This window comes from Lethenteron reissneri, chromosome 49 (assembly GCF_015708825.2).
Source record: "Lethenteron reissneri isolate LAM-NWPU_2019-01 chromosome 49, ASM1570882v1, whole genome shotgun sequence".
Classification (NCBI taxonomy): Eukaryota; Metazoa; Chordata; class Hyperoartia; order Petromyzontiformes; family Petromyzontidae; genus Lethenteron; species Lethenteron reissneri.
Genome location: NC_083827.1, coordinates 11,055,694 through 11,127,782, shown reverse-complemented (window position 1 = coordinate 11,127,782; position 72,089 = coordinate 11,055,694). Strand labels below are relative to the sequence as shown.

The window sequence follows — 72,089 nt, the reverse complement described above, 5'->3', positions numbered from 1 at the left end:
CATTTGCTGAAAATCAGGGGAACGACAGTGGGGGCAGGGGGTGCCTTGGCTCCCCCTGGTGGTCAGAGCTACGAGTTGGGGTGCCCCTTGACAACCACCCTGAGATACATTTTCAAGTGTAAAACAACAACACGAATTTAAAAACACGGTTTAAATTAACTTTTGTTACGATGCTTTCATTTACGTTCCACGTTTTATTTTAATTTAGAGTGGTAACGTATATTATTGGGTCTTTCGATAAATTCTAGATTTGAAGCTTTCGTGACTGCAAGGATTCATACTCTTAGTTCTTTCGGTAAAGTCACGTCGGCAAAAAATGAAATAAAAATAAAATAATAAAATCACGACGTTTCGGAGGCAACACAAGTCTCTGTCATCAGGTGGGACCGTCACAGCCAGATTTGCTGCATCAAGTGAGGCAGGGATTCCAAGATGCAAACTCTTAAATACAAGTTAAGGGGGAGGAGAGGGGGGAGAGCTTATCAGAATGTGGTAGCCAATGAATGGAACGTATCGGGAGGGGGCGGGGCTAAAAGAGAGCACGAGGTGCTCGTAGGCGTCGACGTGTTTGTGCGCAAGTCCCTGTTGGTGCACATGATAACGTATTGGAAGGGGGGGGGGGGCTAAAAGAGAGCACGGGGTGCATGTGTACGTGGATATGCCTGTGCACAAGCACCTGTTGGTGCACATGATAGAAGAGAACAAAAATGCCCATGTTTATACCAGTGTTGGCTAGTGCCTGTCAGATAAGATGGTCCAAAAATGAGTAGTTAAATCTTTTTTGCATGGTTAATAACATCTTTCCAATGATTACTAAGTTTGTACCCATCATCACGGTTGAAATTATGTCTGTGTTTGTATATCTGAATGACTTCGTGTACAAACCTTTGATGGTAGCCAGAGGGTTTGCAGAGCACCTTGGTCTCGGAAGGTGCTCTCAAAGGTTTGTACACGAAGCCATTCAGATATACAAACACAGACATAATTCATTGGCTACCACATTCTGATAAGCTCCCCCCCCCTCTCCTCCCCCTTAACTTGTATTTAAGAGCTTGCATCTTGGAATCCCTGCCTCACTTGATGCAGCAAATCTGGCTGTGACGGCCCCACCTGATGGCGGAGACTTGTGTTGCCTCCAAAACGTTGTCAGTTTATTATTTTATCTTTATTTTTATTTATTTTTATTTCATTTTTTATCTTTCGATAAAGTCACGTAGATAGGTTCAAAGAAAATAACAAAAATAGCAAAAAACTTTGACGTTTCTCCTGATGATGATTGCTTGTGTTGCGATCGAAACGTCGTAGTTTTTAATTTTTATTTTCTTTGAACCTATCTACGTGACTTTACCGAAAGACCCAAGAATATGAATTCATGCAGTCACGAAAGCTTTAAGTCAAGATTTAGCAGAAGCGTAATTTTGCAAAGAGGTACTACGGAGCTGTAGTGGCTGCGTTTTGCGAACACGGAGTGCCCCTACAGCATTAAATATTCGAGACCATGAGCGTTATGACGTGATTGGACAAGAGGAGTCGCGATATATAATAGCCTCTAGGTGCGATCCTGCGATACAAATCAATTATTGGGGCCCCACATTACGGATTGCCGCACCAGCTGAGCTGATATGTCGTTACTACGCCGCTGCTGAACATGCCTCTGATCACTTGCAAGGATTCCTGGTGGAGGATGAGGCATGGACTTGAACTTTGCAGAAGGTCTTGAACTCGCTTGCCCTTCTGTCCCTCAAGCTCTCGTCAAGGATTGTCAGTTGGGGGTGTTGCGTCTGTGTTGACTTGTTCCACTGTCTTCTAAACCATTGGAATGTTTTGCTTAAAGTAAGTTCCCCAAATGTAAATGAGACTACAGGATTCATAATAGAGGGTATTTTACACGTCAGATCGTGTCATTAAACCCGCCACCACCCGATACAGCCAATTCGTAAGGTTTATCACGTAAACAAAACATGGCAATGCATGACTAGTTCAGCACTAACCGGTGTGTTGGAGAGTAAACCCCACAACATTTACAATTCGACGTTTCGCCGGTAATTACGACCAGCCTCATCAGGCGACAACCAGAGGAGTCCCTTGACACCTTCCTTAGTTTGGCTGTTGATATGGATCGACTGTGACAGGGGTTGGAAACCAAAATAACAAGAAGAGACATTTTTGTATTGGAATTCGGTAAAACAGAAACGTCCCTCCACATTTAAAGAGCCGCCACGCCACCCGCCTCGTTCGGGGCACCGCGCAGCGCATCCAGTTGGAGTCGCATCTTGCCGCCGTGGGCGACATCCATTCACGTCCCGGGGCCGGGCAGTCCGGGCCTCCACGTGGAGGATAAGACCCCGTGTGTGTGTTCAACCCTTGTGTGTGTGTGTGTGTTCAACCCTTGTGTGTGTGTGTGTATTCAACCCTTGTGTGTGTGTATGTGTTCACCAATACCCTTCCGTCCTGCCCGAGTTGTGGATCATTAGGCGGATGCAATAAAGAAGGTTGCGCTACCAACCACATGGCCAGGCCGGACAAGGAATATCCTGGCAACCCCGACTCTGGCCAAGACACTTTGCCGAGTAAACCGTGGAAGTTTTACTCAAGGAGTCTGATGACTGTGAGAGTCGGTGGGAAGTGTCCGCCACGAGAGTCCAGGGATGATTGATAACACAAGTCAAAGCCGCCGGAGCATCGCGGCGGCTAGGAGATGTTAACTACCTCGTCTGGTATACAGCAGGTCGTGGGTTCTACCCCGACGCCTGCTGTGTATTAGAAGTGTGTCTCTCCCCGTGGTCGCGTGGATTTTTCTCCGGTTCCTCCGGTTTTTTCCCTACACATCTAGAAACAACACGCTCAGAGTATTTGACTGCTATCATTTGTGGCCAGGTCGCTTCTGAAAAAGAGCTATACTGTATAGTTCAGTGGGCCTTATCTGGTAAAATTAAAACAGTTTATGGGTTAGTTTCTCCAGAGCAACCGAACATTGCAGACAAATTCGTCCCAGCCAGCAACCAGACACCACGAGCAGTCCAGTCCAAGGCTTTGCCTGTTGACCATGAACTTAACAAAATGACTCACTTTCTTTAAACTCAATAAATACTTGACATTAAATTTCTGTTTCGATTTAAAGCTTTCGTGACTGCAGGGATTCATATTCTTGGTTCTTTCGATAAAGTCACGTAGAAGGGAAATAATAAAATAATAAAAACGTCGTGAGAATGTTCTTTTTTCTTTTTATTTCTTCCCTTCTACGTGACTTTACCGACAGAACCAAGAATATGAAATTTCTGGTCTCAATATGTATCGTCGCAGTATTTTTTGCTAAACTCCAACACTTTGCGGACTATAGGTCCAGGCAAAGTACACTACAGTACTCGATTTGTAATTTGCAATTCCCAGCAGAGAGACTGCGGCACTGGTGAAGGTTGACGCTCGACGGTGAACGCCTCAAGCCCCCCCCAGTCGAATCAAGTCACACTCTGGATTCCTCTGGGTTCCAGCGGCAGGGTCAAGCAAGGTGGTAAACGAGGTTGAGGTCGCGTGACCTGGAGAGAAAGATTGACAATGAAAAGCCACGTAGATAGAAAAATAAAAAAAAATATCACGACGTTTCGATCGCAACACAAGCAATCGTCATCAGGTGAAAAAAATATAGCGGAAGAGCTACTGAGGCAGGAAAAAATATGAATTGACAATGAAAGTTGATGGGAAGATGGCGGGTTGCCCAGAAAAGGCTAATCCTGTGCAATTTGATGTTGTATGTATGTTGAACGCCTTTCCCATCGTGCTAATTTGGAGGTGCGGGGGGACAGCAAACTAAACACAAAAATACGTTTTCAAGACATGAGTTCTTAAAATGATGGAGGCGCTGAAACAGTGCCACAGAAATGGAAGTTGGCTTCACAAACTTCACTAAACCTCGACCAACGAATGTTGTGCCAGCTGGAGCGATTTGCACGCATTGTGTGAAATCCCCACCTTACTGGTAACATAGTACTTGTACATGGGCTAATTGTAAAAAAATACAATACTTCATTTCATATATTGTGGTTAACAGGAAGAATTTACACCAAAAGTGAGAATCTCAGGCAAATTTTTCCATGGATAAAATGGCTGCAGGTAAAGTGAAGTGGATACAATGTCTGGATCAGCATGGTTGTTTGTGTAGCTTGTATACTGACTGCATTTGCTTTGTTTTCCATTGCTATTGTTGGAATAAGACTGCCCTTTCTTCAACAGGTATGGCAGAACTAAGCAAAACGGATAACCTTTCAACAATACCTGGTTTGTAAATATATATATTTTTACTGGACTCACAAGGTATTAAAAAGATGCCTATTGCGAGGAAATGTGCTCCTAGTAAGGAGTGTCAAACAATTCGAAGTGCTAAGAAATGTATTGTTTTTTTGCAGTCTTAATTATTTCACATTTGGGGTGACATCGTGGTTGGTAACTTGGGCGCATGTCTGTGGATTTATATGCTCTTCCACTGTTATGCATGGCTTCCTTAACCCTCAAAACTGCGGCAAATAACTACACCACTGCCCCACTTAAAGACAAATATCCCCATATAGCATTAACAGACTAGGCACAAGTGCTGTTTGCGAGCACCTCTGAAGGCTGGCATGGCACGAGGAGGTGGGTGGCCAACACCACGCCCCGCCACCTTGGTCACTCCAGTGGTGATGTTTACACACCGCTCCAGGTACTCATTTGAGGCGGAATCTGGTTCAAATAATCGTCATTGGTGTTGGCCGTGAGCGGGAATTGAACTTGGGGCACCAGGTCCGTAGTGCAGTGCGCTAACCGCTACACTACTGCTCCCCAAACATATACACCCACTTACACCCACCGCAATATGCTGGTTGCCAAGGCAGTGTTTTGTTATGTGTATGTGTAGGTGTTCCATACTCTGTGCATGTGCTGCGGGAGGGATATTGCTACAAGGACAGTGACAATCACACTCACGCAGATGGGACTGTGACTCTCCTGTTGAGTGTGCCGGGAGAAGCAGAAAGGTGGGTTCATTCAGCTCCTTCCTGTCTCCAATTCGAAAAGGTTTCCCATCGCTAGACAGAGTCCGCGTTTTGTACGTAGCAATGGTCGATCCAGATAAATCGCCCAAAATATATATGTAGTACAATACTTATTCACCCAGGAAAGCCAAATACTCATTTTAGGGATGATCCTGCATTGGGTTGTTTGACCAACACCAGTACCATTGTATTTTTCCTAGCTATGATAGGAAACTGGAGAACCTAGACGAATTATACTTTTTTTGGTAAAGTCACGTATGTAGAAATACAATTTAAATAAGTAAAATAAAATAAATCACGACGTTTTGAACGCAGCACAAGCGCTCATCATCAGGTGGAAATGGGGTGAAACATTTAGCGAGGGAACACACAGGGCGACACCACGTACATAGCACATGGCGAACGGCAAACTGCACGTAAGCAAATGCAACAAGAAGATGGGAGACGAGAAACTCAACAGACCTTAGAAACATAATGTGATGCAAACCAGTCGGCCAACAAAACAGACACTAACCTGGTTGACTACGTATTTCAAAAGACTGATAAATCTCTCGTGTTCATCATCTGGGCTGAACATGCCAACGGAAAACAGAGGACAAGGACTCATGAACAGACACGAGGTACATATACAGAGAAGACACAGGGAAAGATATTTTGGGCAGCCCAGAGGGACAACCAGAGCAACACCACACCAAGAGACATACACACATGCAGAGGCAGCCAATGCAGAATTGGGGGAGAACATACAAACTCCACACAGAAATTTGCCCGAGTCAGTAATCGAACCCATGTCCTTCTAGATGTGAGGTACAAGTGTTACCACCATGCCACCCTGCTGCCCTCTTTATTGTACCCTGTGATTATTTGCAGCCCCTTCTTCTTTACCCTCCCAGAGGACACCGTGACAGGTTGATCCCGAGCTACTGGGAACTGGAGACCAACGTTTAGTTGCGTCAGTCATGGGGTTTGAGCGCGAGTTGGGGAAGGGAACACATTTTTGTCTCGCCCCTCGCCGAGTACCTGACTGGTATGGGCGCCTCTATCCATTAGAGCTCCTCGGGTCTACGCGGCACTCAAGCTGTGCGTGTGAGTTTTTGGTGTTTTACTACAGAGGAGTGTAAGTGTAACTGTGGTATGTTTAATAGACCTTGTGCCATCCTGGTGGACACCGGAGGACCGTGGGCCAAAGAGGAACTCATCACCTCCTTGCAGCGGACGGTGCAGGGCTGTGTGCAGCAGAGTTTGGCGCCGAGCGATGTCCTGCGGCTGGTGCACACGGTGGTGTGCACGCACGGGCACTCGGACCACGCGGGAAACGTGGGGTTGTTCCCTCATGCGCGGATCATCATGGGGTTTGATGTGTCCCAGGGAGACCTCTATGAAACACATGGGCTTGCCGAGGGAAAGGCGTACGTGATAAATCCGTATGTGCAGGTACCTATGTACGTTTTATAACCTGTTTGTGTTTTGTGCAAAGATTTGTTATTTAAACTTTCTTTTTACCTCTTGTGTATTTTACTTCACGTCTCCCGTTTAAAAAGAAAGTTTATCTCGTTGGGCCTGTGACTGATATGTTAAATGCGTTTTACCTGATTGGCTGCGATTGCAAGGCAGCGGTTCCCAACCCAACAGGCACAAAAAGCCTCTCGGGTGTGAATCGCATGCTATGGCATGGATATTGTGCAGGGGACATTTTGAAAATGTGTTTTAAATGTCAACGCCACGTTGCTGCTGCAAAACACGCATATTCAACCTGGTCTATTAAGCAGTACAGGTACACTTTGTCATCTTTTACTGCTCTTCAACTTGTCTGTGTCTTCTGGTAATGTTTTACATTGCAACTTGAAACAGATTGCATGCAGTATTCCCTCATTATTAGCGAGGAATACGTTCCGGAAATGCTCGTGAATAGCACATTTCGCAGATAATGATACTAATGAATTACCATAAGTACATAAATAAGCTTTCTCATCACTTACTCCCATCACGTTCTCTCTCACCACTTTGTTTCTCCATCTATGGAGTCGTGCCGAGTTCCAGATGTGATTTACGGAGAGCCAAAATTGCGGATAGCAAGTTGGTGAATAACGAGGGAATGCTGCCCTCTCAGCATTGTCTACAGGCGTGTGGTCTCTCTGTGTGTCGAGTGCCTTTATTAACTTGTTTGTGTTTTTGGGGCTCGGGCGAGTGGGTGGCGCAGGGGCCAGTGTTGTTGACTGGGCTGCCAACCCAAAGAGGTTAAGAAGCACTGCTGTAATGGGTTAAAAGCGTGCAAGTGTGTTACACAACAGAAGCAATTAAGCTGCAGCGTTTAACATGGGATATTGCTTAGAAAAAATGGAACAAAGTTAAGTGCAAAATGGTTTCATAGTTTAACCTCGTAGGCATTTTTCCACTAAATCCTGACAAAATAATGTTTCAACATTGAGTAGGAATTCCATCTAATGGATAGGGGCACTTTGCTTCATTGTGCAAGGTACATTGCATGTACAGTAGTGATTTATCATAAAGTAAATAAGTAAGAACATTTGTTATTGCACACTTATGAGTCCAGTCCATCACGAGTGAGCATTGATCGCACATTGAAGTCGGCTCTCTGAAACAAAAACAGCAGCAGCGTTTAGAGTCTTGCAGAACTGGCTCAGACTCAGGGATGGATCCCACATGTGAGCTGGGAGCATGTTCCAGGTCTTTGGGCCGAAGAATCCGAAACTGTGCTGGGCGTATCGCGCACGAGGTTTACACGTGGGAACAGCAGCAGGTCGCCGCGAGCCGCAGATCGTAGCCAGAGTCCATTTGGGTCTGTTGAAGCTGGTGCGCACTGATCGGCGAGATAGGACGTAGCAGGTTGATGGAGACTCTTGAAGACGAGTAGGCATAATTTGTACACAATCCTGTATTTAATAGGTGGCCAGTACAGTTCACATATCAGACTCGTGATCGGATCATATTTCTGTTTCCTAACTATCAGACGAGCTGCAGCAAGAGCATGGTGATAGGCTACGGACGATGGTAGCAAGACTTTTTGTGGCAGAACCTACTGTGGCTTTGCTATAGTCTCGAATTGTGTTCTATGAAAAATAGTCAACTTATGTTTAGATGCGGAGATTTCATCCGTGCATGCAAATGTGCGTCTACGCAGGTGATACCCACGCCAGGCCATACGTGTTCGGACGTGAGTGTCGTTGTTCGCGACACAAGCGTTGGCACTGTCGTGGTGGCCGGAGACGTGTTTGAGCGGAGTGACGATGACGACGACTGGAAGGAGCACAGCCATGATCCTGTCACACAGCAGGTAACCCTTTCATTAAATACAACTTAAAACATGTCAATTGTATAATTATGTTTATAATACTGTACTAACTACTTGCATTGGGGGTAAGGATGCACTTGAACTTTTGTTCAATATCTGTACATTAACAATATCTGTACATTAACAATATCTGTACATTAACAATATCTGTACATTAACAATATCTGTACATTAACAATATCTGTACATCTGTACATTAACTATCTGTACATCAACATTCTGCAGCACCATTTCCATGAGAGATCCCATTGGCTGTTAGACTAAACAAAAGTGCATTTGCTAAAAAATATTTACGTAATTGCCCATGAAGCTACTCAGCAGTGCTTAATGGTACTCTATTAATGTTTGTCTTGACTAGAGCTTCACGGTCAAAGTGTTCTTATGAATAACATCTGAAACCCCTGCTGCTGATGATGATGGTGTGTGAGAGCTCATTCATTGACAGAGGCAGAACAACAATAAAAAGCCACTAACCTTCACAGTATGAAATGTGGAATAATTATGAAGATGGAATAGCTATGACTGTCATCATAGCAGCTGAAACTGATTTAGCAGAGATAGTTACTAAATGTATTCACAGAAATGGCTCACTAACGGAATGGTGCTGATCTAATTTGTATCCGATAAAAATGTATATAAACGTACACACACTATCAATGCATACACACTGTCGATCAAGCTCTTAACATTTGAACTGATCAGGAATGACAATTTTTTTAATTTTTATCCATATTAATTGTTTATCTCAAACAATAAAAGTTGCCAATCAAATATTAATATAAACTCATTGAAAATGTAAAAACAACCTTATTATTGAAATTAAAGTTGTTACTGTCTCTCCCCCATTTTCTCCAATTGTTCCAGCACCGCCAAACTCTAAACAACATTGCCTGCGTATACAGACTTTGTATTTTGGGAAATTGGCTATGGTGTGATCCTATATTGCAAACTTCAAGTACCTGTTTGCTGTGCGTGAATGTGTGTGTATATGCAGATCAGTCGGTCAAAAGTTGCATCATTGGCCGATGTCATTATTCCGGGACACGGGCCCCCGTTTCGAGTGATGAACAGCCCGGCAGCAACGGCCGCAACATTAACCTTGAAGCCACATTGACACGTAACACATACAGTGAATGGGGCATGACCCTGCTATTCTTCTAGATCTTCACTTATTGCATATGGCAGCAATATGTTCACGAGCTAGATGCCAATGATGAGGTTTGCTAGTCACGACGAGAGGGCCTCAGGAGAGAGTTCGTGTCGTTTTGCAGCTCCTCCACTGAATGAGTGCAGGCTACAGTGGATTACTGTGTGGCAGTGTTTTGTTGGTACACTCAAAGAACTCGTCCGATTGGTTTCTTGGCCTCTTGATCATATCTGGATTCAAATTAATGACGCCCATTTCGCTTAGATGGTATTCGTTGTGTTTGTATGTACGTGTGTTGAACTTCTTTCGCACCGTGCGTAGCCAACCGCCGCTAATTAGAGGTGTGTTTAAGGTAATATGAAAAGACCTAACAGACGGGGCCACCCAATTTTTCACTAATTGGCAGACATGTCAAACAATTTCGCTTCAGAAGAGCCGTGAACTGTTATTAATTTGTTGTGCTTTGACAGTGTACATACAAGTGAAATATGTCAAAGGCTGCAAGAGTAGGCCCATTGTGTGCCGGCGTCATGGTCCAAATTTGCTAAATTTGAAATATCACCAGAAAATTAGTCCACTGGAATATACATCGCAATCATCTCCCCCGTACTGGCAAACACACTTGAACATGAGTTATGAGACGCAGGCATGTTTGGGTAAACCAGCGTAATAAACAATAAATGTATCTTGTGGGTCCCTTGTCTTCTTTCGTATCTCTATTTTTAACCTTAGTCTACATCTCATCTTTCATCTCACAGCAGCCTTAGTAGCTCTTATCTGCATTCCTCATCTCATCTAACACCCTGGTATGTTGTTTGCATAACCTGTGCGTCTTGTCTGGAGGGATGGGCAACAAGAAAAACATGGACACATACAAATAAGAGATCTATTGAGATACTAAACTATGCGACTAAACTTTTTATTTTACCAAGTAAGCCCCATTGAGCTATATAGCTCTTTCAGAAGCGACCTGGCCACAAAAATAATAGCTCAACGAAGTGGCTTGTGGAAATTTATAGCAGCCATATACTCTAAATGCATGTTGATTATTAATATCGGGGGGAAAGCTGGAAACAAATACACGTGACCACAGGGAGAACATGCAAACTCAAAATATGCAGGCGTCAGGGTCGGGATAGAACCCACGACCTCCTGCATACCAGACGAAGTAGTTAACATCTCGCCACAGATACATAGTGCCCATACTGTACACAGATGGAGACTCAAAAATACATAAAAGACGAGCCACAGTCGTGCGATTGTGGCCATGCAACCAAAACTATGGACAATAGAGTCAACCACTGTCATCTGAGGAGGAATAGCAAGACGACACGAACTCTGCCTGCTGCAGGAAGCCCTCTCCTCGTGGCAAGCAGTCGACTGTCATCGAGCTTCTCGGCGTGTTGCTGCTGCCACCTTGCGCGATAATGGAAGAATAACGCTCGCCTTCAGATTCGCTTCTGTGACCGTCTGGAACGCTCTCCCTTCCGATATTAGGAAGTCACTGGAGCTATGCACTTTTAAATCCGGATTTAAAACTCATTTCTTTGGAACAGTGTTTGTGTATTTAGTTTATTGTCCTTCCCCCGCACCTCCGATTAGCACGGTTGGCTATGTACGGTGCGAAAAAAGTTCAACATACAAACAATATAAGAATAGGTTTAACCCTTTCTGGCAATAGAACACGTGTTAAGATGTTAAACATGCAACAAAAAACATGCTCTGGTAGGATATGCAGCTACATCATGGAAGTCCCATGATGTAGCTGCTCATCCCGAGCTCTCAATGTCCTGATAGTGGCATTGTCTTTGTGCTGTTCGCCTTTAGGCGTCCTCTGGTCTAACACTATTTGAGACTAGGTTCTAAAGAAAGCTGTCTCTGGTGTGGACCAATGAGTTTCAAAGAAATCCATATCCTACCAGAGCGTGTGTGTTTTGTTTGCATGTTCACCACACGTATATGTGGTTAATGCAGGCATGATTCCTTGCAAAATGTTTCTGTTTGGTGTTTTAACATCTAAAGACGTATTTTATTGCCAGAAAGAGTAAAACCTATTCTTACACAGGGTGCTTCAAAAAATGTTAACACTTCTAGAATTGCAACAATACCACAATAAATGTACGTCCGGGCTCTGGAAACCACCTGGAGAAAATTCCAGGTATGTGTTGACAATGAAGGCGAACAAGTGGAGACTCTTTGAAGCTATGCACATACATTTGTTACCATGTTAGTGTTATTATCCGTTCTTTTCCCATTAGAAACGATAGTCCCGTATAAGTACTCTTTGGGTCTTTCGTTAAAGTCACGTAGATAGAAAAATAAATAAAAATCACCGCGTTTCAATCGCAACACAAGCAATCGTCTTCAGGTGAAAAAATACAGCAGGCGAACTGCTGAGGCAGGATAACTATAGCGAGAGAACTCCTGCAGCAAGAGGTTATATAGATTCGAGATGGGTACAACCCAAGGGTAAGTGGGCGGGGCTAGAGATGGAATTTACACGTAAAATACTTCGGCCATTGTATTGCTAGAGATTAGCATGTCAATCTGTTAATGTAACCCCACGCCTACGGTGAGATTAGAGATTAGCATGTCAATCTGTTAATGTAACTCCACGACTACGGTGCTGAAGAAGCCATTGTATTGCTCGAGATGAGAGATTAGCATGTCGATGTGAGACGGCTCCCGCAGCAGCGACTGTGTTAATGAGACACATTCAGCCTATAGTAAACAATAAGAGCCACCACCACATCGAGGAAAAGGGAAGCAGCGGCTATGTTAGTGAGACATTTAGCCTGTTAATGTAAAGATATTTAACAACTCAGAGAGTCGGAAATGACTGTAAATATCGGCATGTAGGATGGAAGCATCACAGCAAGTTATGACTGTATCTGGTTAATCCTACCGTGTTTCAGATCCACCTTGTGTTCACGAACACGGTCTGAGACATGTCGCTTGGTTTCTCCAATGTAACTACTGCGGCAGGTACAACTTAGTTTGTAGACACCGGGGTATTGCATGTCAGGGATCACATCCTTCAGAGATGAGATCAGATCACGAATTTTATGTACTGTGTTGAATCGAACCTGAATCTTGTGTTTGCTCATGATTTTGGAAATGTTTTGGTGACCCCTGCTATGTATGGCAAGGTGATGGTTTTGATTGGGGCCTCAAGTGGTTCTCTTCCAACGGTTGGGGTGACAGCTTTACGGATTGTGCAATCCGAATATTCATTCATCTTGAGGGCTTGGTGTACGTGATCCAGTTCATTGGCTAGGTGGTGATGGTCAGAAAAGCAACGAGCCCTGTGGTGTAGAGATTTGATGAGAGAATTCTTCTGGTCTGGATGGTGGTGGGAGTCAGGTTTTAGATAGGCATCCGTGTGGGTGGCTTTCCTGTAGACAGTGTCCCAATGAGCCATCTGGTCTCTTTTCGATTAAAACATCCAAGAATTGTAACTTGCCATCCTTTTCCACCTCCATGGTGAATTTGATGGCTGGGTGTATGGAATTGATGTGGTTGAGGAATTGGTTCAGAGCTGGTCGGCCATGTGGCCAGATGACGAACGTGTCATCAATGTACCTCTTCCACAAGGACGGACGTAGAGTGGATGCCTGGATGGCATCTGTCTCAAACTTTTCCATGAAAACATTGGCTACCACTGGAGATAAGGGAGAACCCATTGGGGTACCTTCAACTTGTTTGTATTTTATTTTATACCTACGTGACTTTACCGAAAGAACCAAAGAGTATGGATTCCTGCAGTCACGAAAGCTTCAAATCAAGATTAAAATCAAGATTGTTTGTAGAATGTCCCATTCCAGGTGAAGTAAGTGTTGGTGAGGTGGTGTCTCGCCAGGGCCGGTACATCAGCATTCAGTCCTTGTTGGACCAAATCTTCCGTATAATTGTTAAAACAAATTGTGAAGCATCCTGCATTTTGATGCTGGCAAGGGAGGTCCCATGATGCAAACGATAGAGACTCCTCCTCTGCTGTCTGGGCCCCCCGTCTCCCTGAGCAGTGGAGGCACCAGACCCGCATCTAGTCGCTCCCAGCCCGGGCCGCTACTCGTCACGCAGTAAATCCGGAGGCTGCTGCTGCTGCTGGAGGCCGCGTGGAGGAGGAGGATCGTGAAGGCCGCGACTGGGTGGTGCCCGGCTAGGTGCACTCTGGGGCTGCCGTGCGGTGCGAAGCGAGGTGCACTCTGAGGCTATTTGGGCGGTTCCAGGCTAGGTAGTTTTAGGCTACTGGGAGGTGCCAGGCTAGGTGCGCTCGGAGGCGACTGGGCCAGTTGGGAAGCAGTCGCCATCCAGCAACAACGGAGGGCAGCAGCGCGACGCTCACAACAACGAGCAGAGCGCCGGGCGCATAAAGCGCAGGGGCGGGGGCGGCACAGGTGGCGCATCTGCCATCTCCGCCAACCCATGGCGCCTGGGGGGGCTGCCCCGTGATCAGCCAGCAGCCAGAGCCCTTCGACACTTGCACGCACTTTGGCATCAAGGTACACCTAGCCTGGTACTAAGCGCCGTTCATGGCCGCACCGCAAATTTGGAGGCGGGTGGCGGCAGGCAAACTTTGGACGACGTCTTTGACCTTGCGGGTCTTCATCAGCAGTCGGACTTTGCCCAACAAACTCTGTCGCCTTTGTTATGGAGCCTGGGGGGCAACACTCAATGCCCTAAATTTAGATTTAAAGCTTTCGTGACTGCAGGGATTCATATTCTTGGTTCTTTCGGTAAAGTCACGTAGAAGGGAAATAATACAAATAAAACAACATTGTTTTATTGCGTGTGTACTTTCCCCCCACCCGGATCAACTTTATTGGGGCGGTCATTCGATTGTATTCACGAAAATGCCTCGATAGAGAACAAAATAACATCCACACCTCTTCTCCCTCCCCGTCAGCCAAAACTGGCAGCATTTTATCGAAGCAGGCAATATTGTTTATTTTTATTATTTCCCTTCTACGTGACTTTACCGAAAGAACCAAGCATATACTCAATGTCCTCTTTATAGCTCGTCGGATTCCTCCAGATTCCTTCAGCAAGTTCAGATTCTGAACCAAATAAAGAGTCGCGGGGATTTGCCTGCTTCGATAAAATGCTGCCCGAGTTCTGGCTGACGGGGAGGGAGAAGAGGTGTGGATGTTATTTGTTCTCTATGGAGGCCTTTTCGTGTAGGAAAGAGCTCTAGAGGCTAAGCAAGGGAGCAAGACGGGAGAAGTTGAGCGAGCGAGCCAGGAGGAGGAGGAGGGAGAGTAATGGGTGTCAGGTAAGGGACGCGCCGTTGAGAAGGGTGTATTGTATCTTCAATGCAGAGACGAGACTTGGGTGCGTTATTTAATAGTTGCACAGTGTTCTGCGAAAGTTCGTAATGAGATATTTTCCCTTAGGGCTCAACTCCGTCAGTGAGCATTCTGTGGTCATTCGTTTGACACTGAGTGGACACTTAACAGTGAGTGAATACTGTGTTAAAACCTAACAGTGAGTGAATACTGTGTTAAAACCTAACACTGAGTGGACACCTAACACTGAGTGAACACTGTTAACACAACACTGTTCAAACTGAGTGATCACTATAACAATTGGGAACATGTAGATAACATGACAGCCTCTTCAGCTGCCTCAATGTCAACTAAATGCAAAGATAACCTGATTTCCAAGTTCAACCTCCTTTCCAAGAAGAAGCCAGATCCATCACGCGCCCCCCCTACCCCACCCCTCTCTCTCTCCCCCCTTGCCTCCTCCCCCCTCTCTTACCAATATAACCTCTTGCCACGGCAGCTCTCCCGCCGACTTCAGCATTTCATTGCTGTGGTTGTCCCACCTGATGAAGTTCGCTTGTGTTGCGATCGAAACGTGATTTGTTTTCTTTTATTTCTACCTACGCGACTTTACAGAAATAACCAAAGAGTATGTTGACAAGATTGTTATCAATCAGAGTAACAGTCCAATTTCCGACAGCCTAAAATCGGTTCTAGCCAAAGGGTTGAATTTCGCAGTCACCCCTAAACACATCCCAGTTGATGATATCATTGCCCAGGTGGACGTAGCCCTTAGGGGTTTGGGACACATTACTGCAGACGTGGCAAGATCGGAAATCACTGCAATCTTCAAAAACTCTAAGATACCTATTACAAACATCAGTAAGGATGAGCGCTTTGAGATTTCTCAAAAAAGAGAAATCACATCGTCATCCTCTCAGCCGACAAGGGCAATGCCAGAGTCATCATGGACAAAACCACATACAATAACAAAATTCAGGACCTACTTAAACAGGACCCTGCGGGGTGGGCTGGTAGGAACGAATAACCAAAGAATATAAACATAATGTATTATTACACTTGTTTAGCCAGGAAAGCCCCACTGAGTCTAAAGGTTTTTGTAGGGTCCTGCCAAGTGTTTGCAGTAGGGGGCGATGTTGCTACACCTAATCGGACGATACGAAGGGAGAGTTTGAGGCCTAGTTCTAGGCTTTAGGCCTAGCTGTAGGCTTTAGGCCGCTGTGAGTTAATTTTTAATTTGAATGTTTTAATTATTTATGTAAAAGCTTTAAATGTAAATGTTTCTATTTAAAAACATGAGGAAATGTAACATTGTTAAACATTAACTCCCTTTCACACACGCGGGGGTACGATACGAAGGGAGAATTTGAGGCCTAGTTCTAGGCTTTAGGCCTAGCTGTAGGCTTTAGGCCGCTGTGAGTTAATGTTTTATTAAATGTTTTTATTATTTATGTAAAAGCTTTAAATTAAAATATTTCTATTTAAAAGCATCAGGGAATGTAACATTGTTAAACATTAACTCCCTTGCACACACGTGGGGGTACGATACGAAGGGAGAGTTTGAGGCCTAGTTCTAGGCTTTAGGCGTAGCTGTAGGCTTTAGGCCGCTGTGAGTTAAATTTTAATTTAAAAGTTTTAATTGAAAGCTATCTCAGGGAATTATAAGGGAATGTTACACTTGTTTATCCAGGAAAGCCTCATTAATTTAAATGTTTTAATTAAAAGCTATCTGAGGGAATTATAAGGGAATGTTACACTTGTTTAGCCAGGAAAGCCTCACTGAGTCTAAAAGTTTTTGTAGGGTCATGCCAAGTGTTTGCAGTAGGGGGCGATGTTGCTACACCTAATCGGACATCGGACAGACGGACGATATAATCTATTGTAGGTTGGTTCACTTCGTTCCTACCAGAATGATGGCAGCTATACCAAAATTAAAAGAGATCCGACCAACCGCCTCGTCACGAACACGAACAATATCACTGATTCGACATCTTTAATTGAACCAAACAAGCGGTTTTCCTTAAAACCCTCTGCTGCTAGGCCACCCAGATTGTATGGCTTACCAAAAATCCGTAAAGAAGGGACACCCCTTCGTGCTATCGTCTCCACCATTGACTCACCCACCTACAAACTAGCCCGATTTCTGTCTGAGACCTTACAACCATTCACTGGTAAGACCACCTCAGCTGTACTTAGCTCATTTGATATCGTTAATTAAGGATATCTCACTATCTGCAGGTAATTTGCTCATTAGTTTCGATGTAGTCTCTTTGTTTACCAAAGTTCCTGTGCCTGACACCATTGCAATCATTGAAGATTTGGTCCAACAAGGACTGAATGCTGATGTACCGGCCCTGGTGAGACACTGCCTCAGCCAACACTTACTTCACCTGGAATGGAACATTCTACAAAAAAGTTGAAGGTACCCCAATGGGTTCTCCGTTATCTCCAGTTGTAGCCAATGTTTTCATGGAAAAGTTTGAGACAGATACCATCCAGGCATCCACTCTACGTCTGTCCTTGTGGAAGAGGTACGTTGATGACACGTTCATCATCTGGCCACATGGCCGACCAGCTCTGAACCAATTCCTCAACCACATCAATTCCATACACCCAGCCATCAAATTCACCATGGAGGTGGAAAAGGATGGCAAGTTACAATTCTTGGATGTTTTAATCGAAAAGAGACCAGATGGCTCAATGGGACACTATCTACAGGAAAGCCACCCACACGGATGGCTATCTAAACCTGACTCCCACCACCATCCAGACCAGAAGAATTCCCTCATCAAAACTCTACACCATAGAACGCGATGTATTTCTGACCATCATCACCAAGCCAGTGAACTGGAACACGTACACCAAGCTCTCAAGATGAATGGATATTCAGATTACACAATCCGTAAAGCTATCACCCCAACCAGTGGGAAAGAACCATCTGAGGACCCAATCAAAACCATCACCTTGCCATACATAGCAGGGGTCACCAAAAATATTTTCAAAATCATGAACAAACACAAGATCCAGGTTCGATTTAACACAGTACATAAAATGTGTGATCTGATCCCGTCTGTGAAGGATGTGATCCCTGACATGCAATACACCGGCGTCTACAAACTATGCTGTGTCTGTGGCAGTAGTTACATTAGGGAAACTAAGCGACATGTCTCGGACCGTGCTTGTGAACATAACGCAGATCGGCGACACGGTAGGACCAATACCTCGGCCGTGGCTGATCATTGTTTTAATGCGGTGGGCTCACACGAAATTGATTTATCTTAAACGAAGGTACTTTGCAAACCCACTGGCTATCAAAAAAGATTAGTTCATGAAGCCATCCATATATACAGACACAGACACAATTTCAACTGAGAAGATGGGTGCAAACTAAGCAATAATTGGAAGGACGTTATCAACCAGAAGGACGTTATCAACCATGTTCCCACCCTGCCACCTTCTCATGTTAGTTGTTATTTTCGGCTCTCTGGGTTTTTTACATTAACAGATACATTTGCTCACTAACACGGCTACCTCGCGCACCATCCTCGAGGCTGCTGCTTCATGATCTTCCATTAACATGCTAATCTCTCACATTAACATGCTCATCTCTCACATTAACATGCTAATCTATTACATTAACATGCTAATCTCTCACTTTAACATGCTAATCTCTCACATTAAAATGCTCATCTCTCACCTCAACATGCTCATCTCTCACATTAACATGCTAATCTCACATCAACATGCTCATCTCTCACATTAACATAGCCACCTTGGCGCACTCGCCGTGGAGGATGCTCGGCGATCTTACATTGACATGCTAATCTTTTGCCTGGCAGCCCTTTGATTGGTGGAAAGCCTAACACCATCGCCGCGGTCGCTGCCCACCACTTGCGTTGGCATTGGCTGCTGACATTTGGGCTATGCCCATTTCAAACCTCTAGAAGCGAACCCCCCTTTTCCTGATGACAACCACTTGCGATCGAAACGTCGTAGTTTTTTGTTATTTTCTTTGAACCTATTTACGTAACTTTACCGAAAGACCCAAAGAATACTATAACAATAGGTTTTTCCCTGTCTGGCAATGGAATAGGTATCAAGATGTTAAAACACCAAACAGAATCCTTATTCAAGGAATCCTGTCTGCATTAACCACACGTACTTGTGGTGAACATGCAAACAAAAAACATGCTGTGGTCGTATATGCATTGTCTTTGAAACTGATTGGTCCACACCAGAGACAGCATTATACATCATGTTTATTATTACAGTATTGTTATTGAACTTCCATGCAGTCAGTAATTTGTTTAATAACTAATTCATCCACATCCATGATTCTTGAACTTAGTTATTTACTCATGTATTTAGAGGTCATCAATCACCAGCCGTTCTGTCAGTCACAGCTAAATTGAGCCCTCTGATGGTGTTCAACTTGTGTCACCTCCGGCCTGGTCCTTGCACAGCTGTCAACCCATACCGTTTTACCCGTATTCTTGTACAGGGAAATTGAGTTTTCAGGTCCATATGGCGTACAGCCATTTCAATATGGGCTTTGTAGGACGCATGTTGAGATATCTCAGGTCACGTGGAGACCAATAAGGTCTGAATTGGTCTGTAATAAGTTAGGCACTGATAAGGGGTTCACAGGTGCGTCCTTGCTGCAGATGCAATTCTGTTCAACGCACCTTTGTACACTGCCCTCCTGCGAGCCAAATGTGTCCACTAATTTGTCCCGTGGCATTAAATCTCAAACTTAACATTAAAATAATGGTTCCATTGCACGCGACTGTGTGAGATAAGTTGGCCGTCTTCGTGACCATGCAAAAATGTAAGTGCTGTGCGGGAACAACGAAAGCAGACCGCGATAGATTCACCGACCTCGCTAATTTTAGCCAATCAAATGAAACGAGGGGCTTGTGTCAAATCATTTCTTGATCCGTGGATCTATTGGCAATGAATTGACACAGCGATTAACTCGCAAATTACTGTGATTAACATGGTATTTTTTATTTGTATTATAAGTCTGTTTTTTATATTGATTTAATGAGTTGCATACAAAACAGTGCTATTCTTATGTCCCATTGTATATTAATATTGATTACGTGAGCGATACAATTAGCCTCGAGTTACGATCCACAGGTCCATATGGACAAAGACTAGCCCCATCGGCTGACGCCACGCCCGCTTACTTCCATTTTTGGGCAAATCTGTGATTGGTGATTTGGTCGGGTGAACGATGTTATCGTATTGTACAGCACACGGAGGGGGTGAAGGTGAATGTGGGTGTGCACCTGGGAGTGGTAAACAGTGTTGACTGCTTACCTACTGACACGGAGACAACATGTGTTCGCATGTGTTCCTGTGTGTGGCAGCAGTGTCCAGGATGGAGTGGCTGGGTGCACTACTCCTGGCCGGCATTGCTGCTCTCTTGCTGGTGCAGTTGATTCGTCTGCTGCTGGCTGATGGTGACCTGACCCTCATGTGGGCTGAGCGCAGGGGCCCTGATCCAGGTACAAACACGAGTGCAAACACGTTCCATAGCTCTCTTTGAGACAGCAAATGGATGTATTGGCGGTACACCGGTGCAGCTTAACACGCCAGTCCTCATAAAAAACAACTGCGTCCGTGCAGACGCAGTTGCCGTAGATCGAACTGCCGACTCTCCAGCCGACGATGAAGCTCTTACAGACGCTGTAGAAACCTTTGTTGATGCTCTGCCCGAGCCGTTGCTGTTGCCGTTGACTGAGCTGCTGCTGTGGACCCACCAGTTAAAGATGAGGGCCCGAACTGACGATGTGCTGTTGACCCTTGAGTGAGCTGCAGACTCGCCATCAGAATGGCCTTAAATTCAGCAGCTGCTTTCCCATTCGAATGTGTGGCACCATGAGTCACAGTCTTTTGATACCACCATCCATCAGGGAAATGATTACGGAAATGAATCGAGAAACCGTCCAACCAAGTCTAGGGCATGAGTCATAACAGTCGTCTTCCGACTGCTTCGACATCACGAGAACTGATTTTGACGCACCATCACCACCCCGCAAGATTTTCTGACCGGGATTGCGAATTGCGGGAAAAAAAATGTTGCTTTTTTATACTGTGCGCTGGTGTACCACCAATACGTTCAAATACAGGGGATACAAAAGACAGAGAAAACAAGTTTTCTGTGTATTGCATGTCTGTAGATGAGTTTAATATTCAGCTTGGATTACATTTAGCACATTTAGAACAAATAGTGTCTGTACATATAAACACGTATTTCGTGAATATGGCGAAAACACCCTTTATTTACATTTGAATCTCTCACACATCATTATCAGCCATTGTCTAAGGGGGCGAGGATAAGAGGGCCTGTCAGTATTCAATGAGGATTGGCTCTGGTTCTAGAGCTTCCAGCTCATTGAGCTCACCTTCTTCATCTTCATGGTGGTATTGTTCAAAGGAGGAGTGCCCCACAAGCAACCACTCTGAGGCCTGGCGGTGTACAATGGGTTATTTACTGCAGCCTTGGACCCCTTTAGTTCCGAGTCGTTTAAAATATTATGTTAATAAATATATAGATTTGATTAAATAAAGTGGTTGTACTTACATGCCCTTGATTCATTTGTGTTTCGATTATTTACTTTTCAAAAAAATGTGGCATGTTTCGCACCCCAGAAAGGGCATCTCGCACCCCTATGGGGTGCGTGCACCCCAGGTTAAGAACCACTGCTCTAGGGAGAGGAAACGTCAAGAAGGAAAAGTTTACACGTAGCATGCTTCTTTGACGAACGCGTTCCGTCTGTGGGATGCAACCGTGGCTGTTGCACAAATGGAAGAAAGCAGTGAAGCCGTTGAGCCGTCGTGGTCCACCGAGTGGCACTGGAACAGGACAAAATGAATTCCATGATTTCATGGATATTAAATTATGTTAAATTATGTTGCATTATGTTAATGTTTCAGGACCATATATATCCATGCATTGGGCGTGGCTTTGTATATGTGATCGAGCAGAGGCGATATTTTAAATCTGCACGGTGATTCCTGTCATCATTTATGGATCGAAAGAGCCCATAAGTGGCGTTTTATTCTTAGAAGAGCAGGACTATAACGCGCGTGCCTCGCCTTGCAGTGGATACCTTCCCCATGAGGCATCCATTGTGAAGAATTAAAGTTGTTAAAACAATCACCGGTAGCCCCTGTGGATAAAGAGGTCGGGCAATTGAAGAGACTTCGTAAGTGAGTGATATAACACATTTGCAATGTAGTTGAAAGGAAAACCATGCACATACAAAATCAATATGACAATTAAAAAAACGATATTGTTTCTTTTGTGTGATATTTGGTGTTGGTATGTGCAGCTGTGAAGCTGCGAGGTCACGTTGTGTGGGTGACCGGTGCCTCCGGTGGAATTGGCGAGGCCCTTGCTCGGGAGTTGGCGCGATGTGGCTGCCAGCTGGTGCTGTCGGCACGTCGGGAGGCGGAGCTGCAACGCGTTCGGAAGAACTGCCTGGGTGAGCCTGGTGCAGGAAATGGTTTAAGTCTGGGTTCGTACCTGGAATAGTCTGCATGTGGTCGATGGTGAAGATACTTTTCCTGACCCCGCTTTGCTTCCGTGGTGGGTTGGCCAGCCCCTAATTTGTTATTCTGTTCCCAGTGATCTTCGTGAACGATTTATATACATGAGATAATGAATATGTACATCTTAACCATCTTGGTTTTGCCTGCAATTAGTTTTGCCCTCCCTTTGGCTATTTTAGGTGTAGCTTGCATCTCAAAGTCTATGGTGTCTTCCCGTTTTGAATGTGTTGAGGGACAGGAACATTCCCATTGCTCTCACGTTTGTCTGTTAGAATAAAGTTAATATCCTTCCTATATTCAGAATTTGGGTTTCTCCATCTGTACATTCTAGACTCCTTATTTTTAAAAGAGGTATTAATCATCTTCATGCTGGCTGCCAACATACTATCATCAAATCATATTCTTAAATCTGTACACACACGCACGCGTAGTGTACTTTTCCGTTATATGGAATTCGGTTAACCAATTCCATTGTATGCTGTGTTAATCCACGTGTTCTTTTCGTGCGATCTTTCGTTTCTTCACAATTTGGTTTACTTTCATGTTTAAAAGAATAAGTAACATAAATGTTTTAAGCCTGTCAGAATATACCTATGCAGTCTTCTATATCCTGTGAACCTCTGCTTCCATGTCTGTGGTGATGGCAAGTGACCCGGATTAACCGGTACTTTAGTTGCTTTTAATTAATTGTTATTAAGTGTTAATTAAGTGTATTCGGTTTGAATTTCATATAATGTAATAAAAATGTAAATTTTCAAACTAGGCATTTCTTATAACCGTGTATGCTCTTCCCCCAATTAGTCTAACGATTAGAGGTTTTTACTCTACAGTAAGTCCTCGTTTAACGTGGAAGATGTGTTCCTGAAAAGTGTCAATTGAAGCAAAAAACGCATTAAGCAACAAACCATGTTGTCGTAAATAATGTAACGATAAAATTTGGCGAGTTCCGAACATACGCGCACGCATTAAGATGCAGGACAAATAACTGAGGGTACGCCGACACATCATTTTATCATTCCGCGTAGTGTATCGTTGTACCGCTCGGCCACGCAGCTCAAGAAAGTGGTTCGTCGTCGACCACTCAGAAACCGCGTTGTAACGGCGCACGTTCCGCGAAAAGTGCTCCCTCATGGAAGAACCACATTACGGCGAAAATGCGTTGCGTGGACTAACCGTTCAGCGAGAACATTCGTATTTGTAGAATGGTTAAGCAATATAAATGAAGTTGTTTTGGCTAGATACGAAGTTGTAACTCATAACTGCGAATTTTGATTAGGTTGTTCATAAGGAATGTAGATAATACTTTAATGTTAATATCCAATGAGACTGTCCGTGAGCACGCACGTGTCCGTTCTTGTCCCATCTCCAACCACCCCACAGAGGATAGCTCATTGATGGAAAGTGACATCCTGGTGCTGCCTATGGATGTCCTGGACTTGTCTACACACGAAGCATGTACCAAAGCTGTACTCGACCGATTTGGACGTGTAAGCAGTTTCGGTCCCCGTGTAATTTGATATTCACGACTGGCTATTATTTAGGCTTCTGTTGTACAGAAGGGATTGCATTGAAATGCCATTGTGTGCTTGTGAAATCGGTTAACAAACAATTGTGTGCACTAAAAAAAATGTTAAAACGTTGATTGGTAAACTGCATTGTACATATATTTTTATTACTTGAACAAGCATGGGGTTTTGCTCATCTATTTTTAGCTCCCCGGCCTAAGCCAGTGATGGAAATTCTACATTCCTATGGCAGGGAGGGGCGACTGTTTGGATAATGTGAACTCAGATCCTGTGTTAGTGAGCCAAGGTAACATTACAGCTGCCGTATGAAGACATGGTGTTCACAATCCATGTTCCCCACGTCCCAAGATTCCCAATCCCCATGGCAATTCACTTGACCACCAAGGCCACTACGATGAGCTTGGTGTGAGTGTAATCACTCCTCTCAACGTGTTGAATATCACCGTCAGCCATTGTCTATCCACTGCTGGATGAAGGCCTTCCTACGCTGTTGCCATCCCTCATGGTCCGTACTGGCTACCGTAGGCCTCACTTCTGCACATGAGCTGATCTCCTGTCTCTTCTTTCCCAGACTGGCCATCTCTTTGGGATCTCTCCTGTGGCTGCTATTCTGCCACGGGTCTCAACTGTTGGCCATCATTCAGTCTAGCAATGTGGCCTGCTCATGCCCATTAACTTTTCTTAATTGTCAATACGGTGTCACCCATTTGTGTGTGCTCACTGATCGATGCGCTCCTTTTATGATCTCTCAGTGTAATGCACTGATTCATGAGCATCTTCTCTTATTCATCATAAAGGCCCTCCGACCTGCTCTTGTTCTCTTTATTTAATCATTTTGATCCTGATCACTTTGAAAACTACCCGAGATGCACATTCTACTGTATTTCCAAATTTACATTCAATGTTATTAAAAGAATATTTGTTGTACATTACTTTGTTTTTTAATCATATTTTTGTTAAGTCCCACTTCTCAGCCTTCTTTGTAAAATGCTTTCATCATTTGATGACATTCCTTTTCAGGGCTACCGTTTCAGGTAAACATTACGCCGCAAATATCCATATTCTCCCACCCCCGTTGACCCTTTTTCAACTCATCTCCATGCAGGTTGACGTTTTGGTCAATAACGCTGGACGCTCTCAGCGGTCACTCTTTGTGGACACGGACCTCTGTGTGTACCGGACACTCTTTGAACTCAACGTGCTGGCCCCTGTGTCCCTGGCACGCTGTGTTCTTCCTGGCATGATGGCACCCGGTAGTCACGGGGGCATTCTCCTTGCCGTGAGTAGCATTGCTGGGCTGGCCGGAGTTCCGCTCTCAGCCGGATATTGTGCTTCCAAGCACGCTGTGCAGGTCAGTAGCTTTGCAGAGCATCGGCATATAAAACACAAAAGTTAACATAACTAGAAGCACTGAAAAAGTAAAAAGCAACAGTCCCATATAAGCTTAAACAAATGCTCTCATTGTACAATGTGCACAATTTATGTGAAGGTCTACATAATGTTCTTATGACACCATGGAAATACAGTGCTGTGTGCCTTGAGTTTTTTTTGTAAAAGATTTCCGACGTTCTTGTTATAATGTAACGTATTATCGTCTGTTGTAATACAGGTTTATTTGTGCGACTTACTCTGGTAGAATTGGGTATTTGAGACAACTTGCCTGTTTCCTCTGCAAGGCTGAAAAAAATGGCATAATGCAGTTTCTGGTATTTCAACGAATCTTTCAGAATTGCATCATAATTTATTTTGTAACACGGACAATATTTCAGATATAAATGACCGTAAATCTGAGGCACGGAGCCAGGACAATTATAGCAATGTACTGTAAGCAATTTGGAAGAACATGTGGTTGAAAACGCATTATGGATGTAATTTGGAAGAAAAGGTTGCAAAAGGACAATTATTGAACCTCTAACGAACATTCATATGCTGGTGTGTTGCACGCATTGTCCCTCTCTGTCCACACCAGGAAAATTGATGTCATCCTCAGAGGATCACTCTTTCTGCTGGCAATGACAACAATGCAAATTGCACATCCTTGGTAGTGATGTGAACACTACAATGATTTTATAAGAACCCCAAATAAATTAGTTCATTATAAAACTAAACGTAATATTTAGTCCATAGGTTACAAAAAGTATCGTGGGCAGACTCAAGCCCATGGCTCTCAGGCTTTGAGAATAAGAAAGACCTTTTATGCATATTGCTCAAAGATAATTATTGAATGAGTCAAACATATATGTTCCATAACTATGTTGTCTGATATTGATGCATTGCTTATCTTCCTCGCCTGGTATACAGGAGGTCGTGGGTTCGATCCCGACCCTGACACCTGTATATTTGGAGTTTGCATGCTCTCCCCGTGGTCGCGTGGATTTTTTTTACGGATCCTCTGGTTTTTCCCTCCACAATTAGAAACATGCATTTAGATAATTTGGCTGCTATACATTATCAAACAAACCATTTCATTGAGATATTCTTCATTGAGCTATCATTTGTGGCCAGGTCGCTTCTGAAAAACAACTAATAGCTAAGTGGGCTTTACCAAGTAAAATAAAAATAGTTTAATTGTTTATTTATTTGTGATTTGCTTACCTTTCCCTTACTTTGCACTCCAATCATTGGTTTGTTGTTGTCACTTTCTGACCTGCTCCTCCCTGCTGGACATCTGTGAGAAGGAGCATCATAGCTCATCGGATTTATCCAGGATAAATAAAGATTCTGATTCTGGTGTGATTGTCATCTCTGCTCTCAGGGTGCGTTTAATGCTCTACGCTCGGAGCTGGACGAGTACCCACAAATCACGGTCAGCACGGTGTGCCCTGGGCCCGTCCAGTCCCACATCATCAGCAATGCCTTTTCTGGAAAGGGTGACGAGGTCAGTAGACACACACCCTAGTGATTAAAGGTGATGGCTATGATATGATTTTACCTCAATCATCTATTTGTGTTTAATAATTATATATATTTCCGTTTTTTAGTGTTTTGTTTTACTTATAGTTCAATATTACCCTGACCTCATATATAAAATACAAGGGCGTTTCAAGGGTGTAAAATACTTACTTAATAATTATGTAACCTATATCAATGTGTTTTTTGGTAAAATTTCCATTGGGAATGTGGAATTAATATTTTTGCCAGGAGACGGCAGATGTATCACATCATAAAATATGGTAGTGCTCTGCACATTAGAAGAGCTGTGAGCTGTTAATTGTTTGCACCCTCTTAACGACACTCGGGATGTTGTTTTTGTTCTACAATGTGTTGGCAGCGCTATTTCAATCTAATTTTAATGCACTCAATATTATAAAATGTTAATGTGGCACACCTTTTTCTCTGCATAGGCTGTGGGTGAGCAAAAAGATCAAACTTATAAAATGTCCGCCGAGCGATGTGCACGCCTCATCGCCGTGAGCCTGGCCGCCCGCCTCCCTGAGGCCTGGATAGCCCAGCAGCCGTACCTGTCTGCAGCTTACCTGTGGCAGTACACGCCCACCCTGGCGTGGCGCCTCACTGCCAAAATTGGACGTCGTCGCATCTCCAACTTTCGCAATGGGCTGGTAAGGTCTACTACCTTCATTGTGATTGCACTAACGTGATAATTGGTTCTTTACCCTTCTATCTGGCAACAAAACTGACACCTTTTTGCAAGGAGTCATGTTTGCATAGACCGCAATACCTGCAGTCATAAATACAAACAAAAGACATAACTCTGATAATGTGCACTGTCCTTGAAGTTGATTGAAAGGGTAAAGAACCAATTATCATATTTTCACTGGCAAATGAGGTCCCCATAGTGTAGATGCACTGACGCGATTATCCAATCGGGTGGCACACAGCAGCAACATCGCCCCCTCCTGCAAAAACTCGGCAGGATCCTCCTGCAAAAACAGTAGTTACTCTGACCTATCATCATTCACATTTTTCATATCCTTTAGGGGTGACACATGGACTGCCAACATTTTTAAGGAACCAGCTTCATGCGAATCCCTCAGAATAACAAACCTCGGGGGACCTGCCAGTACACAGCTCAATGCTAAACATGACCAGTAATTGCACAACCAGGCACTGTCCCGTGCGATCAGAAGATGCAAGCCGTCCATGTGTCATCACTGATACGCAGATACAAGTAGAAAAACACCCAGAGCACCGTGTGTGACAGCTCACGGATTTACACGCACCTCCACCAATCTGGCTCACATTGGAGAAACTGGTGAACGCATGCATGGCCTCGGCTTTCATTTATGATGGGGGTGGGGGGAATGAAGCCAGAAAAGGGACAGAAGGCCACCACATCATGTTGAAACTGAATACTGTTCACCCGGCAGGGCCGAATTAATGCCTCACATCCACTTAGAGCGTCACTTTGTTATTGTGTGCTGGACAAACCATATCTCTATCTAGTTTCATTTGATTTATTTTACATGTCATAGTTCTCCATATTTTATTTCCCAGGCTTCTCTGCTTTAGATGTAACCGTGTTGAACAGCACGTTCAGATTTTTGTGTCTGGTCTTTTTTTGGCTGTGCTTGTGCAAGCTTCTGGCTCATCAGCAATACATTTTCCTCAGAAATGCATGCCAATTAAATTCCTTTTATTTTAATTGTAATTGGGCACCGTAATGTACTGCCAAGGAGGCTGTGCCTCGTTTGTCCTCACAATAACCTTCCCACCATGCATTGTTCCAGCAACATTTTATAATTTAGCTTTCAATATAAATTAGTTTATTTAGTAATATGTTTGATTATTCAGGGGTTTGTCTAGTACTCAACACTATTCAATAACTGTCTATATGCCTATTTCAAACTGGTCATCAAAAAACATATTTACAATTTAATTCTCCTCAGGCCCCATGTTGTTAAGTGCATAACGCACATTAACGATCTCTCTCTGGCCTCTGTTAATGTGCTCTGAAGAAGGACCATTGCCACAAACATTGGCGATTATATATTTTCTCTTTTAATGGCCACGGTGTTGTTGATGAGTGTTGAGGGTTTTTTTCACAGTTACTACAGCTTGTTTTGAGTTCTAGAAAGTCATTAATAGGCTTGTTTGGCTATCTTTTCAGGATGCTGACGTTTCCTACTTTGGCTCAAAGGCCATGAAGAAGGATAAAGTCTCCTAAAGCTATACTCTTGTTGCTTCTCACGTCAATCAACTTGCTGAGGCATACACAACAATCATCTGTGCTGCCGCTAACTCAGAGCTTGGCTGCCAGGGATCGCCATCTTTTAACATTGTCCACTGCTCCAACATTCTTATATGTTGAGGCCATTTCAGTCCTACGTATTATCAATCTGCCTCTTAGTCACCATTTTTTCTCCACCTCCCATGAACACGGTTGGCTACGTATGGTACGAAAGAAGTTCAGCATACATCGGTACATATTGCTCATTCCATTGGTCTTTCTGTTAGGTTATTCTGCAACTGTGCTGCTCAACGCCACACTCAAATTATTTTCTAAAAAATCCACTCCTGCTATTATTCATGAATCTCCCCCCCCCCCCCCAATATGTGTTATTCACATCATCTCAACATCTCTTTCTTGATCCAGCAGAGACCATTACATTTTAGACCTTTGTTATTCTTACCATTGTCAATTCATTCAGCCAGTGTCTTATTCTCCAAATGTTACCTATGTACCAATACACAGGTGTACCAATACATCCGTTTAAACAGATAGCATGATGTAACAATGTCTTGATTAGAACTGATAGAGAATTATGGAACATAAATTAGTAGGTGAGAGTGGTGTAAAACAACGTAATTAAAACTGCTATGATGATTTAACAATGTCTTGATTAGAACTTTCGGAATAATGAAACAACACACACATTATACATGTTAGACTCATGTAAAAATGCATCCACTGCCAATGTTAAAATAATATCACGTCTTCATCAGAACTTATGGAATTGGGTATCAATGCGCTCAGAATGGATATAATTATGTAAATCATAATGTATATCAACTGTAAAAATCATGTAAGAATGCCATAATGAGAACTGTGAGAATGAAGTAATTTTGCCTGAATTGTAACTGCAACATGCAACAACAAAAAACCTTAATTACAATTCTCTGTGTCTCTGCGCGAATCTCTGTGAGTCTGAGTCTGTGCGTGAGTTTGTCTTGCTGAGCGTCACCGTGTGCTTGTATATTTGTGATAGCCTGTGTATCTGTGATATTGTGTCTGTGTGTATCTGTGATATTGTATCTGTGTGTATTTGTGATATTGTGTCTGTGTCTATCTGTGATATTGTGTCTGTGATATTGTATCTGTGATATTGTGTACGTGATATTGTATCTGTGATATTGTGTTTGTGATATTGTGTCTGTGATATTGTGTCTGTGATATTGTGTCTGTGATATTGTGTCTGTGATATTGTGTCTGTGATATTGTGTCTGTGATATTGTGTCTGTGATATTGTATTTGTGATATTGTGTCTGTGATATTGTATCTGTGATATTGTGTCTGTGTATCTGTGATATTGTGTCTGTGTGTATATGTGAGATTGTGTATGTGTGGATCTGTGATATTGTGTTTGTGTGTATCTGTGAGATTGTGTCTGTGTGTATCTGTGATATTGTGTCTGTGTATCTGTGATATTGTGTCTGTGTGTATATGTGAGATTGTGTCTGTATGGATCTGTGATATTGTGTCTGTGTGTATCTGTGAGATTGTATCTGTGTGTATCTGATATTGTGTCTGTGTGTATTTTTTATATTGTGTCTGTGTGTATTTGTGATTTTGTGTCTGTGTGTTTGTGATATTGTGTCTGTGTATTTGTGATATTGTGTCTGTGTGTATTTGTGATATTGTGTCTGTGTGTATTTGTGATGGTATGTTTGTGGAGAGCATGGGTGTGTGTGGATGTAATATGTTAAGCATGAGGCTGCTCGCTATCACCTGTAGAATCTCGCATACATTTACGCAATCCCCTTAAGCGCAAATTGTATCAATTGCCACAAGATAAGCCACCTCGTTGAGCTACCATTTGTGGGCAGGTCGCTTCTGAAAAAGAAGCTAATAGCTCGGTGGGCCTTACCTAGTAAAATAAACATAGATTAGTTTTATTTGTATTTTTTGTCTGTGATTTGCTTAACTTTTCTATGCTTTGAACCCCTAACATGTTTTCTGTAAAGTTTGTTGTTGTAACGGTCTGACCCGCCCCTACTGGGCATCTGTGAAAAAGTGTTTTATAGCTCATTAGATTCCTCCAGTATAAATACATATTCTGGTTCTGAAATCCTACAAATGTTGGCCTGCTCCATCTATGGAATTTCGTGAGCCCTTCGGTGCTTGGAACCCAGGTCTCCAGAGGTCCACAGTTTTCAAGGTTCTTGCTGTTCTGGAAGAGTAGACAACAACCCTGCAGAGGGGGCATTCTGCACACTCCACAACTTCGACTCTGGCTAGGAAGGTGCACCAATCCTGAGGGTGGCGCAGCTGAGCTGATTTTGTCCATCAGCCCGGTCTTAACAAATCGCAGCCATTGCGGACCGTGATATTTGCACGTGTCGAGAGAATGGATGCCCCTGGGGGTAGAGGAAGGGGTAGGGAGGTGTGATGTAATACAAGCCCTACCAATCCCTGCAAAAGGCAGCCCTTTCACGTAATTAGGAGGCTGCCTTGCTTGTAACCAGCCACGTGAATTCAATCCCACTTGCATTACTCATTGACAAACCTGCCCTACATTTTATACTGCGTTTGACACAAATCCGCAACTGTGACTATTGTAATTTTTACTTGCGATGTCATTATCATGCACATCAATTCCCCACTTATACTTACGTGACCGTTATACATAATGTGAGGTTAATGACCGTGTTTATTTTACATGGAATTTTTTTTTGTCATGTATCGTGCTGTGCTTTGGATAATTTAATAATTTAGCACAAAAAATAAACAAGCAGCCGATGGCCTACTTTTGCTACTGACGTCACGCTGTCATTTAGACGTTCTGCTACTTCTCGCTGAGAGGGCCTTTTTGGCGATGCTGCACAATGTTCAGCATATGGCAGGCGAGTGAGATTTGTCCAATATAAATACATATTCGCGGGCTTTCAGCTCCGTGGTATAGTGCATACGCGGGCTCGTTTTTTTTTTTTACCAAATCGCTGGTTCCATGAGGGTCTCCCAATGCCCCTGTGGTGTCGTGAGGAATACTTGACGATACTTCCCCACGCTGGTCAGTGCGGATTGGTCAACGTGGGGGAGTGCAATTAACAAACGTCTTTTTTTTTGCTGCACGGCCATGCACGTCCATTTCACCTGTCGTTTACCCATGGCGATCACCCATCCTAGTACTACCCAGGTTAAACACCTGCTTAGCTTCCGATATCTGACCAGATCTCAAATCGGTGTGCCTTTTGGGTGATTTGGTCTTAGGACAAAATGTTGATGTCAAGCTTGCCTTTTTTTCTCCACGTGCCTGCCCCAAGATAATCTTAAATGTGTTAATGTGCATCTGTGCATCTGAACATCTGCAAATGTGTATTTTGCGAATGTCCTTGTAGTTTATTCACATAATTGCAGTTATGACTGTAATGTGTGATATTGGGTGGCAGATTACCTTTTAATAGATGCTATAAACCATTCAAACATTGTATCTGAAAACTGAAACCCTCATCGATTGTCTAGATCGTGGGCATATGAAGCCAAAATGAACACTAATTATAATGTGTGTACATCCCTTTGTCAATCCACTGCTGGATTAAGGTCTTCCACCAGTGTCTCGTTCCGGTGGAAGGAGGTGGGGGGGGGTGACCATACTTGAGCGTGCTGGGCAGTTGGTGTGAAGGGGAGCATGGTCCAGGACCAGACCACACATCACTCGCCACTGATGCTAACCGTGCACAGCAATCAAACGAAAGTTGCATAGTTCATAGTACACCACCCCACCCCTATAAATACCCGTTCATAGTTCAAATTATAAAAGCAGTAACATCAACCAGTAAAGAAAGGTGCCCTTCTCAGCAATATCCTCTAACAGTTTCAGGGTTTATTTAGCGTCTTGAGAGTTTACTTTTATGCTCATCCTCACCTTGACCAACCCCGCACAGACCTTCATGGTGGAGCATGGTCGACTAGCCCCACGACCTGCGGTGGCGTTGGAAGGAGGCCGTCATCTAGCAGTGGATTGCAGAAGAGGCTTTACATGAATGGAAAGTGTCGAGTCAAGCTGACAAGGTTTTAGCGTTAAGATTTAAGATTGCGCACTTACCAATCCGAATTATGTAGGGTTGGGTGGGACTAATGCTGCAACCGGCCTCTTCTGCTTATCTCGCCACTCTATATTGCATTTGTTATCAGCGCTCGGCCGTGATAAAGAGTAATAATGTTATCAGCGCAAGCAGATGCTATATCGGTGCTGTGTAAGGCAAGCAATTTCTCTCATTCAAGCCCCCTCTCCCTTGCAAAACGAGCAGTGGTGTGGTCCGTGCCGCAAGGTGCACTGCACGTGGACAGTTTGTGAGTCAATGAATGGACACAGCCGCCTCGTGCTGTTAAGACTTAAGAGGGAACCTTTAATGTTTCTGTTAAAGGGAATAGATCGTGCCTTTAACATTGCTCATCAATAAAGCCCCGTAGTATATTGCTCCACACAGCCACAGCATACAAATATACAAAGTCACCTATCTGCATCACCTATCTGCTCATATATGAAGGTGGCTTAGTGGAAGGTTGCAAGCTCAAATCCTGCTTGGGGAATGACTCAGCCATCGTCTCTCTCGGCCGTCTGGAGTCAATAATACGAAATTTTAAAACAACATTGCGAGGAGTAACACGGGGAAATATTCTCCCCCGCCATGGGGATGTGGAATTTCCACCACTGGTTAAGGGCTACAAACAGATGAATAATGGGCGGCAAGTTTATTCAATCTCACGCAGCAGTTTAAATGGGGACACCACAGTTGATCGACAGGTAACGTGGTGGGGTAAAGTGTGGGTATTCCCCCCTTGCTAAGACTAAACGATGTTTGTTTATTTTACCAGATAACGCCCACTGAGCTATGTAGCTCTTTTTCACAAGCGACCTGGCCACAGATGATAGCCCAACGAAGTGGCTTATCATGCGGAAATGTATAGTAGCCAAATACTCTCAACGCATGTTTTTAAATGTGTCGGGGATGGGGACCGGAGAACACGAAAAAAAAATCCACGCGACCACGGGGAGAACTTGCAAACCCCAAATATACAGGCCTCGGGGTCGGGATCGAACCCACGACTTTCTGCATAGCAGTGAGGTCGTTAACATCTCGCCACCGTGGCGCCCTGGCCAACGTGGAAGAGTAGGCCAAATCAATCTCTAGAGGGAGCTGTCCAGAGTCAGAGCTTGCATTAATCATAACATAACATCAATATGAACGTATAGTGCAACATAAAGCATAACAATTTAGTATAAAAATTATATCCCCTTTTCAATCGACTGCTGGACGGTCTCCCCACAGCTCGTCATTCATGGGGGTTGTTTGGCCATACTTCACCACGATGCCCAGTGTGCGTTAGTGAAGGGGAGCTCCAAGGTGTCACTGGCCCACTGATGTTATCCGTGACCGGGAACTGAACCTCAGGTCGCCGGGTTCATAGCACAGTGCAGTGAAATATGAATAAGTCACGAAATAGGCATTAGTGTATATAAATACGTAAATTAACCTTAAGTGTGCAATATGTAACGCATTAGGTAATTAACGAACATGTAAAAAAAACATTTGGAGGAATGACATACGCACTGTTTGAGTGTGCAGTGCGTGTGTAACACGCAGTGTTTGACGTCAGACAAGCGGGCACTTCCCACGTGAAGCTACATTTAGCCTTGACTGGCAAAATACAGTGGTTGATGTTTATCATTGAGCAAGAGCCACAAAGTCGATGATAGTGATGAATATAATGCTCACAATCAAAAACGTAAGATTGCTCGTTCTATCAATTCATCATATGTATGCGGATAAATTCCGTACCGCTTGCTAGAAACGAGCGAATTACCACATTTAGAAAAATCTTGATTTCCCAATGCCGTGTTTCCGCGTGTGTCCCTTGTGTATGGGTGCCCCTGGGTTTCTGTCCAGAGCTATCCCAGCCCAATACTCAGTCAAGCGTCCTACCCCCCGGCCACTGCTCACTGATAAATATACAGTGTCCTCGGAGAGCAAAACATCTCCGCCTGCTCCAGCATCATCATCACAACTGCAGACGCAATGCAGGCATTATTAGGGCTCCCTTCACTCCAATAGAATTGCTACTGATGGCAATGATTATCACGGTTGGCTACGTACGGTGCGAAAGAAGGTAATGCATATATACATACAATGAGGGCTGGGGAGCTGGGGGAATGTATGGTGCTTGCGTTGGCGTTTGATGTCAAGGCATCGATGGTGCAGTCGGTGGTGGGGGCATTAACGATGCGTGTGATGGGAGTGTTGCTAGTGAATCTGACAGTCATCTCAGTCAGTCGAACCATGGCACCTGCTGGGTCTCCCCCGTGACCCCCTTATCAGCGAGCTTTCGACGCTTCAAGTGGCCTCAAAGTGCACCTGGTCTGGCACAGGCGCCGTGGTGGCGTCACCGCCACTTCGTGACGAATGGCTGCCTTTGTTGTTGGTGCAAAAGCGGTCTTGCGGTGGGGCAGCCATGGTGTTGGCTGTGGATTAATAATGGCGGCCAGTGGTGGTGGCGAAGTTTTGATGGTGCCGATGAGACGTTGATGGTTCCGAGTCGGTATCACCGTATTCTGAGGATGATGAGACACTCCGGAAAGTAAGCCGCACTCGAAACGCGTGTCCAATGCAGAACTGTGGTTATACAAATATGGTCACACACACACACAAACCTACCGCGTATCAGAGGCACCCCCAAATGATGCTTTCAAATACGGGGGTTGGGAGGGGGGCAGTGCGGCATATAATGCGGAGAATACGGTAATACCTTCGTGCTAGTTAAAACTAAGTTAGATTTGTATTTTACTAGGTAAGGCCCACTGAGCTATATAGCTCTTTTTCACAAGCAACTTGGCCACAAATAATTGCTAAAAGAAGTGGCTTATTCCGTGGGAATTTATAGCAGCCAAATACTCTAAACGCGTGACTTTATTATAAATGTGGAGGGGAAAACCGGAGGACCCGGAAAAAAATCCACGCGGCCACGGGGAGAGAGAAACGCAAACTCCAAATAGACAGCAGCAGCAGCAGGCGTCAGGGTCGGGATGGAACCCACGACCTCCTGCGCACCGGGCGAGGTGGTGAACATCTCTTGTAGCATATACTACAACATCTCACGAACATCTCTTGTAGCATATACTACAACACCTCACGAACATCTCTTGTAGCATATACTACAACACCTCACGAACATCTCTTGTAGCATATACTACAACATCACACGAACATCTCTTGAAGCATATACTACAACATCTCACCAACATCTCTTGTAGCATATACTACAACATCACACGAACATCTCTTGAAGCATATACTACAACATCTCACGAACATCTCCCCCAGCCACCGCGGTGCCCCCTGCAGTTGGTGCGGCTTCGGCGGCGACTTGGCCGCGGGTTGTTCACAGGGACCGCTGCGCTCGTGGTTAGTGGGGGGGGGGCAAGGGGGTGGGGGGGAGGGGCCAAGGCGGTGGGGGGGAGGGGCCAAGGGGGTGGGGGGGGAGGGGCCAAGGCGGTGGGGGGGAGGGGCCAAGGGGGTGGGGGGGAGGGGCCAAGGGGGTGGGGGGGAGGGGCCAAGGCGGTGGGGGGGAGGGGCCAAGGGGGTGGGGGGAGGGGCCAAGGGGGTGGGCCCAAGGGGGGGGGGCAAGGGGGTGGGGGGGAGGGGCCAAGGGGGTGGGGGGGGGCAAGGGGGTGGGGGGGAGGGGCCAAGGGGGTGGGGGGGAGGGGCCAAGGGGGTGGGGGGGGCCAAGGGGGGGGGGGGCGAGAGCGCTCCTGGCGGTGGCTCCGGGGCATTGACGGCGAGAAGGTGGAGGGAGGGGGGTGACGTCAGAGGAGGAAGGGAGAGCCGGGGGCGGGAGGAAGGGCAGCAGCAGCAGGAGGGGGAGGAGGAGGAGGGGGGGGAGGAGGAGGGGGGGGAGGAGGGGGGGGAGGAGGGGGGTGAGGGGGGGGAGGAGGAGGGGGAGGAGGAGGAGGGGGAGGAGGGGGGGAGGAGGGGGGGGAGGAGGAGGAGGGGGAGGAGGAGGAGGGGGGGAGGAGGAGGGGGGGAGGAGGAGGGGGGGAGGAGGAGGGGGAGGAGGAGGGGGGGAGGAGGAGGGGGGGGAGGAGGGGGGGAGGAGGGGGAGGAGGAGGAGGAGGGGGGGGAGGAGAGGGGGAGGAGGAGGAGGGGAAGGAGGAGGAGGAGGGGGAGGAGGAGGAGGGGGAGGAGGAGGAGGGGGAGGAGGAGGGGGGGGAGGAGGAGGAGGGGGGGGAGGAGGAGGAGGGGGGGGAGGAGGAGGGGGGGGAGGAGGAGGAGGGGGGGGAGGAGGAGGAGGGGGGGGAGGAGGGGGAGGAGGAGGGGGGGAGGAGGAGGAGGGGGAGGAGGAGGAGGGGGGGAGGAGGAGGGGGGGGAGGAGGAGGGGGAGGAGGAGGAGGGGGAGGAGGAGGAGGGGGGGGAGGAGGGGGAGGAGGAGGGGTCGGAGGAGGAGGGGGGGGAGGAGGGGGAGGAGGAGGGGTCTGAATAATTGACGTGGTGGTCGGGGGAGGAGGAGCCGCAGCTGCGTGGGAGAATCTCGCTGGAAGGTTTTATTTTCATTCGGGCTCGCGTCGCTGTTGTCGCCGGTGGAACATCCATCCCGTCTCCTCCTCCTCCTCCTCATTGCCTCCCCCCGCTCGCTCTGCTTCCCTCCATGCTGCCCATCAACGGAGACCTCACGTAAGTCGTGAGCGAGCAGTTGAGCGCCGTCGTTGTCCGACCGACTTCCCCTGGCCCCCTCTGAGAGAGACTGACGACGATGACGACGACGGGGACGCTCTGCCGGTGAACGCGCGTGAGCGGAGAGGCTCTCTCCTCGGTGCTCTGAAGATTCAATCCGTGTCGGTCAGTGTGGGTCCCCTTGCCCCGTGTGTACATGTAGCATGTACACACACGTGTGTGTGTGTGTACATGTAGCATGTACGTGTGTGTGTAGCCCTGCATGCAATGCAAGGCTACACACGCACGTACGTCATGTAAACGACGCGCCATGTACGTGGTGACACACGACTGCAATCACTACAGGCGCAGCGGGATATGCACACACAGTATTCTATATTGCATACTCGATTCTCTGTGAATACTCTATACGATGTACACGTGCATATACTGCAACACACACGTATTCTTTGTGAATATTGTGTACTCATTGGTATACACGATAGGTGCATACTCCACTACACATTCTATGAGTAATGTGCAATGTGTGTTTAGCTTATGCAATTTACATGCTAACTGCATTTACTACACACGTATACAGATGTTGTGTGTGGTAGTCGTCTATTGTATGGACACGGTCATAATGCAGTACATGTACACATGACATGCTACATGTACACATGACATGATACATGTACACATGACATGATACATGTACACATGACATGATACAGGTAGACATGACATGCTACATGTACACATGACATGATACATGTACACATGACATGATACATGTACACATGACATGATACATGTACACATTACATGCTACATGTACACATGACATGATACATGTACACATGACATGCTACATGTACACATGACATGATACATGTACACATGACATTATACATGTACACATGACATGCTACATGTACACATGACATGATACATGTACACATGACATGCTACATGTACACATGACATGATACATGTGCACATGACATGATTCATGTACACATGACATGATACATGTACACATGACATGATACAGGTAGACATGACATGATACATGTGCACATGACATGATTCATGTACACATGACATGATACATGTACACATGACATGATACATGTACACATGACATGATACAGATAGACATGACATGATACATGTGCACATGACATGATTCATGTACACATGACATGATACATGTACACATGACATGATTCATGTACACATGACATGTACAGGTAGACATGACATGATACATGTACACATGACATGATACATGTGCACATGACATGATTCATGTACACATGACATGATACAGGTACACATGACATGATACATGTACACATGACATGATACAGGTAGACATGACATGATTCATGTACACATGACATGATACATGTACACATGACATGCTACATGTACACATGATATGATACATGTACACATGACATGCTACATGTACACATGACATGATGCATGTACACATGACATGCTACATGTACACATGATATGATACAGGTACACATGACATGCTACATGTACACATGACATGATACATGTACACATGACATGATACATGTACACATGACATGATACATGTACACATGACATGATACATGTACACATGACATGCTACGTGTGTGTGTGTGTTTACACATTCGCAATATTGTACTGCATAGCGGTGAGCGTGCAGGAGGGTTTGTACTTTACTACTGTCACGGTAAATGGGAACAATGTGCACTGTAGTAGTAGACACTGCACATGCTCAGTACAGATGGATACAATACTGCAGGTGACGATAGGGGGGGACATCCTGCACACAGTCGTCACCACGTGCACGATGCACGCACGGTGCACACCACCACAGTGCAGTGCAGGGCACCAACTACTAAGATCATCACAGGGACGTGCAGGGCACCAACTACTAAGATCATCACAGGGACGTGCAGGGCACCAACTACTAAGATCATCGCAGGGACGTGCAGGGCACCAACTACTAAGATCATCACAGGGACGTGCAGGGCACCAACTACTAAGATCATCACAGGGACGTGCAGGGCACCAACTACTAAGATCATCACAGGGACGTGCAGGGCACCAACTACTAAGATCATCACAGGGACGTGCAGGGCACCAACTACTAAGATCATCACAGGGACGTGCAGGGCACCAACTACTAAGATCATCGCAGGGACGTGCAGGCACCAACTACTAAGATCATCACAGGGACGTGCAGGGCACCAACTACTAAGATCATCACAGGGACGTGCAGGGCACCAACTACTAAGATCATCACAGGGACGTGCAGGCACCAACTACTAAGATCATCGCAGGGACGTGCAGGGCACCAACTACTAAGATCATCGCAGGGACGTGGAGGGCACCAACTACTAAGATCATCACAGGGACGTGCAGGGCACCAACTACTAAGATCATCACAGGGACGCTCTATGGCAATGCACCTCGCATGCGCACGCCACGTCAGTAATGCAGAGTGCGCAGGGTTAGTTTGTTCGTGTTACTCCACAGCTCGATGAAGGGTCTGGTCGTGGGGGGGGGGGGGGTGTTTAAACCATACTTCACCACGCTGGTCAACCTGCAGTACTTGGATAGGCGACCCACCATGCATAACAGGTGTTACAGGCTTCTTCTTTCACGGGGCTGGATGATTCTTATACTCCTCACTAACACCGTGGGACGTGTAATGAGACGGTACACAACGCAGATGTACCCTGCGCCAGCATGGTAAGAAGTGTGCTGCGTAGGTATGAATTTAACCCCATACACTGATGCACCCGCACGACACAGATACATAGCACAGTCAACACCACGACTAGACTCTATCTGTACATCGTATTGCGCGTTAAACGTGGGGTGGGCGGGAAGTCCGTATACCCCCGCAGCTTCCGTGTAATACTGGCACAGGCAAGTGGGTGGTGGGTATGGCGACTTCCTCTCTGTGTCTGCATGCTCGCCACTTCATCCACCGGGGCCTCCCCCATTCGACCTACACACATTCCATGGGTGGTCGCTACTTCTCCACTGCTGTTCCCACGGTCTGGAACGTCTCCTGGCACAACCTGCTTGTCAAGCCCAGGCTAATGATCTGATTCCATCTGCCCAGTTGTGTTTATTCCGTACAAAAACAAACTTCCTTCCCCCGCACCCTGCTCCCCCTACATCTTAAGAAAAATCCATTATCTTTGCCTTAGGTGCAATGACATCCATGCCGCTCTCTGTACAGCGTATTGAGATGCAGTCACGTTCAGATGATGTAGACATTGCATTGTATACACCATGCATACCACACCTTGCTCGTGGCAACGCTACATACAAAACTCATGTATTGAATGCTTACACTACACACGTGTACCGCTTCATGCATGGCAAGTGCATACACGCGCCACACACACCGCACCGTACACTATACAAGCTGCAGTAACACATACACGGCATATGTACACACCTAACCAGTGTGTTATCTACACACGTAGTAATACACTATGCCCACAGTACATGTCACTAACGGTAATGCCCCACATAAATACTACAAATGCATATATTTACACTGCATACATAAGCACACACGTGCTATACTTTACAACGTACACAAAAGCATCCATGCATACATTCAGTGCACACATAGGTGCAGGGTAAACTATGTACAATGGTTATACGTGGACATCCACGCATCTCTGGAGAGAGAGTCAGAAAGTTTTGATAATTAATTAACATGAAACATATTTGGCACACACTTATTCTGACACCCAATCTTTAGTTTAGTGGTCATATACAGTGATAGTTTCACTTGGCATTGATGTGACTTGTGTATATTAACATTAAGGACGGTAATCCATGTGAATTTGTGACCTTTTGCTGTATGCAATTCTCAAAAACCTTTTAAAAACCCTCCTGGATATGTGCCATCAGCACAATCATGGCCAGAGTCACTATCCCTTTGAGAGCTGTGCCTGTTTGACTGTTCAATGCCACTCATGCGACCTTCACATCTTAACACCTTGTTCACGCACAGAGCTTTTGAACACAAGCGCATGTGTCGTTGTGCGTGCGGGTATGTACATGCGCACACGTGTATGTATGTACTTGGTCCCAAGGATAATGGAGCGAAGTGTTCCATCGTCTCTCCACCGAGCGAGCGAGAACCCCGCCGCGGATCCTGCCTCCGACGCCGACGCCGACACCGCCGTGCCCGCCGCGCCAGAGCCCGCATCGGCGAACGGGCCCGTCAAGATGAGCATCCCCCGCAACCTGAGCTACGTGTCGGACCTCTTGGAGAAGATGCACTTCTCCAACGAGAGCTCGGCGCTCTGCGCCACCAAAGAGGAGTGCGACGGCGGCGGCCCCGCGGCGGCGGCGGCCTCCAACGGGCCCAGCGGCGGCCACGGCGGTGAGGACGTCGCGCCTGCACAGGGCCCGTGCAGCGCTTGGGCAGAGATGCACGCCTTCGGCCGGCCGTGCGACTACATCATGATGGACAGCCCTGCGTCGCTACCGCTCCTGCGAAGGCGCGCCAAGTCACTACCCCCACCATCGGTGCGCGCCAAGCAGGCGGCAGCGGCGAGCGGCACGGTGACACCCAACACGCGCAAGCGCGTGCGCTTCGCCGACTCGCTGGGGCTCGACCTCATCAGCGTGCGCCACTACAGCAACAGCGAGGAGGTGTCCATCCCGAACCGCGTGCTCTCCCAGCTGCGCCGCGGCAGCGCAAGCGGTAGCGTGCCGCGCTTCGGCTACAGCCAGCGGATCGAGAGCCGCTTCCTGGAGCCGCAGTTTCAGCAGCCGGGCACGACGCCAGACTTCCTGGAGCGCGTGCGGTCACAGAAGGTGTCCCTCGAGAGCCTGGTGGTCACGTCGGAGCTTGGGCTGCACGGTCTCATTAGGGTGCTTAACCTGCACTTTGAGAAGTTTGTGTCGGTGCGCTATTCGCTCAACGGCTGGGCGACGCAGCAAGAGGTGGTGGCGACGTACGTGCCGGGTTCGAGCGACGGCCACACGGACAAGTTCGGCTTCTCCATCAAGACGCCGCCCTTCATGGAGGCAGGCGCGCTGATACAGTTCGCCGTGTTGTTCGTGTCCAAGGGTCAGCAGTACTGGGACAACAACGGCGGCGCCAATTACGTCGTGCGGTGCCACTGCCTCAAGCTGTCTCCGCCGCGGGACTACGAGGACTCGTGGATTCACTACATCTAGGACCCCCCCCCTCCCCCCCCGATGGATTTGCGGGGTCACTTCCACGTGTGAACGTGCGCATACGCACTCGGAGGATGCGAGGCGTGCGGAGGCGACGCGAGGGCGCCGCTCGCGGATCGTCGATTGAAGGCCACCGCGAGCACCGTCGTCAATTCAGCCGTAGCCTCCATGGACCGCGCGGCCGTGCCGGTCACAGCTAAGGGGCCATCGGTGGCATCGCACGCCTCACTGCCCCCTCCCCCTGCCTTTCCCTTGAGCGCCCTAAGGAGGGCGACCCAGACTGAGGGAAAATTATCCAACAGGGCCAAGGTGGATTTGAGGGGCCTGCTAGAGATTTGGGACGCAAGGAGGGGACGACGGGAAGGGGTTTTTTTTCAGCGTAATGGAATTCGATAATGGCAGCATACGTTTTGGGTTTTGAGTATTGATCACCTGGGTCCATTAACCATTTTTATACCGACGCTTTGGAGATTTGCTCACAGCCGTTTGTGTAAGGTGGTTAATTGACCCCATGGTTTTAAATTGTTAACACTATTGCACGTGAAAAAATAGTAATCAGTCAGACAAAAGGATGTGTAAGTAAACTGCTAAACTGCTGCAGTTGGCGTGTGCCCATGGGAGGTAACACAGACCAGGGTGGTCCGGTTATGGGTCCTAGAGGTAGGAGTCGCGAATGAAACGCATCGAGTTCTGCAGTGTGTGGCGTTCTGTCGCTTTGACGACGACGACAACGATGATGATTATTTATGGGCAGTGTGTTGCTTGTTACGGCGCCCGTGTGATTGTGGGGTCGGGTTCAGTGTGGACTGTGACTGTTGGCTTAGGAGGAGGCATAGGGCAGGCAACGATGTTCATTTAAATGCAAGTGTGGGGAAATTCACTCACCCAGATAGGGTGAACACTGAGGTCAAACTGGGGTTAATAACGGGCGTACTGTACCATGTTCGGGGAACATGAGTGTTGGTGAACATTTTTTTGTAATATCTACATGCGTCATCATCATTACCATTTTCATCATTTAACATCCTCGCGACCTATCAACATCAAGCAAATCATCATTGCTAGGGGTGTAACAACATATTGATTGATATTGGTTTGTAAGGCTCCCCAGCTAAGCGTTGAATTGCATATGTAGGAATTTTCATCGGCCATGATCGAGCCACTGCTGGATGAAGGCCTCCGAAGCCGTCCTTATTTCTCCACCATCTTGCGATGCAACGGTCCATTGCCCCCCCCCCATCTCCACGGTTGACGTCCTCTCGGGCGTTTCCTCCTTTGGCTGCGACTCTGACGTTAGGCTCGACCTCCGGCCATCATCCCAATTAGTGACAAGTCCTGGCCGAGCCCGTTTACTTTTTAATTTATCAATATGGTGCCTCTAACATGCATTATCTCTGTAATCTGTGCGGTTTATTTTTTGTGCCACGCAGTGTAAGTAAAAGCATGCACCTTTCCATGCTTCTGTGCACATGTTTCAGCTTTTGTTCTGCTGGGTCAACGTCCATGTTTCTGATTCACGTGTTGTGTTACTCATATTGAAATTATGTGCAAACATTACGTTTTGGAATAATGGAGTGAACAATATAATACCAGCGAGACGGTAAAAACGACGCATCGTGGAATAAGTAATAAATTATTGAGTAAAATCTAATCTCAGCCCTGAATCGCGGCAAGTCATTGTATCTCCTGGATGGAGGTAAACCATTGCAACCCTAATGATCAATGGAAATCGCCAATATCAGCATCAGCTGCAGCAGTGCAAAACCAACATTTTCATTATCATTAGGAGCTGCATTGGTAATTAATGCAGTGCTGAGTGAAAGCCTCACCCGTTCTGTATACCTCAAATTCATCTCCCTCTGTTGTGTGCTCCTTACATGTTTTTTTTATGTATTTTGTTTTCCATTCTTGGAATTTACCCATACCTATGTGCTTGCTGCTTCTATGCTCGAGAAAATGTATGTGGCCTTCATGTGTGTGTTTGCTATGTTCAGTTGTGAGCGGGTGTTTGTGTGCGTCCACGTGTATTTATGTGTGTATGTATGTACATGTGATGGTGAGTACGTGGTATGTTCTTGAATTGTATTCTGTAGTAACACTGGTCTGGGTGTATGTTTTGGGTGTGCTTGTTTGTACTGAAACTCGCCAGGTCAGTTACTGTCAGGTATATTCCTGCCCAGGCATGCATTGCTCTGTAATTTTCACTAAAGTTAAGCCTAGCATTGACATTTCGTCTTTTTCTTAGCATTTTTGTCATATTGTAAGATTCACTTTTATAATGCATATGACGTAGCCTAATTCATTATCACGAGATTGTCGACACAACCGCTCCATCTGCTCACGCTCTATTTGGATGTGACCTTAAGATTTGCAGCTCTAATTTTGGACCCGTAGTGTTCTAAATGCTACACTGGCACTTGCCCTACGACCTTGGCAACTTGATTGTATACTGGGACCTTACGAGAGAAACTGTACGAGTTGTGATGCGAGTCGGATGCATTTGCCTGTGTGCGCGCGTGTGTGTGAACCACTGCCGATCCCGTTGGCCAGATGTCCAAGGCTTGCATCCGGCTATTGCAAGGGACCTGCGCAGCATGTGCGCGTGCGCGCCAAAATTTGGGTGATATCCAATGACCCGGTTAGCTTCACGTTTGGAGCAGAAGCCCTGCACCGCCTTAGAAGGGTGACCGAAGGACAGCCTCCTTCTTGCTGGACGAGAGGGAGCTGCGTTTAGCACCCAGCAGTGCGCACTGGCCCTGAGTGACTGCTCTGACATTTAGCGCCCATGGCAGAGGAACGCTTTTAAAACGAGCCGCCCTGCTATGCTGGGTGTGGGGGGAGGTGGTGGGGGTGGGGTGGAGGCTGCCTTGAAAAGCTCACTCCATCACCTTGTGAATGGCAGAGGTAAAAAAAGACAAAGTTACAACTGGATGAGTGGCATCTTTTTTTTTTAAACGTCCGCGGATGCGCGGGGATGTGTGGTGGTGGTTTGGGGGCACGTGGAGAAGGCGCACGCCGGCCAACTGCTGTAGTTTGAAAATGTTGCTAATGTTGTTAATCCGGGAAAACGCACACACGCTTTGACTGCGCGGCGGCAACGAGGGAGACTGCGCCGGTATTGGGATCTACTGTCGATGTTTGACAATGCACCGACGAGCGACTGAAGTTTAAATCGTTTTCCGGCAACATAACACCATGCAAGCAACTGTGCTTGAGCGTGCACCGAGATGTAACAGCGCACACGCACGCACGCGTGTACCCCGTATGTACACAAGCAGTCAGCCTTATCCAGACCACCAGCTGCAAAGAACTGAATGTGTGGATATTTTGTCGTTTAGACAACCAACTGTAAGAGTTGACAAAATGTGGCCATTCCAACATATGCCACTTCGGAGCTGGTCTTCTGAATAAGGACGAGTGCTTTTGTCCGCACAACGCTGCACACCTTTGTGTGCGTGATTTTTATATGCTTGTTTCCAGCCTGCATTAATTGTCCTGTTGTGATGGGCTTTCTCGTAGTTTTGCAGTTGCGATTAAGTACACCTACAAGCGCAGTTTAGTGTCTATGAGCTCGGAGCTTTAAAATGTGCAAACACTGTGTTCACCTGAGAGGTGAAAGTGGAATAAACGCTGCACAATGAGCAGACTGTACACTGGGGCTTTTCAAATGTAAGAAAATGTAATCAAGCGAACACGAGTATTGCGACTTGAGATGGCGCGTGCAACGGTACCGCAGCAGAGATGTGTGTAGAGCAGCTTGCAATGCTCCTCTTCTCTAATGTACAGAATGACGGTCGTTTAGCCCTGCGCTGTTGGGAGTGCGCTACAGTGCGTGGCATCTGGAGGGATTGGAGAAATGTCACCATCGATCGGCCAACTTATTGTTCAGCATCTTTAATGGAATTAATTGGCTGCGTCGCACTGTTGTGCCATCAATCAAGGGAATTGTGTTCTGAAGAGGGAACTGGTTGAGTCGGGGAGTGAGGGGGTTAAAACCTGGGGTCATAACTCTGCTACTCACCACTGCCGACCATCTGTCTTCTCATACTCTACCGAGATTCGCTATTCCAATGCAAATTATCTGCTGATGCATCGCTCACAGCTGTTGATGGCAAACATCGACCAGTGTCTTTATTCAGAAGTTGGGTGACGTCCCTTTCATATTCTTCTTTCAGTTAACGTTTTCTCGTTATGCAAGGGAGACTTCGGTGTTACCCTCCAGAAAGGGTCCCTAACAAATACAGTACGTGAAACAGAATTTTACTTTCAAATTTGGTATCCGGACTATGGCATGGGCACAACAAGGGCCGCATCGGTATTTTATTTTTGTGAGTGACATCACAGGATCTTGAGGGACCAATTTACAACAGTCGGCACGCTTTGGTAAGAACAACAGTCGGCACGCTTTGGTAAGAACAACAGTCGGCACGCTTTGGTAACAACAACATCGCACAGATTTGAAGCTCGTGGCTCCATTTCGTACGTTGCCAAAAAGCAGTTTTCCGTGGACCTGGTAGGAAACTGCCCAAATTGACAGAGCATTGCATAGGTCTGGCCATGTTTGCACCACATATTTGCGGAAACTAGCTTAACCACAACACAATGGACAGCAAAAGGATCGTGGGATAGGAGTTGCTCTTTTAGGCTCCTTGCTGAAAGAGACACGGCTGTGTGAATTGTTGAACACGAATGAACATGGCTGCTGCAACCCCAGGAGAATGTAAATCTACTACCAGTTCATAAAACATTTAAAAATATATTTTTACTTGAAAAAATATTTACAACCCCTTTGTCAGCGCCTGCTAGATGAAGGCTTCCCCACGCCCTGTTGGTCATAGGGGTCCATTTGACCGTTACCTCGTGCTGGTTTGTGAAGGGAAGGCAACTACTGCTTCAGATAATCGCTCATCACTGATGTTAGCCGTGGCCCGGCAGAAAACTCGGGTCACCAGCTTTATAGCGCAGTGCGCAAACCACTGCGCCACTGCTTTGGCGTGGTATGCACTGCACTCTATCCACCCTTTTCCCTGTCCCATATTTATTTTATATCTCTTTAAATTGCGAGCCAAGTGAGAAGTTTCACTTCAGGAGTTCCACGACTCTGTGCAACAGCTCCTTATTTCCGATGGAGAAAGCTGACCCTGCACAGTTGCTTCTGAGTTCACGTAAACCTTGGTCTGTACACACCGCTTCTGAATTGGTGCTGTCTGACAAACTATGGGTTAAAGCTTTACACACCTGAAGCAATTAAATGAAAATGCAGAGAGAGCTCGGCAGAGCGACAGTGGATGGGAGCAGTAGTACTAAGCCACTTGCTTTCCTTGAGCCGAGATTGGCTTGGAATGGTCACATCACTGAGCTTGTTTCAGTGTGTGCTGCGAAATGAGTAAAACTGTACTGCAGTCTGTGGTTGCCCTATGGAGAGAATGGCCACTACCAGGGGAATGTAGAGTTTTTTTTTTTTATATGGCTGGCTTGAACCTCCCAAGAGAGTTTAAGACTGCCTTATTGATCAGGGAGACACGTTGAAGTCATTGTAGTTTATTAAAATCGATTTTTGGGTTAGGCCTTGTTAACAAAAATACATTCATCATATTAATGGCTGTAAAAAGCTACGTATTAAATTGTAGTCTATGTAAACACTTTTGATTACTGTTTTTTGGGAAGTCAGCAATGGTTGTGCATAAATTGGCCCCTGTCTTGATAATGTGGAATTGCCACCACTGGTCCAGGACCACCAACAGAGATGAGCACTGACCAGTAGTCATGTGAGTTGGGAGTATTTTTTTCCCATAATATCATGTGGATAAAAGGTATTCTGCAGATAACTTAATAACACTTCAATGTGCTCGGGAAAAATTAAGATCACGCTCTGACTGGATGTTAAACATTACACACTGGACAGGGTGAAATCTATCTCAGTTGAACGACAGTTGGTGGTTAGAGAGAAGCGGAAAGAGCACTGCAAGGAGATATAATTAAAGGAAATGGTCGTCCCCCCAACAGGCCTCAAGGCCAAAGGACTATATAAGTAGATGCATTGATATGCTCTAATCGAAATTGAATTATATTGCAATTGAAAACAACAACAACAGTGACTGCAAGTGTACCCAGCATGTGCTTGGTAAGAGATACACCCACGATCGAGTTGGCCTGGTTGTCATGGGGCCTAACGCATCTGTCAAAGCATCGAGCCACCTCCCCTTACCGGCCTGGTTTGAACCCCAGGGGGCCACATAGAGCGGAATTAATTGTCACGGTCGGTGAGCTTTATAATAATGATGACAATTTCTCTAGCACCGTAATATGGAAAGCCATCACAAGGGCACTTGGTCACGAATTCCAAAGTCAAAATGTCTCCCTCACTCAAAAACGCATAGGGCGGGCACTGTCCCTCAGTTGGTGGCCCTGAGCCAGTGGTGGAAATTCCACGTTCCTATGGCAGGATACTATAGAGCACGATCACTGATGACTGCACAAAAGCAGTTGAACATTATATTTGTGCTGGAATTTGTCGCGGCCAGCTCTTGAGGGTCTACCAGTGTCGGACACAAAAGGGAAGTCCATAAGAAACGAAACCTAATGGAGCGACGTCCTCGAAATGCTATGCTGATAGCACAATTGGTGTGTAATTGAGTAGAGAGTCAAATAATAACAAAATTTTTTAATCCTCAACAATAATGTGCAGTTTAATGACAGCCCATTCGTAAATGCCTCGCGGAGGTCGGAGATACCCACTGAGATGAGAACTTCGCGCTCGGGATAATGAAATTATGTGCACGTCGTGGGTGAATTCCCAAGCCTGGAGGCGCGCCGGCTGATTTTAATTTTTGTCGTTGATTTAAGCCCCCCGCCACCACCATAGCACCAGCACCTTAATAACCTACTTTTAAAAGAACACTTTCGTCAATAACAATGCCTTCAAAGAATATATATAATCTTGATTTGAAGCTTTCGTGACTGCAGGAATCCATACTCTTTGGTTCTTTCGGTAAAGTAACGTAGGTAGAAAATAAAATAATGTCACGACGTTTCGGACGCTTGTGTTGCGCCCGAAACGTCGTGATTTATTTTATTTTATACCTACGTGACTTTACCGAAAGAACCAAAAAGTATAATATATATAATAGGAGACATTTGGTACAATGGCCCTTCATATGCTACCAAGGGCCATTTAACACAACTCCGCCAATGATATATTTTCTCCCTCGTAATGTGAAGGAGATTCGGAAACTTGTTCTTTTTTAACGCAGTGTTTTTGGCGAATATGAGGCGTTTTGTTGTTCATTAATTATGCTTGTGCACCACTGCCAACGCAGCAGGATCACCAAATGTATTTTTTACATGTGTTTTGTTGTTGTTAAAGGCACTCTCTGACGTGAATCACCCTTTATGAGATGACGGATACCGGGGGAGGAGCGGCTTCCGTGGTGCCTATCGACGGCCTCCTTCCTGGGTTGTTGGCTGTGTTGATGGTTTGTTCTATGGGCCTTGTCCAGCTCTCAAGTTATGCAGGAGGACGTGGGTTCAATCCTGACCCATGACGCCTGCTGATTCTCTAGAGTTTGTGATCGCGAGGATTTTTCTTCGGGTCCTCCAGTTTTTCCCTCCACATTTAGAACGTGCATATTTAACAGTATTTGGCTGATATATATGTCCACGTGATGAGCAACTTCTTTGAGCTATCATTTGTGACCTGGTCGTTTTTGTAAAAGAGCGATATAGCTGCACCCTCTCTGCAGGAATGTTCAAGTGTCTAGTTAATCGGTTCATGTGGAGAAGCTCTGTGGATCATTCTCAGGATTGTGAGAGATGGTGGTGGCTCAGGCAGGCCTTCAACCCAGCAGGGGATTGATCATGGCTAACTATGATGATGATGATGGGAGTGTGTGTTTGTGTTGCTATATTTATTGTGGGTGGCATCAAGAGGAGAAATAATGTTGCATCTGTTCCGGAACTCGCAGCAACTTTGTTGCAAAATCTGGAAAAGGCTCCGTGTTGCCATGGCCAACAGCGATGTGATTGGCTGCGTGTGATCACGTGAGATGGATACAGTTGTTATGACAACACAAAGGCAAAGATAAATATGGCGGCGAATGTTAAAGCACGCAGGTGTTAAATATTAATAATGTACTTGATAAATATATCTTTATGATGGTAAATAGTACACTCATTATAAATTATACATAATTTCGTATTAAATTTTATTCATGTAAAATTCCTTCATGTTTTAATACAGTTCATTATTGGACCTGGCTCAGGTTGTAGCTCATTATTAACAGAGTTAACGCTCCCAATGAGATGCGGTTAGGGCAGGGGTCGGCACCCTGTGGGTGCAGAGCCGCATGCGGCTCTTCAAAGGACTCCTTCGTGACGTCAGTTATTAACTACCACCGTCTCATATTCACATGCATTGCAGCTCTTTAAATATGGAGTTTTTTTTTACCGAATTCGAAAAATATGGCTGTTCTTATTGTGCTTTCCGACTCCTGGGTTAGGGTCCATCGGTGATCATATTCGTAGCCGGGCGGTTACCCGCAACCTTCAGCTGACATTGGGCAAGGAACCACGTCAAATTAAGGAGCCATGTTCAACGATATTGACTTTGGTGTCCGTAATCTGATGAGCAACAGGAGCACGTGGATCAGGGAACAAACACAAACCAGAGACGTCACATTGACAAGAGGACTAAATGGGCTCGGGGTAGGACACATCGCCGGACGGAATGATGGGATGGCAACGGTGTGGAAAGGCCTTCATCCAACAGTGGCATTGACAATGGCTCATGATGATGAAGACGAATATGTTGAGAGTTCGGCGATGGAAGCTTCTCCGTGTGGCACACTTGGGCGGTGGGAGCGTAATGGAAACGCCTCACACTGTGGTGAGAGTGTCCCAGTCGCGATCAGAAGGTCAAGGGTTACAATTCCGGTCGGGGTGTGGTTGGATTGTCATCCCTTCTGGTTGGTTAAAATTAATAGCACCACTTTGGTGAAAGTACACAGCAGTTCTTCGAATACACTGGTCCCCGTCGTAGGAATGTGGAATTCCCACCACTGGCTCAGGGCCGCCATTGAAGATGACACGTGGACGTTTAGCCGTCGGAAGGTGAAAATCACCCGGTTATCTTGTCAGGACAATCGAGTTACCATGGGCTCGGCGTGTTCCGCGTGTACACAGGGTGGGTGGACATTCTGGGCCTTGGACAAAGTTGCGAGAGACGGTGCCTTGGGGACGTTTGAGTAATGAGAATTGCTTGTGCAGGAGGATTGGGAGCATTCTGCGAGAGAGAGGGAGACGGCCAGCACTGTACCGTGTGGCATGTGCGGGTGAATGAGCCTCGGTATTATTTTTATACGTAAACACGCACGTGATGAACACGCAAGCGCGCAGCCAAAAAAACACCGGACACGGGGATGCGCGCACGTGCACTCCAGCAATGCTCTAAGAAATCACCGAGTCTCCAGAGCGGGTGTCTCGTGGCTTTCCCGGCCTTACGTGCGAGCATTTGCTGTGGTGGGTTCCCCCCCCCCCCCCTCACATTGTTTGATCGCAATACATTTTGCTATCACTTGGCCGGGATTCCCATTGACTGGACGCACGTGTTACGACCCTCTTTCATGTGCCTCGCCAGTGACTCGACATTTCAAGTTGTTGTACACGTACAGCAAAGGGGCTGTTGTCTGGTACAGCCTTAAGCAATATGCGCGCCGGCGAGACGAGTGGCCGTTAGACTGGCGCCGCGCCATGAGAATGTCCATTAGTTCAGGGTCCGTTAAGGGTGACGAGATGGCCCCAGATGCATTGCAACCTTAGATAACACATCTCACTCTTTGCCTTTGGATTATTATGCAATAATAAGTCAGGGAAGGCGATTTTGTTGAAGTCACTTGAAGGAAATAACATTCTTTCCGTCAGCCTGTTGGTTATTTTTCCACGTTGATGTTTGCCAGTAGCATTTGTTTATAAGTTGATAATTTTGGACCAATTTCATCTTCGCTCTCTTTACATCCCTCCGCCTCTCTCCACCTAGCAGTATAAAATTGGTACGCCACAATTAAGTTGATTTTGCAGATCGTGTGTAGAGGGTTAAAGTGTGGGTACTATCCTGCCTTCCAAGACGTCCGGTCAGCCAGCGTGGAAGAGTAAGCCAAATACCCTCTAGGCCGCTCCCCCTGTAGTAGAATCTCATCGGCAAGGTGTGCACGCTGATTGGCTGCCTTGTGCAAAGCCTGCTTTCAGTTGGCGATCTGACCCACAGTCTTCGCCCGATCCAGATTGGCTGTAGCACTGCGTGCGTTTGATGTCACGATTGTGATTTATTTATTCGCGTGTCTAAAATATCCGCGTGCGTGGGCCATGGCGGAGACGCTCGCATCTTGAATTTCCATCCTCTGGCCTGCCGGCAGAACGCCAATCTTTTGACTACTTACTGTAGTGGAGTCGACATAAAACTTTCATGGGGAAGCGAAGCCGTGCAGTGCTCATGCCTTAGCGCAGAGCCTAAATCTCATTAATAAATGATTGGACTCGCGTTGTGCCCATCACCACTGGGACATCTTTTGGATGAAAACAACGAGCAGTTGACAGTGAGGACCGTCCTTTCTCTTGAGTGCTTCCTGCCGAATACGTTACAAGTTTTTTTTTTTCAATGAAATACATGGAAAGATCTGCAGCCTTTCAGGCTTTAAGTGGGCGCCACGTTAGGCTCTCTGCTGCATGCTTTAGCATTTAATTATAAGTGCGGTAGTGCTCTCGACTGTCTCTGGACATCAGAATTATTATCTATCCAAAGTGGTGAGCCAGGGACGAATTTAAATGACTCGAATGTGCAGAACAACAGGGATGCACGAATGGTACAGGCTGGGGACATTCCCGCAGTAGGTCCCATCTGCTGTATACTAAGTACAAGTGGAGCCCTGCAATTGCTTGCTCTACAACTGTTGGCGGAAGAGCCTCCGTTCAAGGGAGCTCTTGGCCGACTCTTCCATGTTGACCAGATGTATTGGACGACGATCTGCTCGTCTTGTTTAGCAAAACATCACATAGGCCCAGGGCCAAGAGGCTACACAGTTTTCAGAGGGTCGTGAAAGGAAACGGTTTACACTCAACGTAAACCGTTTTTTTTTATTTTGAATGACCGAGACAAAAAGTATCGGTGCCTCCCTGCGCAAACTACCATAGGGTGGTACTCATCTTCTATTAGCTGCCCTGAGCAATTGATGGAGATTCCACATTCTTGGCCAGGTCAAGTCTTTCAACAGGACGACCACCATTGATGACTTTGCACATAGTGCTCATTTTATCGCCATTGGACAAATGATGGGGTTGAGTCAACCTTCAGCTTATTGTAATTCGGGTGCTTTGCCACAGCGCTTCGTATGTGTAGGCAAATTGCAAGGAACTACAATTTTAATACCGTGGCTTCAGAGAGTTTGCAACGTGAGAGTGTCTTGCATAAGTGGAGGCAGATGTGTGGGCTGATGGTGAAATGTGGCACTCACTCAGGGCGACAGTTTTTCGTGAACTTGAGCAGCCCGTGTGCGCCTCGTCGTGTTGTGACGTCATCACGGTGACTGCCGAGAACTTGTTGCGAGATTCGCAGGAACGAAGCGCTCGCTGGTGCCGCTCTGCTAAAAACGTCGCCACATCTTGCGCGTTGCTCGTCACGCGTCACGCTCGCGTGGTCAGTTTTGTCGACAGACGCGACCGGGTTGCTGCTTCCCCCCCCCCCCCCCCCCCCGTCTAGAAATAGCGCTGTGTGTGTGTACCGCGCAGTCAGTCTGGTTTCCAAGGTGAAGCACGCACTCGTGCCCGCTGGTAATGATGCCTCTCCCGCTAACGAGGTCCATTAGCGCTATCCAGACAGCATTTACAAACGGCTGGGGGCACGGCGATCTGATTGGGTGACGTGGCGAGATCGCGGCGGGGAAAAGTTGCAGACATTCCTAGGAATAGTGTGAGCCGGGCAGCAATCAGTATCTGAAAATGTGCTGATTGCTATTAATGGCCTGATCTGATTAGACTGCTTCTTGTGTTACCTTCGTGAGCGAATTTGTGTGAAGTTAGGGCGTGCGTAGGCACGTCTCGGTGCAAATCGTTCGGCGTGGCAGGGATTTATGCGCGGAGCAGTCGTCTTGTACCGCTCGAGGTTAAAATCCTGGTTGGGACGCGACGACAAAACGGACGTCACTTTGTGTGTGAGGAATCGCAACGGAGGTTGTCGTACCAGGGACGGCGCCTGTCAGGCGAATGTGGAATTTTCTGCCAATGACTCACAGGGCAGCCAATGTAGTTGAGAACGTCTCCATTGGTTTCTATTTGTAGCTCCGGATTGAGGAGAACTGCAACCTGGAGCCATGACCTGCCACTGCAGCTCATCGCTTGAGCCGACTTGCAAATCTTGCCTCGTGTGTACGTGAGAGCCGTGACCGCATCCTTTTACGCCACGGAGGATGAGTCACCGCCGCGCCTCCCTGGACATTGCATTATCTTACAAATCCGCGTTCTCACGTAGTGTCATCTAATTGGGGGTGAGGTTTTGCAAGTGGGATAGTGGTGTAATATCCATTTCCTGTTGGTGAGGCACTGCTTATGAATGAGACCCACGTTTCATTGGATGATGGACGTAAACACAATATTACTATCTTGCAATAATATTTGGAATGTGAACTGCAATGCATTGTAGATTAATTGCTGCAATGAAAGATGGTGTTTGGGATTGGGTAAAGTGTTATAGTTAGGGGTAGGGTTATGGGTTGTGAAAGGGATCAAATCCAAACCAAATGTTGTGAAGCGTTGGAGTGACATCATAAATGTGTTTTGAAATTTTTGTATTGCAGTGATTGGGGTGGAATGGTGGCACAGTGGTGAGCACATTGCACTATGAACTCGGTGGCCTGAGTTCAATTTCCAGCCACCGATAACGTCAGTGGCGAGTTATAGCTGCACCGGTCGCTCGGCACCCTCTTCACTAACCCACATGGTAAAGTACAGTCAGATAACCTCTATGACAAAGGCTTGGGGAGGCCTTCCTCCAACAGTTGATACTGCACTGTATAATATTACATTTTATACAGTGCAGTTGTGTAGTTTGGGGTTAGTGTTGAACTGTCACTGTTAGGCACAGGGATAACCGCTGGGCTTATAGGTCGAACCGTGGATGGGCGCAAGCCAAACCCCCAACTCTCATGACGCGCGCGATCCCACAATGATTTTTAGTTTTTGTGTGTCACGCCACGATTGTAAACCGGCCCTGGGCCTTTGGCAGTGTCTGCAAGCGGTTTACAGAATCCGCATTGTGTTACCGAGGACATTGTTGAGGGTAGAGTAATATTTATCTGTTTATTTTGGGACTACCGCCCCCATTGCTGCATAGCAAATGCGCCCCTGTAGATAACCAGTTCTCCGTGGAATTAGTGGTGTTACTAAATCATTGGCTTAGTTTGCACAGTCTGCTAATTTACCAAGGTGCATCATCGGGTTTTAATCATCTTGTGATATCATCGCGCACAGGAGGAGGAGGTCGTTATGTGCCCAGACCATAACGTGAGTCAAAATTTTAAATGAAAAAAAATCTGCTAGCAAAAGTTTTAATAGAATCACCGTATAAAATGGCGTGTGTGTGTCACTACTAAGTTGGTCTCCCTTGCGTAAAAAAGGTAATGGATCTCATTGGGCTCTTGCTTCAGTAATTATAGGACCTTGGCTTGAAATGAAATAAGTATTTGTGACCCCGGGTACACCGAGCGCTCTCCTGTTGTAGAGACCCGTGTGTATTTATTAAGTGGTTGTGTGCAGATAGGATAGAACGAGTTGGTGCTCTCAGAGCAAATTGAAGGGATTTAGACGAGATATGTACCAGCGTGGTTAAGACATCCACGCAATCGCTGCTGGCCCTGACTTATGATGTCATGTCTCCCCGATGCGGTTTTCGGGTTTGGACCGCATGTTGTCCGGTACGATGTCCAACGTTTCGCATGCCCTGGGAGGCTGTTCAGGAACGGGTTTGTTCCTTGAACACCTTCAATTCAGTTTCTGTTGAAGCTCTCGGCACGTGGAATACAAACTTAAAACGCGAAGACACTAACAGACGCATCGGAGAGATATTTCGTCAGACTCTCGCAAAATGACAGTGGGAATTATTATCACGTGACATTTTTATCCATTAGAAAAAGATACACGCTGAATCTCGGTCAACTCGGGAGAGATCCGTTGGGTGTTGGGCTAATTCCTTTTTGAGTAGTTTTGCAATAGAAAAGATGTTCTGCATACACTATTTGCATATACTTTAAACACACGAGAATGACGAATACACCGCACCCCGTATATATTACAGCTTCACCAGAAGACAAACCACAGATTATCCGTCGCGCTCACACGGTGTTCATGGATGTGTTCATGTTGCCGTCTAACGTCAGCTTTGTGAATGCAGTCGAAGCTGGATATAACCAAACTACCTTCGGAGCAAGGCCACGTGTGCTTATATCCACAGTAGCGTGTTTGCATCAGATGTTGCCATTCACCCTGAGCGGCAAGGTGGCCCAGTGGTAACCTCGTGGCCCACAGCATTCCTGGGTTCGATTCACCGACTCGGGGTGCCTTTCTGTGTGCAGTTGCTAAATTCTCCCCCGCTCTTCTGCGTGGATTTCCTCCGGGTTCGCCGGTTTCCTCCCATATTTACAAAAAACAACCCCATACAATTTAGTGCACCTAGGATTGACCAAACATCTTAATGCTGAAAAATGAAACGGCAATTTGCTCAAAGTGTGATGACTGTGCGCACAGCAGTAACATCGCCTCCTGCTGTAAAGATGTTTTTGTGAGGCCCCTCCTGAAAACGATTCCTGAGACTGGAGGCATTCCCTCGGCAAAAAAATCGTAGTAACAACAACCTTCCGCCCACCAGCGTGACAATGTAAAAACGTGTGTTGCTTACATCAGAACGGAGCATGTGGTAGGTGTGCTTATATCCAGCTTCTACTTTACGACGATTTGCTAAGGAGTTTAAAAAAATCCGCTGTAAGCGCACGATGGTTGAGTGGCTGTGTGTGTGGGGGGGGTCTGTGTGTCATTGTTCGTGGCAGATGTTGTTGAGTGTGCGGTGAAACTTGAATGCCCCAAAAAGTGTCGTGTGGAATTTAACGCACAGGGTACAAAAATAAATTTAATCTATTTAAAAACAACTATCGTATATATAAAAGAAAAATAGAGTGACTATATATATACAGAAACTACTGGGTTTAAAATTTGTGAACAGAGTGAGTTTATGTACACGATTATAAATGTTAATTATCTGTGCACTTTTGATTAGCTAGCGTTCGTGACTTGGGTGAGATTGTATTTGAGAGCGGACTACCGGTGCAATTCAGAGTGAGGCTTAAGGTGCGGCCTAATGAGTTACTCTTCTCTACCTACTACAGAGAGAGATGACCCCTTTGCATGGAAGGTTACCGACAGATGTATAAGTGTGGTTCTTGCTGTCCCCACTCGTACAAGGTCAGTATATATTGGTCAAGGTCTCAGTCCTGCTGTTAAGACTCGACTTGCCATGATACCACAGGACATCAAATTTCACAATGTGACGTTTTTCACAAAATTATGAATTCAAATGTATTCCCATGAATTTGTAATTGTGTTTCACATTTTATCGTTTTTGTTTCTGTGCTTTGCTGTACTTCTCGTACGAATAAAAACGACTTAAACGTTATTCAACCGCAGTCCGCTCGACAAACGCCTGTCTTTTTAAATCCTTTATATTAAGTTCGCGTGCTTGCTTGCTTGCTTAGGACCGTGCAAATCTTTCGGTCGTTTTTTAACCCACTTCCCGTGATCCAATCGAGCTGACATTTTCCACACAGACTCGTTGTGCCAGACAATTATTGTTCGTGAAAAAAATTCCCAAAATTTTACACTTTTTAGGCAAAAAAAAATTATTTTACATATATTCAAATAGAACGCATTCATGGCTTTGACTGAACGTCAGAGTGTAAGAGCCCAGAGCGTAACCCCTCCACAGGCCGTGGTGGAGTAGCGCAGTTGGTAGCGCCCTCGCTTCCCATGCCAAAGGTCGCGGGATCGATCCCCGCGTCCTCCACAGGCGAATATATTTTTAAATCCTTTATATTAAGTTCGCTGCCACGCATATAAAGGATTTATAGTGAAAAACTTTGTTTTTTTACGGGTTATATTTATTTTTCATACCGTAATAGCAACTTTACACAACTATTTAAAATAATTATAAAACTAATGGATTAAAGGCACCACGAAAATGATTGTGTAATTTTAATACTGTGCTGCCAATGTCTGAAAAAATCATAATGAATAATATATTAAAAACTGTAAATAAATGATTTACAGTTTGTGTGTCTGTGTCTTTGTGCTCACGCGCACGCCAGTATCAAGGTAAGTGCAAATAAAATATTTATTTTTTCCTATTAATATTCCTTTAGTTTATGTTTTGTTTACTATTCAGTATTTATTGCATGCAAATGTCCACTATTTTTTCTTATATATGAGTTTAACAATGCTTCCCTTTTTTGTTGAACCGAAAACATTTTATAACACTGACCGTATGGGTATTTATTCTGTTCCGACTTATGAACCGTTCGACTTACGAACAGGTCTCAGGAACGAATTTGTTCAGAAGTCGAGGACCGTTTGTATCGGCGTGTGTGTTTTCTGTATTTAGTAAAATATTGTCAACACCCATGAAATTAACGAAGATATTTTGCCACCGAAGTTCAATGAGACTCAATTTTATCTAAGTAAGAGTGAAGTAAATGCAGTGAACAAACCGACATGACAACTTATTCACTTAACGCTCAGCCAGACATCTTGGAAGAGGTAGCAGCACCCACACCTGACCCCCACCGACTGACTGTGCATTACCCATTCACACACTCCGCTGTTCCTGACGCGGCTATCTCGCTTGACCACCTGGATGTGAAGTTGTCGTTGTTGCTCTGCATCTACATCAGCCCAACGAAAGAGGAAGAGGAAGACCCATTTGTATTGCTGGGCGGACAGAAATAATGGGGGCATTAAACAAAACCGGGCCCATTGTGAATGTAGTATGTTGAATTTCTTTTGCACCATACGTAGCCAACCGTGCTAACCAGAAGTGTGCGGAAGGACAAGAAACTAAACACAAAAAGCAGTTCCATATCAGTTTTCAATCCAGATAATTTAAAAGTATGTAGCTCCAGTGGCTTCCTAATATCAGAAGGAAGAGCATTCCAGACGGCCGCAGAAGCGCATCTGAAAGTGCGCTCGTCTTCTAGATTGCAAGTCCGGTGTGCTAACCATGACACCACGGCAGCTCCCGACATGAACCAACATAACCACAGTGTCAAAGTACAACATTGCCCCATGCATTGGTGAGCATTGGGTGGTGCTCATGTTGGTATCGTGTCGGTGGTGGAAATTCCACATTGCCATGACAGGATCCACGGTGACTTCCCATCAGATGGTGCGAGGCTGAACAGGCAGTGCCCATTTTGCCGGCCACGGAGGGACGACACGGAGCTGCATCGACCCTGTCCAGGATTCTAACTGTTGACCATGCGGCCGCGAGCCGTTCACTCTACCCAGCACAATCACACGCGTTTATCAGCCATGATCAATTCGCTGCTGGATGAAGACCTCTCCAGGCTGTCGCCAAGTCTTGCTTGTGGTCCTGTGACGTCACAATGCACCCAGCATCGTTTCTGGCCAAGTGTGTGCCAATCCCCACCCCGTCCCCGCCGGGGGGAGCGGTGGTGAAGCGGTGAGCGCACTGCGCTATGAACCCGACGACCCGAGTTCGATTCCCACACAACAATCTATTAAGGCTATACGGGGGACCTTTGTCTTTGTTTTTGCCTGCCCCAGCCACCCAAATAAAAAAAATACGTAAATGTGTTTGGCAGCTAATTGGTTGCATTGGGACATTTTCCCCGTGCGTTTGTTCGTGGGAGACTGAAGCTGGACGTATTTACCGCCGACAGAATCGACTCCAATGCACTCCATTCAGGGCTAGCGTCCTTCGAGAAAGACGAAACGCGTATAAATCACGTCCGCTTGGGGCGGTTGTTTGTGCGGTCAATGGGATTGCGGATGTGTGCTTCCGTGGGAGGTTCGTGTCGGCGATTTTATTTATTTTGCCGTCCACTGCGGGGGAAAGAAAAGAAAGAAACAATTGAACACTCGTAGAAAGAAAAAATAACTCGGTCCCCATGTGGCTTCTCGTCAACTGCGATGGGGTTCGTGAGCCGTAAGTTCGTGGGTGCCGAGTCACAGTCCCAATACTCCGCACCAGTTCGTTGCGCGTTCTCTGGACTGCAGCTCTTTATAACCGAGGGCCACGTTCTGAACAAACACTTCCTCCCCTCTTGGTATTGCGACTGTTGCTGTTATATTTTGCTATTGTTTCGCTTGTTTTCCCAGTAAAATCATCTCACCGAGTCTCGTTTTCATGGCCATGGTCAGTGAGGGTTGTTGAATCGGGGGGAGGGAGGGAGGAGGGGGCCACGATCAGTTGAGACCGTGGCCGGGAATCAATCTGCTGCTGGACTAGGGCCGCCCCAACGCTTGTGACTCGAGCATATCCCACGACGCTGGTCGGCGCAGATTGCATAGACATGGGAGCATAGACGGACAGTGCAACTTTGGCTTTTGCTGCATTGCTCTGAGCCAGTGGTTGTAAATTCCACATGACTATGACGAGGACCGTTCGAACGTTATCTCTGTATGGCAACGACTGCTGACTTCCTGCAAAGTGGTACTGAATGTATCGACTCGGCAGGGATGATGGGCTGAGTTGACCCTTTACTGGAACCTTCTGTTTACGAGCTGAGCACTCTAACCATAGTGCCTGCGACCGGCTTGCTTTTAAGTACAGCAATCTGTACTTTTAAGTACAATAATCACCGGGGAATGACAAAAGCACCTGCCATGTACCGTGGTCGGGACGCCAAACCTATAGCAAACAAAACAAAACAAAGATTACCGAGACCCATGTAGTTGAACTTTTTTCGCACCATACGTAGCCAACCCCCTAATGGGGATACAGCGCTGCAACAAGATTAAATGATTTACACCATTGGAACCTCATTTGCCAGTAAAAAATATGATAATTGTTTTTTTACCCTTCTATCTGGCAACAAAACTGACACCTTTTTTTACAAGGAGTCATGTTTCATAGACCACAATGCCTGCAGCCATAATGCAAACAAAAACATAACTCTGATAATATATGCACTGTCCTTGAAGTTGAAAGGCGCCTTTTGGCGTCATCTGGTCCAACCCATGTGAGACGAGGCTCTAAGGAAAGCTGTCTCGGGTGTGGACCAATCAACTTCAAGGACAATGCATACATTATCAGAGTTATGTTTTTTGTTTGCATTATGACTGCAGGTATTGTGGTGTATGCAAACATGACTCCTCGTAAAAAAGGTGTCAGTTTTGTTGCCAGATAGAAGGGTAAAAAAACAATTATCAGGATTAAATAGCTCCGCGACAGAATGAATGATAAGTTATGTTAATGATTTAGGCCCATATATGGGGTAATTGGGCGTGGCGTTGTCCATATAAGGAATACTGGAATGGGAATCGACATGTTTTTAACGATCCAAAGGTCACGGGAATCGACCGATTTTTAACGATACGAAGCTCGATCCATGCTCGAACACACAGGCATGTGTATTCAAAATATCATCACCATGCTTGATCCTGTTACAGCGCACGTGGACAACACGTGGACAACACGGGAGACTTCGGTGAGAGTCGCCACACTCGCAATCGAGGCTGCGTTGGTTCCCGTCCCACACAGTTGGCGATGTTGTCGCGAAGAGCCAATCGCGTGATGCTACCGCCCCGCTGTCTTGAACATTCAACTTCGCAGTGTTTCCAAATTCTCACACATGGACACACACCTCCTCGGCCCAGGGGATAGAGGCATCCACTTTCCTGCCCACCCAACTGTCCACCTCTGCCGTGAAACCTTTCAAAGTGCACGAGGTGACCGCGCCATGGCGCTATTTGTTCGGTCCTGCTGTCGCAAAATTCGAGGCCTCTTTCGGTCATCGGAGATGTTTACCCGGGCTGCTTGCATGTGCACCAAGAGCCCCTTGCTCTGGATTCATTGTTTTCCATTGAAGATATAATCTAGATTTCAAATGAATCAGTGCGATGGATTCGGTCACCCAAACACAGAAGTAGAAAATCCATCTCATACGTATTTTCTTTTTACTTCATCTGGAATAAAAATATTCCAGCTCTGGGAAATAATTGTTTTCATTTAATTTGGTTGCCTTGTGACAGACAAATCTAGGAGAGTGCAGTGCCCCTCGTGTGGACATGGGGGGGGGGGGTCACGTGAACGCATCTCAGAAGTACAGTGAGGGAAAAAAGTATTTGATCCCCTGCTGATTTTGTACGTTTGCCCACTGACAAAGAATGATCAGTCTATAATTTTAATTGGTAGGTTTTTATTTGAACAGTGAGATACAGAATAACAACAAAAAAATCCAGAAAAACGCATGTCAAAAAAGTTATAAATTGATTTTCATTTTAATGAGGGAAATAAGTATTTGACCCCTCTGCAAAACATGACTTAGTACTTGGTGGCAAAACCCTTATTGGCAATCACAGAGGTCAGACGTTTCTTGTAGTTGGCCACCAGGTTTGCACACATCTCAGGAGGGATTTTGTCCCACTCCTCTTTGCAGATCTTCTCCAAGTCATTAAGGTTTCGAGACTGACGTTTGGAAACTCGAACCTTCAGCTCCCTCCACAGATTTTCTATGGGATTAAGGTCTGGAGACTGGCTAGGCCACTCCAGGACCTTAATGTGCTTCTTCTTGAGCCACTCCTTTGTTGCCTTGGCCGTGTGTTTTGGGTCATTGTCATGCTGGAATACCCATCCACGACCCATTTTCAATGCCCTGGCTGAGGGAAGGAGGTTCTCACCCAAGATTTGATGGTACATGGCCCCGTCCATCGTCCCTTTGATGCGGTGAAGTTGTCCTGTCCTCTTAGTAGAAAAACACCCCCAAAGCATAATGTTTCCACCTCCATGTTTGACGGTGGGGATGGTGTTCTTGGGGTCATAGGCAGCATTCCTCCTCCTCCAAACACGGCGAGTTGAGTTGATGCCAAAGAGCTCCATTTTGGTCTCATCTGACCACAACACTTTCACCCAGTTGTCCTCTGAATCATTCAGATGTTCATTGGCAAATTTCAGACGGGCATGTATATGTGCTTTCTTGAGCCGGGGGACCTTGCGGGCACTGCAGGATTTCAGTCCTTCACGGCGTAGTGTGTTACCAACTGTTTTCTTGGTGACTATGGTCCCAGCTGCCTTGAGATCATTGACAAGATCCTCCCGTGTAGTTATGGGCTGATTCCTCACCGTTCTCATGATCATTGCAACTCCACGAGGTGAGATCTTGCATGGAGCCCCAGGCCGAGGGAGATTGACAGTTATTTTGTGTTTCTTCCATTTGCGAATAATCGCACCAACTGTTGTCACCTTCTCACCAAGCTGCTTGGCGATGGTCTTGTAGCCTATTACAGCCTTAAATTTGGATTTAAAGCTTTCGTGACTGCAGGGATTCATCTTCTTGGTTCTTTCGGTAAAGTCACGTGACTTTACCGAAAGAACAAAGAAGACATTACAGTCTTGTGTAGATCTACAATCTTGTCCCTGACATCCTTGGAGAGCTCTTTGGTCTTGGCCATGGTGGAGAGTTTGGAATCTGATTGATTGATTGCTTCTGTGAACAGGTGTCTTTTATACAGGTAACAAGCTGAGATTAGGAGCACTCCCTTTAAGAGTGTGCTCCTAATCGCAGCTCGTTACCTGTATAAAAGACACCTGGGAGCCAGAAATCTTTCTGATTGAGAGGGGGTCAAATACTTATTTCCCTCATTAAAATGAAAATCAATTTATAACATTTTTGACATGAGTTTTTCTGGATTTTTTTGTTGTTATTCTGTCTCTCACTGTTCAAATAACACTACCATTAAAATTATAGACTGATCATTTCTTTGTCAGTGGGCAAACGTACAAAATCAGCAGGGGATCAAATACTTTTTTTTCTCACTGTAGCTCTGCAGTGTCACCTTCCGCGGGCAGCCAGTCTCTTAACATGGGGGCGATGGGCTGCTCCGCGAGAGTTCCAAATTAAAACTTCCTCTCACGGGACTGACGCCAACAAAAAAAAACTAAATCCTGTACCAAACAGAAGACAACAAATGAACTGAATCCTGCACCACACAGCAGAGACGCCGGCGAGCAAGAAGCTCGCCGATGATTTGCATGAATCGCCCCAGAGTGGTAGAGCCACCCCACTCTGGATCTTTGTTGTCGTTATGTTTTTATTTCCCGCTCCGGCTCTTAAACCCGCCGACCCGTACTGTAAGGGGGCTCTGTCCCCACCCCCTCCCGTGACGATGACATCAGCCGATACCCACTTCATAAATTCACCTATTTTAGGAGGCGTTGAAAGAGGGCCTTTCAAAATATATATATACACGCGGGGCGGACTGATTTCTGGCTCGCGGTCGCTATTAAAAGTGTCACACAAACGGATTGTGTTAGAAGATGGAAACTCAAGTCGGACCTGTGGTCAAGGTGCCCCCCCCCACGTCCCACCCCCCGTCCTCCTAGCCGGCAGCTGCCTTGTGACGTTTGATTATTATAGATCATCAAGGGCAGGAGATGGTCACGTCCGGCCGATGTTGTGGATGCGTCCACACCTTTCCACAACTTCCTTTTTGCTGCTGCTGCTTGGTCCCTCGGCTCTTTCACAGTCTTGTGTGTTGAGCTTCTTTCGCAACCGAAACGTAGCCAACCGTGCTAATCGGGAGGTGCGGGGGAAGTACAACAAGCTAAAACGCAAAAAGAGCAGTTCTGAAGAAATTAGTTTTCAATCTCGAAAATATCGATAACCGACCAGAGTAAGGTCTGCGCTCACAGTATCTCAACGTCCCGGTGCCCAGGTACTTTCACTGAACAGGGTGCCGCCAATCGTGATTGCGAAACTGGCAAGGCGATTGCTTGACTTATAGCTTTCAAAAAACTATGACATTTCGATCGCAACACGAGCGGTCGACCTCTCATGTTGCGATCGAAAACGTCGTAGTTTTTAGTTATTTTCTTTGAACCTATCTCCGTGACTTTACCAAAAGACCCAAAGAATAAGGCTATTGCTGATCACAAGCCTTCGGGCCGATGGGCTAACACTCACTGCAACTTAACGTGGAGGTGAATTTATTTACCTAGGTCCCTGACCTCTGGGAGAGCTACTCCCAAGTGATGTAATATAATATTCACTAAATAACTCTTCTTTTAATCCTGGAAAGCCTCTTAAGATCCTTATTTGAGTGTTTGACCAATGTCCTAATTAGTATAATTGAAAGCGGGAGTTGCCTGAATTATTCACGAAGGGGATACCGCTCAAAACTCCGCACGGATTGGTCAGCAGTCGGCTTACGACACCGCTATCCCGTGACCCCACGGGTTCTGTCCCTTTGTGATCCACCAACCCTGCCGTGGTGTGCATTTCCACCACTAGACATGCCAAAGAGCAAACGTGTAAACCCAAAGCCAGGCAACGTTTGAATGATTATGCGACAAATCGGCACTACTGAATTATTATATTTGTCACGCTTTTGATGCAGCCAAAACCTGCAAATCGCGCTGAAATGTATAATCCCACTGTGAACTTTAATACCGAAATTTAGCATTCATGTGGAATTAATATTTATCTCGAATGGAGCGGTGGCATAGTGGTTAGCGCATTGTGCTATGAACCCGCCAACCTGAGTTCAATTCCCAGCCACAGCTAATATCAATTGTGACATCTGCACCGGCCCTGTACACCCGGACCCTCCCCCTGCCTCCAATCCTGACTTCACCAACCCGCATTGACCAGTGTGGTGAAATATGGTCAGCGAAACTTGCATTACCGGTGCAGCCTTCCTCCAGCCGTTGTGTTGTTATTCATATTTATTTTAGCATTTACAAATTACGATCTGCCTTGAAGGGAGGCGATTGATGAAAGTTCATAGGCGTATCTTTCCCTCCAAACTGTTTTTAAAACATTTAAAACATGAATGACTTCACCCGTGCACTTTAATGAGCCAGAGACCCATTCTCCAGTTAAGCTCATACATTTTTAAACAAAAAGCTGCTCGTGTTTTGAAATGCACTTTGGCGAATACAAATGAGTGCTGTATTGGGCAGATATTCTATACCAAACATTGTTGCGCCATATTTTATCCCGGACAAATGTTTCCGTTGTGGGGAAACGACAACTTCATGACTGCCATTTAGTCAGTGATGCTGGCACAGCGTGCTCGAGTCACAAGTCCGGTACGTATCCAAGAGTAACGCCAGCCGAGGAGATGGAGCAATGAAAGCGTCTTGTTGCGTGGGTGCCGCCAGGTGGATTTATGAACATCGCGGACTCGCAGAGAAAATGGCGGTGGCTTTGGGAGACTTTCATCTAGCGATGGAGTGAACATGGCTGATAATGATTGGTCTGTTGGGTCGCACGATTAATTTGGACGTTTTAGCCAAAGGCTTAATTACTTCACAATGTCGTCGTGTCAATGAAAATCAGGATTTTTTGTTGTTGCTTCTGGTGAACTGAGAAAATAAATCCGATTGTTACACCGAACAACGCGTTCAAACATACAAACATTCAACACAATCGGTGAGTAGCAACAATTATTTAAGCGAAAACTGGGGGTTGGGGGGGGTGCACGACACAGCCAATCTTAAACAAACGTTAAACGAACGTTGAGCGCTAAACGGAATGAGTGACGATCTGCCTGTGTCTGCTGTCGAGCGTTCTGCTCTGGCTCTCTCGCCTCCTGTGAGTCATTTTTGCATCTTATCCAGCTCCCTCAAACTACTGCCAGAGACAGAAAAATATCCCCTTGACAGACTGTAGCCTTGACAGACTGTCGGGGCAAGTGCTGTTTGCGAGCACCTATGAAGGCCGGCACGGCAAGCAAGGGGGTAGGTGGCCAACACCACGCCCGGCCCCATTAATCTCCCTAGTGGTGATGTTTACTGCACCAGGTACTCAGTTTCAGTTTCATTTATCTCTATATATAAAAGGGGAATTTGTGATTATGTGTGTCTGTTCAAAATGTTTAGCGTACTTCCCGATATGCAACAAACTTGAAATTTGCAATGTGGGTACTTTCCAGACTGTACACCATGCAAAAAAATATAAAAAATACTTTTGTATTTTGGGGGGGGGGGGGGGCTCAATAATGCATATTTTTTTCCACGGCAAGTAAGCTGTGACGTCACATCTGTTATGTGACCCGTGCATGTGGAAGCGTAACGCATTGTAGTGTAGTGGTTCGCGCGCTGCGCTACGAACCCGGCGACCCGAGTTCGATTCCCGCTCACGGCCACCACCAGTGAAGATTATTTGAACCGGTCCTGGGCCTCCCTAGGTCGACTCAGCCTCAAACGAGTAATTCGTGTGGTGTGTGAACATCGCAACTGGGGAGACAAAGGCGACCGGGCGTGGTGAATCCAAGTCCCGGGCGAAGCCGGGTAGTAAAGCTAGTTAGGTATAACCCTGTGAACCACGCGGCTCTTGACTCGGGTGCAACCGCAACAAAACAAAAACATGAACAAAAAACATCTTAAAGCGACTACACGCAACAGAAACATCCTGGACAAAACAGCAAAGTCTTCCAGAAAAAAAACACCGCATTTCAACGCTGTGTGCAACAAATCCCAGTGGGATGCAAGTCAAACAATAACAACCATAAGACAATGTAGATTAAAGTTATCAGGCCAACTCTGTACTACAAAAAACAAACATGGCTAAACCAAAACGTTTTCAAAATCACCAAAATAAAGCTATAAAAACAATGTAACAGTGATCATAGGAATTGTGATTCAATTTTAACAATAAACGATATACATACCATGTACGACCAAACTTTGCAGCCATACTTGGCTGCATGAGTCACTCCATAACAGTTGCAGTATCAGTAGCAGAATCCAAATTTTTCAATAGACCTTTAATGATCAGCACACTATAATCAAAACTCAAGACCATACTTTGCAGCGGTCATTAACTCAGCCTCAGCGCACGAACTGCTACGCGACCGCTCCCCTCACCCGTAAATCATCACACGCAGCGTGCGAGTTACACGAAGGACACCACGGCAGATCGAGTGCAATTGGTGGAAACTTTGATGAGAAACCACCACTGTTGTTATATATCGTACCATCACGTTTCGACTTGAGTGGAGGGGGCTCAGCCCCCTGGAACCCCCTACCACACCCGTGGGTACGGGGCGCATGAGCGGTATTGACAGGAACTCGTCTCACGAGCGAGTTACTTCTAAAGTGTCTCCGAGTTAAAGCGAACACTGAGCACCACTCATCCCTGTTGGCAAACCGCCTACACCAGCAGCAGCGCGAGTTTCACATTCCCATGACGGGAGCCGGGCTCCACATTGGACCGCCACCGTTCCCCGCGAGGTAAGCGGGCATTTCGACTTTTCAAAGAGACAAATGACGCAGGAAGCCGAGCCGCTGCAGAGAAGCAAAGAAGAAGAACACTGCGGTCGCGACGACAACTCAGGACGGGGGGCGTTGTGGAAGTAACTCCGCGGCTTGGCAAGCGAACTCAACTCGACCACCTCGTGAAACGTCAACTGGCGGATGAGCCAATCCGATGAGCACGGTTGGCTACGTACGGCGCGAAAGAGTTCAACATACATTGATACATGGCGTGACGTTTAAGAAACTGCGCTGCAGGGCGAGTGCTCTCCGCGGGTCTACCGTCGTTGGTCAGAGCCGGCGCTGCGTTCTTAGCGCGGGCGTCCGAAAGCCTAAACTGAATTAAACTGAAACTGAACTAAACTACGTTTATTTTACCAGGTAAGGCCCACTGAGTCTATATCGCTCTTTTTCAGAAGCGACCTGGCCACAAACGATAGCTCAGCGAAGTGGCTTATCACGTGGAAATTTCTAGCAGCCAAATACTGTAAACGCGTCACGTTGATTGTAAATGTGAAAGGAAAAACCGGAGGACCCGGAGAAAAATCCACACGACCACGGGGGGAGAGACACGCAAACTCCAAATATACAGCAGCAGGCGTCAGGGTCGTGATGGAACCCACGACCTCCTGTATACCAGGAGAGGTAGTTAACAATCTCGCTACCGTGGCACCCCAATTATTAAGAATTCAGGGCCGGCCAGGCCTTTGGCAAGGAAATCGATATATGGCACCAGTGCCCCCCCCGACCACCCCGCCCCCACACGTATTTGCACCGGAGCGATTCGCGGAAAGAAAGGCCGCTTTATTTTCTCTTCTGCTGGTGTTCGTTTTCGTTGTTTATTGTCCGCGTGCCGAGGGCTGAAACTCAGCTGGGAGGAAGGATCAGAGGCAGTTTTATTTTGATCCTGAAATTAGCGACGAGAGTATTCATGAAGCAAAGCAGATTTCAATTGCAGTCAATGGCGACTACGAGTGGATTATAGTTTCGTGACGTTATCAGAGACTGCAGTGCACCGAGAAAGACCGCACACGGTAATTGGATATGTATGTGTACGGTAAATAAAATTGTTCACTGAGTTGAGTGGTTGGCTGATCTGATACTATTAGGAGGGGTGAGGTTGATGCCGAACGCCATCCACACAAACATTCAGAAACTAAAAGTGACTCAACAACTCACTTCTTTAGTCGATCGGGCCAAGAGAATGAATCAATGTCGTCGGCTCGATAGAGAGATTCCCGACGAAAATAAAAAATGAAATCTTTAAAAACGCCGACTCTGTGAACGCGGCACGCAGTTGCTGCCGCGACGCCGTTGCGTGCGTAGCCGTCTGCTCCCACATCGGCGACGTGGCAGGACCCTCCTGCACGAGGGGTCTTGAGACTTAGCGCGAAACCTTTCCTGGGGTAAAACAAGGAAGCGAATTGCGGGAACCTCAGAACGCACACACACGAGCATCCCCGCAGGACCATCAACCAATACCACCACGGATACCCAGAAAAGCACACGACACTGGTGGGGCCAAAGGTTGGCACGTGGTTGGAAACGTTGTACGTACGTATGCTGAACTTCTTTTACACCGTACATAGCCAACCGCAGCTAACCGGAGGTGCGGGGAAGGACAACAAACTAAACGCGGTTTTAAAGAATAGAGTTGCCTCGAAACTTTTCATTCAAACGAGTAGCCCCAACGTTTCATATGTACTGGGTAATCTGCGGTAAGACACGCTTCTCTCTTTTGAGCCGCAGTTTACCGGAATCGTGTTTGCAGAAGTTGGAAGCAATTTTACTTGAAACGTCGTTCTCGCTACGCAATGCGTGACGGCGCACGAGAACTCCCCCTATCGCGCTCCGCCGTCAGCTGATCTCTGCTCGGCTCGTTGTCTGGCGAGGTCAAATTTCAGTGAGTGCGGTCAGTCGGTTATTTTGTTTTGGCTGAGCGAGAGGCCGCTGAGTCGACACATCTCCTCGTGTGAAAGGGGACCTCGGTTAACAGAGGCAAGAGGAGAAAAGGGCGATGTCGCAAAAAGTTAAATAAAGGGCACACACCGAGAAAAGCAATTATTCATGCATTCAAAGTATTTTTTTTTGTAAAAACTCACCCCCACTAAAGAGGGCATCGCAATATTTTACGTGATAAATTAAACGAAGGTAGTCCTACCTATAAAATCAAGATACATACATTTTATCAAGGGCGAATATTGAACACTGAGCAAATAAACATGATTCGCAGACACGCTAAGGTGATTTGAGCCATCTTGCGCACTAGGAAATGTGTTTCATTTAATATATATTTACGTTTGTGCGGTATTTTCGATTCCTCGTTTAACGCACTTGTTTTTGCACTGTTTTCCATTTGCTTCATTGCTGCAACCCAGTAAACATGCCAACGTAGGGCCAACGTTGGGCCACCGTCGGCATGCGTTTGGAACAATTGGCCCGACCTAAACACATAACGTTGGGCCAACGTTCTGTGTTTACTGGGAATTTTTTATTATTGCTTTTGTAATTTTTGCGACCAACGTCGCTCTTGCAAATGAGACTATCCAGGTCATCTGGTTAAACGAATAAACCTTTTAACAACCCCACTCTTTCTCTCAACCACGATCATCTGATGTGCAATTTGGCAATTGCTGTAAAGTGCCTTGGAGTAA

The 72,089-nt window shown here is 46.2% G+C and overlaps 3 protein-coding genes across 10 annotated transcripts in view; all 3 read left to right on the top strand.

Annotated features, from left to right (window-relative positions):
- Positions 1-10,173, top strand: part of MBLAC1 (metallo-beta-lactamase domain containing 1) — an 11,342-nt gene extending 1,169 nt beyond the window's left edge. The window contains exons 2-7 of the mRNA XM_061572021.1: positions 2,191-2,337; positions 4,232-4,275; positions 4,892-5,009; positions 6,173-6,461; positions 8,170-8,322; positions 9,335-10,173. Coding sequence (XP_061428005.1) covers positions 2,191-2,337; positions 4,232-4,275; positions 4,892-5,009; positions 6,173-6,461; positions 8,170-8,322; positions 9,335-9,454 — 871 coding nt within the window. The 3' untranslated portion in view covers positions 9,455-10,173. The remainder of the gene's footprint in view (positions 1-2,190; positions 2,338-4,231; positions 4,276-4,891; positions 5,010-6,172; positions 6,462-8,169; positions 8,323-9,334) is intronic.
- A 3,345-nt stretch (positions 10,174-13,518) lies between these two features.
- On the top strand, positions 13,519-29,934 carry DHRS7 (dehydrogenase/reductase 7). 7 transcript variants are annotated; one of them, XM_061571977.1, is made up of 8 exons: positions 13,519-13,685; positions 20,145-20,282; positions 22,113-22,265; positions 23,713-23,819; positions 24,964-25,209; positions 26,614-26,736; positions 27,203-27,418; positions 28,927-29,934. In XM_061571977.1, exons 2-8 carry the CDS (start codon positions 20,156-20,158, stop codon positions 28,981-28,983), a joined length of 1,029 nt encoding a protein of 342 aa, XP_061427961.1. In that variant the 5' UTR covers positions 13,519-13,685; positions 20,145-20,155; the 3' UTR covers positions 28,984-29,934. The 7 variants fall into 7 exon arrangements, with proteins under 7 accessions (XP_061427961.1, XP_061427960.1, XP_061427963.1 ...); XM_061571976.1 differs by having other exon boundaries at positions 13,521-13,685; positions 20,148-20,282; XM_061571979.1 differs by having other exon boundaries at positions 13,528-13,673.
- Positions 29,935-37,560: 7,626 nt separating this feature from the next.
- Positions 37,561-58,620, top strand: LOC133354952 (protein phosphatase 1 regulatory subunit 3D-like). Of its 2 annotated transcripts, none has more exons than XM_061572176.1 (2): positions 37,561-37,706; positions 41,816-58,620. In XM_061572176.1, exons 1-2 carry the CDS (start codon positions 37,681-37,683, stop codon positions 42,909-42,911), a joined length of 1,122 nt encoding a protein of 373 aa, XP_061428160.1. In that variant the 5' UTR covers positions 37,561-37,680; the 3' UTR covers positions 42,912-58,620. The 2 variants fall into 2 exon arrangements, with proteins under 2 accessions (XP_061428160.1, XP_061428161.1); XM_061572177.1 differs by having other exon boundaries at positions 37,602-37,871.
- The last annotated feature ends 13,469 nt before the right edge of the window (positions 58,621-72,089 follow it).

Bases quoted from the DNA above. Each gene is read 5' to 3' on its own strand.
- DHRS7 (XM_061571977.1), top strand. From the start codon at position 20,156: ATGGAGTGGCTGGGTGCACTACTCCTGGCCGGCATTGCTGCTCTCTTG. The intron at 25,210-26,613 runs GTCAGTAGCTTT...CTCTGCTCTCAG, and splicing joins CTTCCAAGCACGCTGTGCAG to GGTGCGTTTAATGCTCTACG. The intron at 27,419-28,926 runs GTAAGGTCTACT...CTATCTTTTCAG, and splicing joins CCAACTTTCGCAATGGGCTG to GATGCTGACGTTTCCTACTT.
- LOC133354952 (XM_061572176.1), top strand. From the start codon at position 37,681: ATGCTGCCCATCAACGGAGACCTCAC. The intron at 37,707-41,815 runs GTAAGTCGTGAG...CTTGGTCCCAAG, and splicing joins CCCATCAACGGAGACCTCAC to GATAATGGAGCGAAGTGTTC.